The sequence below is a fragment of the Ochotona princeps genome, chromosome 19 (assembly GCF_030435755.1).
Source record: "Ochotona princeps isolate mOchPri1 chromosome 19, mOchPri1.hap1, whole genome shotgun sequence".
NCBI classification, from domain to species: Eukaryota; Metazoa; Chordata; class Mammalia; order Lagomorpha; family Ochotonidae; genus Ochotona; species Ochotona princeps.
The window spans coordinates 21,607,231-21,679,319 of record NC_080850.1 but is presented as its reverse complement, the minus strand read 5'-3'; the positions used below and the strand labels follow the sequence as shown (position 1 = coordinate 21,679,319).

At 39.2% G+C, this 72,089-nt stretch overlaps 1 protein-coding gene across 1 annotated transcript; it reads right to left on the bottom strand.

Annotated features, from left to right (window-relative positions):
* Window positions 1-31,989: 31,989 nt before the first annotated feature.
* On the bottom strand, window positions 31,990-45,063 carry NMUR2 (neuromedin U receptor 2). The gene is made up of 4 exons (XM_004587603.3): window positions 44,238-45,063; window positions 37,156-37,240; window positions 34,981-35,106; window positions 31,990-32,252 (listed from the first exon to the last, which is right to left on the bottom strand). The coding sequence occupies exons 1-4, from the start codon at window positions 44,952-44,954 to the stop codon at window positions 31,990-31,992; spliced, it is 1,191 nt and encodes a 396-aa protein (XP_004587660.3). The 5' UTR covers window positions 44,955-45,063.
* Window positions 45,064-72,089: the final 27,026 nt, after the last annotated feature.

Sequence of the window (72,089 nt, the reverse complement as noted above, 5' to 3'; positions counted from 1 at the left end):
AGTTTGTGGACCCCTGCTTGAATCAGTTTCAAGAATTTGCTGGGGAAAAAAAATGAGTGAGTTTAGAATCAATAGTTCTCCAAGGTAAAAGAATTTTTCTGGTTGGAAAAGTGGAAGGATCTAACTCATCAGTCCTCCCCTCACCTCTGTCCCTCACGGAGGGCCTACTACCCACTCAGCCTAGGCATGAGAGAACCTTCATTTGGATTCTTGAGAACAAACATAGAGGCACTGGGCCAACTGGCAAAGAATTTGATTCTGAAATTGGATGGTTTTCTATTTGGCTGAGAGTGTGATTTGATTTGAATACACATAGTTAGTGATTGTTTCACTGAATTGAATCATCTCCTCTTTTCCAACTGGGTTTAGAATATGGAAAACATCCCTGAATAACAGATTAATGTCTGAAATTAATCTGTGACAGGTCAACAATTAGCAGAGGAAGGCCAGCTCATACTGAAATTAACTATTCCATTTCCCCAGAAATTAGATTTTGGAGCCAAATATTTTGAAAGGAATAATACTAGTTTTGAGATGGTCTTTCCTAAAAGACAAAAATCACCTCCCTGGCGAAAATTGCTGAAGTGATAGAATTTTCTGGACCACTGTACAGTCTTTGTTTGTTTCTTGGGGATGGAACTCATAGTCTAAAAGGAAACACATGAAAATAAGTGTGTGGGGCCCTGTGTGGTAGCCTAACGGCTAAAGTCCTTGCCTTGAATGTACTGGGATCCCATGGGTCCTGATTCTAATTCTGGCAGCTCCGCTTCCCATCCAGCTCTCTGCTTGTGGCTGGGGAAGGCAGTTGAAGATGGCCCAGGGCCTTGGTACCCTGCACCCGCATGGGAGATCCGCAGGAAGCTTCTGGCTCCTGGCTTTGGATTGGCTCAGCTCCAGCCATTGCAGCTGCTTGGAGAGTGAATCATCAGATGGAAAATCTTCCTCTCTGTCTTTCCTCCTGCCATTTCAATAGAAATAAATATTTTTAAAAAGATAAGAAGTGTATGGAATATGCATATAGTTTCTGTAGTTGTAGGTGTGTTAAAAGTTCTGTTAAATATATAGGACTCTAGTTCTCTTTTTTGGTTGTAGTGTTTTGGATTAAGATAATGCTGGCATCATCAGAGGAGTCTGTGTGAATGTCTCCTCCCTAATTTTTTTGACTCATTGAAGAATAATTCAGATTAATTCTCATTTTTGACTAGCTGAATAGATATTTTTAATAATATAAGGAGAATGTATTTTTTGTGTTCTGTAGGTGCAATTTCCAGACAACAGCAGTATTCTTCTTGCTCCACTGGCACTGCTTGTCAAAATCCCACCCTTCTGCCCCTCTCTTCAGCAGTATTTGCACAGACATGATGTATAAAATTTTTTATTTTACTTTTTATGATGATTACCTGATTAATCATGGTGAGAAGGCTCGAGGTTTAGGGAAACTGGGTAAACTCATTGTTTCCAGTTTTGCTGCTGCTTTTTGTTGTTTCTGGGGGAAGGGAAGAGATAAAGGGGAAGGCCACACATGATTTTCCAAAAGTCCCTGTACCCAGGGATGAGGAACCGCCACCTCATATCAGCCCGGAGTCTCTGTGTGTACATATTCCAAGGTTTCTGCCCAACTGGTTTGGATAGTTCTGGATTGCCGTCAGTTTCACCCGAAAAGTTTAGTGTTGTGCATTTCTTCTCCAGGTTTATTTTTTTCACTTCAGGCTAATTTTCAGTTTGGTTTGTTCTTGTTTTTCTAGGTCCTTGAGATGCATTGTTAAACCATTTACGTGATACTTTTCTGATTTCTTGATATAGATAATAAGTTGATTTACTCTGTGAGCCACTGTTCATCCAAGAGCATGTTAATCTCCTTGTGTTTGCATCTTTTCTAGAGTAATTACTTTTCTCTGTTTTTAATAATGTTCTAATCATGCTTTTGAATTTCCTGTGTTCACATTTCAGCATTGATATATTGTTGTGTTCCTTCTGGGAGTAATATTACCTTCCTTATTCATGTTTCTCATATTTCTATCTTGGTTTTCGTACATGTGGGAAATCTTAGGTTACGGTTACTCTCAGAAGGGTTTGTTCTTGGAAATACCCGTCTGTGCCATAGGGAAATGCCTGTGGCTTGATCCAGAGGTGTATGCTGGGTAGGGTCAGGGGGTTCTGGCCACTGGGTGTAGTGATTCTCTTCTGATGATAGTCAGTAGAGGGTAGCATGTCCACAGCTTCAGTCCTCTGTGTGAATCTGATTCACTGTCTAGAGTGAGCTCAAGTGCTTGTACACCCCACACAATTCTCTTAGGTGCATGACCTCCAGAGAATTACAGTGTTCTTCATACTGTGACCGCTGAGCTCCCTGTGAGGTCAGACCAGGTGAGTGTCCAGGAATCTCATCACACTTCATATAATCTTACATTCCATGACCTATGCAGAACTCTCACAGTTCCAGGGTGCAGGAATGCCAGGGTGCAGGATGTGGGGTGTCTGCCCTTCACCCTGCCTCATCCCTGGAGTTTGCTGCCTGCCATTTTCTGAGTCAGGACAGAGTTGGTTGTACTTCTGCCTTAGCAAACAAGTCTGGAGCTTTACTGAGGTTAGGGGAGGGCAGCAATGTTGCTCCCCTTTGTGGAATTTAATGGATGCTGTGTTCCACACCAGCTCCCAGACTCAAAGAGCGAACCGTGGAGTTCTTCTTTAGTCAAAACCGACTGTGGCATGGGCCACAGCATCCTCCTCTTACTCGATCTGGGAAGATGGCACCCTGCCACCCACCAGCTAAAAGAGTTGCTGGTGGTGGGCTGACACGTGCTGCATGTCTGTCCACTCACTGCTCTACAGATTATCCCTTCTGTTTTGCCTGCTTCCCTCTGAAATTTTCTCTCAAAATGTACCGTTAGTTTTCTCGTTTCTTCCCCATGGCTAACATCAGTGTGTCAACTCAACATGCAGCCTTCTTGGAGGTCACAGTTCAATTGTTAATTTACAGGAAGTTCAATTAACCAACTTTTTTTCCTTTCATAGATTGTGCTCAAGTTATTGTATGGAACAGCTCTTGAGCAAAGTCAATTTTATTTTTCTGGAAAGATAACCATTTTTGGTTTTACATGTATATGATATATTTTGGTTTAATTCTTACACAGACGTAAGGTCTTTATGTGTTATTTTTTTTCATTGTCTAATTGTTCCAACATCATTTGTTCAAGAAATTGTCTTTTCTCTATTGAATTGAGTGTGTGCTTTATCAAAACAAGTTGATAATATTTGTATGAGTTCTCATAGATTGCTATTATATTTCATTGGTCTTTGTTTCTTTTCAAAATTTGTTTGAAAGACAGAGAGATAGAAATAGAGATGAGATGGGCCCGGCGGCGTGGCCTAGTGGCTAAAGTCCTCTCCTTGAAAGCCCCGGGATCCCATATGGGTGCCGGTTCTAATCCCGGCAGCTCCACTTCCCATCCAGCTCCCTGCTTGTGGCCTGGGAAAGCAGTTGAGGACGGCTCAATGCATTGGGACACTGCACCCGCGTGGGAGACCCGGAAGAGGTTCCAGGTTCCCGGCATCGGATCGGCGCGCATCGGCCGTTGCGGCTCACTTGGGGAGTGAATCTTCGGACGGAAGATCTTCCTCTCTGTCTCTCCTCCTCTGTGTATATCTGGCTGTAATAAAATGAATAAATCTTTAAAAAAAAAAAAGAAATAGAGATGAGAGTGTCCATGTGCTTGTCGTTTGTAGAGATTCTCAACAGCAGAAATGAAGCTCCAAGCTGAGCCAGGAACCCACAGCTTACGCTGGATTTCCTGAATGGGTAGCAGGAACCCAAATACTTGAGCTGTCACTTTCTTCCTCCCTTACTGCATATTAGCCGGAGGTTAGAATTAGAGCTGGAGCCAGAACCCAAACCCAGGCAGTGCCATACGAAATGCGGGCATTCCAAATGTTCCCTTAACAACTGCACCAAGTGCTTGACCTTACACTTCTAAGCGTTCACCAATAACACACTTGTCTTGATGCTTGCAGCTTTGTAGTCGGTCTTGAAATCTGATAGTGTGAATCTTCAAGCTTGGTGGTTCTTCAGTGTTATAGCAATCTTCAGGATCTGTTGCTTCTCCATGTACACTTTAGTTTGCTTATATTTACAAAAGTAGCTTAATTGAATGTAATTTTATATTGCAGGATTTCAGAACCACTAGTATACTAATGTAGCTTATAATGGAGAGGGTTTTTCAGGGGTCTCCAAAAAGTCCATTGAAAATGCACATTAACTTTGAATTCAATTTCTGGAAACTTTTGGAGTGCCTTCTATACTTTCCAGTGTTTTCCAAACTTCTTTTACTCTAATGCTCTTCTTTTTCCTGAGCCTCTGTTGTGTGACCCCAGATGTTGTCCTTCAGTTAATAAAATGAAGCTCACTGACAAAAAGCTTGCTAGCTCCAGAATTGGAATAGGTTCAAAGCCTAAACTAAAAAAAAAAAAAAATGCTATTTTTTTCTGTGACTCTGATTATGCTTTGGTCTCATTTGCATATGGCATGTATCTATGTATATGGCAGTTAATCTTACAGTTCATCTAGAAGCATGGAGGAGTATTATAAAGATATTAACTAGCTTGAAACATTTCAGTGATTCGTGGTAGGTGAAGACTTTTCCCTCAACTTATTCTCTCAGTGATTACATGATATATATTATATGAACATGTTATTTAAAAATTATTAGAAAAAAGAAATTAAAAGATACACTTATTTTGATGCAAAAACTTTTTGAAATCCATATTTTTTTCTATCCTATGGCTCTACAAGAACCTTTGGAAGACCTGTTACATATAATTTTCTGTATATTCTAGTGACGTAATCTTGTGCATTTTTGCATTAAGAATAGTGGTGACATAATTGATGTCGTATCATAATATTATATACATTGGCACTCATTCATTAAAGGGGTTGGGAGTGACCTCACATACTATAAATGAGTGTGAATTGAAAATACCAACATGGATATAAATTCCATGTACCTCACCGTGATTTTGTTGCCTTTAAATTTGTCCCCATGACTCTTTCCACTCTCCTGCTGGTGATTTGACTGTTTTGTTCCCCTGTTCATTGAAATAGAACTGTACTGACAAATGATTCTGAAAGGCTGTCTTGAAGAGAGTGGATATAATTGGCTCCTCAGTTATGCACTACTTTTCTCCTGAAGCTCCATCAGCTTTTTCAGGCACTGCTGTAAAGTATCAGTGAAGTTATTCTTGAGAGCTCCAGGCTAAGTGGTTACAGAAACAATGAGCTATGAGGCTTTTTTACTACCTTTACTTTTGTCTTGGTTTTTGTCTTTTTAGTCAAGTCGGAGCAACATGGGCACATCACTGATGGTTAGTTCTATTGTTGAACTTATGACTTGATGTATCTGGATAAAAAATACCCAATTATTTTCTGTCCCTTTTATCTGTATCAGGCTGAATAGTGAATTAAAAAATCATGTACCCAAGTTTCAACACTTGGTAACTTTGAATGTGTCTTTGGGATAAAGTTCTTTGAAGGTGCAAGTAAGATAAGGGTCTCAAGATGAGGTCGGTCATCTTGAAAGTTTGTCTGGTTTATCCAGGAAAGTCATGAAATTCAATGACAAGTGACAAAGAAAGAGAATAAAAGGAGAAGATACAGGGACAAGACAGAAAGTGGAATCTGAAGATGGAAACCGAGTAGAGTTCTATTTCACAAGCCAGAGATCCACAGAGCCTACGGGAGGATGGCCCTAACAGTGCCTGATTTTGGGTTTCTCGAATTTAGACCTGCAAAAGCATATATTTATGTTATTTCAAGCCACAAAAATTGTGGTAATTTGTTAGCAGTAGTCACAAGCAAGCCAACATACTTTCTCTTCTTTGTTTCTCAACATCTTTAGGGCAACTTTAGGTTTGTTTAGCTAGAAGAATTGTGAAGATGATTCTCAGAGTTCTGTGAGGGAGCAACCACGTTTGCTTGAAGTTGCCATCATATCCACAGGACTGGATAGACCTGGTATGATCACAAGCGCTCAGGACAAGTCTGCGGAATACGTAATATCACTGGGTAAGTGACTGATCTGACCCTCTCCATTGGCAGATGAGCAGTCTCAATTGGGCGAAGTGTCTTTATTTTTTAGTTTATTAGTCTAGCCCACTTTCTAGTCTTTTTTACGAATGTGACCATTTTGGCAGTAGATGGCAATGATGTATGACAAACTACTCATGTCAGTAAGTGGCTGATGACAAGTTTTGACTGTTCATGTAAATTGTATACTCTTTAGTTTATATATTACCGTAATTTAGATTTTATTCTTAGTACTTTGGAAAGAAATTGAAGAGTTTTTTTGCAAGTAATTCTTTTTTATTATTTTATGATACAGTTTAATAGGCACTGGGATCTCCCTTCCCCTTTCCCAAGTTCGTTCTCCCTTTTTGTTCTCCCCTCCAGTCTTACAGTGGGTGTCTTTCATGAATTTTCGCAAGTCCATCATGCTGCCTCTGAGATGTCTCCCCAAAATATAGCAGATTATCAACCATTTCGTTATGAGTCCATCGTTGTAGTACATGCGTGATGACTTACTTCCGTTTCCACCTATGAACGTATTAATTTACACAACATTTCTGTAATGCATTCCCTTCAGTACAGTCCACCACAGGGAGAAAAAAGAATAGTGAACCTTCATCCACATAAAGTTAACGAATTTAAAACAAAGATATCAGTGTGATGCTAGGTTGGTGAAAAAGTGTGTCCAGCAAGCATCTTCATGTAGGAATAAATGCCAGCGTGTGTCGCAAGGCACTAATGAAGGTACGATGAGGACTAGATCCTCATTACTTACCGGCCTTGCTCTTTGTTTCTGTACCAGTACCAGGCTGCTTTGATAATTACCACCATATGATATGTCTGAAAGGTTGGGATTGTGATCCCTTATGCTGAGCTTTTATTCTTCAGGATGGTTCTGGCTATTTGTGTTTTTGTGTGTGTGTGTGTGTTTCCAGATGAACCTTTGTATCTTTTTTTCAGCTCTGTGAAGAATGTTCTTGGTATTTTGATTGGAATCATGTTGAATGTATATATTGCTTTTGGTAATATGGACATTTTGATGATATTGACTCTGCCCATCGAGGAACATGGTGTGTTTCTCCACTTTTTGAAGTCATCTTCCTCCTCAGGCTGTTTTTCTTTCATCAGTGTCCTGCTCTAAGAGTCCTAATGCCTCCCTCTGTCGAAGTCTCCTCCCGGGTTTCTCCCTGCATTGATTTGTGACTCACCGGTTTTTCACCATGTCCCTGTTTGGCCTGGATGGCGTGGGCTTTCACCTACTCTGAAAGGTTTTTTTGTTTTTTTTGTTTTTTGTTTTTTTTTTTTTGTTTGCTTGTTTGATTGTTTTTAATTAAGTATCTCAGAGGCTGAAAACCAGATTCTAAAGCATAAGAAAATTATGTAATTTTTATAAGCATGCTTCACTGCTATAATAGTGGAGTAACTCTCTGGTTTTGTTTTTTTTTGTAAAATATCTCTGCACAGAAACAATATTGTGAAATTGTAGCTTTTTTGTGTGTAGTTACCCTACTTTGATGCTTTAAGGTCTTTTCAAGCACCTGCAAATGGAAACCCAAACCATTGACCTGATTGTAGACAATGTTTCTGGAGGTTTCTAAACCGTTCACCTGCTTATTCAAAAAGAATGGAAACCATCCTGACTCCTGGATGTTCAGCTTTCTGAACATTAAGGCTCATACAAGACAAACAGGGGATCTTATAGATTGCATTTCAGTAGGCTAATTTCAGAATCCAGGAAGTTGCCTTTGTAGGAAATTCCCATGTGCTGCTCATAAGGTTGGCCCATGAACCACACTTTCAGTATCAAGACCCTGTTGGCATTATGCCCTTATTTAAGTACTTGTCACGTTTCATTGTTAAATGTCATTTTCTCTGTGGAGTGGAAGTCTAAGGGAATTGTGTGATATCTGTTTCAGTATTGAATACAGTAGTACCTACCCACATGTGACTCAGGTGCTTAATCCTCTGCCTATGGACGTAGCCTAAGTACCCCTTCCCCCTTGTGCTGTGACAGTTAATAGAATTCAGAAAATATATAATACGATGGTATTATATTTTTTACCAATATAAATACTAAATGCATTGCTAGGACTGCAACTAGAAACAGGATTTTTTTTTTTCAAATAAATAGCCACTGTAGCACAAAACATCAGGATAAGGTCTTAGGACAAGGGACCCATTACTTAGAACCAGCTTCCCCAGGTATTAGTTCCTTAACTTGGAACTCCCAGTGTAAACTCTTTGGCAAACTGCAAAGTCAAGCTGTAAAGAAGAAACACCTTGGAGGCATTTCTTAGTTCCTGAGGAGATTCCAGTTAGACTAATAGTTTACAGAATAACTAGAGTGTAGCAAATTGAGAAGGATTGACCTAATTCTTCCTTTTTAATTACCTTAATTTTAGACATCAAGTAATTAATTTAATGACTTAGTGATTGCAAATGTTTCCTACATGTCTAGCTAGCAATGAAAACAAGTTTCAGCAAAAAAGTAAGTGGGTGGTGCGAGGGGAGAGGTTAGCGAGTGCTTGACTGACAAGAACATAAAGCATGCTGTGATGCAAAAATCATTGTGGGACTTGTGTTTGGCATTGTGGGCTAAACTGCTGCCAGCAATGCTGCCATCCTGCATGAGCACCAATTCAGATAAGATTGGACGCGTTCAGAGTGGCTGTAGACATGAGCACCAATTCAAGTCCCAAGTGCTCCACTTAGGATCCAGCTCTCTGCTGATGCACCTGGGAAAGGCAAGATGGCCCAATACGTTGGACCTCTATACCCATGTGGAAGATCTAGAGAGAAATCAGGGTTCCTGGCTCTAGCTTGGCTCAGCCCCAAGTGTTGCAGATTATTTGGAGAGTGAACCAATGAATGAGAGCACATTTTCTGTCATCTTTCTCTGTAAGTCTATCTTATCAATAAATAAATGATACTTAAAAATAATTGTGACCTGCTGTTTCTAAGGAATATGTCCCTCTGCATGGTAGATGAAAAGTCAAAAAATATCCCAAACAGCTTCTGGGACTAGACCAGAGTTTCTTCACTTTGGCATTGTTGACATTTTAAGCCAAATAGTTGTTTATTGTGGGGAGGTGTCATGTAGCTTGCAGGATCTGGAGTAGTATCCTTGTTTTTGTGCATTAAATAATAGCAGCATGGTTTTCCCTAAGATGTGACAATAAAAAATGATCTGGCCATTAGCAAATGTGTCCCAAGGGAAAAAAGTATTCAGTTGAGAACTGATGCAGCTCATAGGTCAGTTAAGTATGTCTGTAGTGCTACTGTGTATGGCTGTACGCGATGTGCAGGGAGTTTCAGAGAGCACCACGTTCACAGACCTCAGCAAGGTTTATGAGAATTCTGACTCTGAAACTCAAGGCTTGGAGCTGTGATGAAGAGCATGTTTGTGTGGGCAGAAGTACCTGGTGTCCCATCTCCCTTTAAACACGAACTTGAATAACTTGCAAAAGTTTTGAGTCCATATATCTGATAACTTCAGGTTCCAAGAAGATAATTGGCAGAGTTTTCTAGATCTCCATCAACATTTTTGTCCTTCACTCCACTTCCTACCTGTAGCCCTACCAGCAGTAGCTGCATCACGTTTAAAAGCTTCATTTTCAGTGTCTTACTGTCTTGTTATCACACCAACTGGATCTCCAAAGCATTTGCCTCCTCATTTTGTCTTACTGACTTCTTTGTTCTGTATTTTCCTCTTTTTTTTCCAGTTCTTTTAACACATGTTGATCATGACCTTGAAAACTTCCTCATAGCCTTGCCATTATACTTGCCTGATATGCTCTTCTGGCTGGATTAGGTGGTTAATGAATCTAATTATGTAACTTGTCTGTATCTTAACCTGAACAGGTGCACATTTACAGCTAAACAAGAACATACGCAGCGTGGTGACTGATACATTGTAAGGGCAGTGTCACTGCCTAGAATTACCATCTTGTTTTCTTTTCCCTGAGATAGTTTCACTACTTTGGATATCATATTACCCTTCCGCCCTCACTCTTATCTCATGCCTTTTCCCAAAAATAAATAGAAGCAGAAGGACTCTGTCAGATACACATGATTCAATCCAGAACTCGTCTTCATTTGGCTTTTTGCCATGGTTTACATCCTCTCACTGCTCAAATCAAAGTCTCCTTCTATGCTGTTTATGTCAGAGCCTGCAACACCTTGATGGGTTTCATGTCTGTACATTCCTGCCTACTTCCTGAATCAGTTGTTTTTTTCCTTTAGCCAATTCATTCTGTTGCTCAATACACTCTAGTTTCTACTTTTTATATTACTCTCCATTAATTCAAATTCTACTTTATCATACATCATCTCTTTCCTATCAGCACTTCATGTAAGAGTAGAATTTTTTGTACTCTCTCTGTCTCTCTGCCCCACAGTTTTCTTGTCCCTCCCCATTCACAGTTACTCCAGTCTTTCTTTTACCATCATTACTTTGTGAAAGAATTTCTGTGCAGGACCAACATTTTGCTTAAACTACTGTATACTTCTTTGAAGTCTCACCATTTACTTTTGACCTGCCTCTCCAAGAAACCTTTCTCATGTTCTAGGTCACTACTTTCTCCTAACATTCTTTTTACATCTTTACTTATTGTTTTTTGTCTTTTGCTTGCTGATTTTTCTTCTTTTGAGTCCTGCCTCAAATTATTAAACTTGTCTGCCTTTTGCTTCTAGACCATCTTCCTTAGCGACACAAATAAGGATCTCATCAGCACATGGCTTTAAGCACCAAGTGATGTAGGTGACTTCCAAGTTTCTAACTACCCGTTTTGGCCTTTTCTGTGTTTGAAATTCACATATTCAACTGAGGGTTTGTAATTTCTACTTGGATGTATTACAACCTTGGGTATATTACAGTTAATATCTAATTTGCATTCCCAATGCACAGTTTTATCATTGGTCCTTTTTGTCATGTTCGTCACTCAAGACATTCTCATGTTACCAAGTGACACACAGTCACCCCGTCAGCTGAAGCCAGGCGTATGGGCATCAGCATTGATTTCTTTTCTCCTTACTTTGGTTCCTTACATAGAATCTTTGAGCAGATCTTTTTTTTTAATTTGTGAAATATATCTCCTTTCAATAAAAAAAAAATAATACCTGTCAAAAAAAATTACAAGATACATTTTATTCAAACTTCTCTGAGAGGGGAGAGAATCCAGTTTATAATGAGCTCAACTGTAGGGAAAAATGAAAACAATTTTAAAGAGAAAATAGAGAGGAAACAAATAGGAACTATAAGGAATTAAAGCAAGGGAAACAGCAAAGGGATTAGAGGGGATATTGGGAAGCGGACAATTACAGAAGGCAGCACATGGACAATTACACTGATTTGGCATTGTAGGTCAGTGTACCTTGTACCCTGTTCACTCGTATGGTCTTGGCCATCATTTGTCTATTTTTTCATTTTCTTTTAAAAATTAGGTTTTTTTTGACAGACTCCATGTGGTTTATAGATAAAATTCTAAGGAAATAATGATGCCTCCTTCCCTCCTTTTCATCCTCTCACTCCCGCTGTCCCTCTGCTCCTTTTCTGTTAGTTCTCAAGACAACACATTTCAGCTTACATTATCAAAAGGCTTGCTATTGCACTGAATAAGAAGCTTAACAAGTGAAAAAGCAGAAATACACTGGACAATAGCTATATATCCATACAGACAAGAGCTATAAACAAACAATGATTAAATGGGAAAAATCACCATGTTATCCATAGACAGTAAATTTGAAAACTATAGTAGTGTAACATTTGAAAGTATTTGACTCAAGTATAAAATGCAGTTTTACAAAACTGTATTTGCAGCAGCAATACTGATACACACAAACTTTTAAAAATTATTAATTTAAGCTCCCACACATAAGGGAGAACATGCAATATTTGTCTTTCTGGGTCCCATTTAATTCACTCAACATAATACCCTTTACTTGCATCCATTTCATTGCTAATGATAGAACTTCATTCTGCTTTATGACTGCATAATATCCAATTATGTGTATGTGTGTGTGTATACACACTACACTTTGTTTATTCATCTGGTGACAGACATTTTGTTCATTCCTATTCTTGCTGCTATGAACAGTGTTGCTGTCAATATGATAGTGCAGGTATCTCCTTGACAAATGGTGTTCAAGTCTTTGGGGTATATACCCCGTAGTTGCATTGCTGGATCATATGGCAAGTCTGTTTGTACTTCTTAGAGAAATCACACTGCTTACCACAGCCCCTGAACTGGTATACATTCCCACCAGTAGTGGAGAAGCGTTTCCCCTTATCCTTGCCAGCACTTGTGACTCTCCGTGTTTCGGGTTTTAAGCATTCTAACAGGGATTAGATGATATGGTGATTTTTGCATTTCTCTCATAGCTGGAGATGTTGAACTTTTTGTTGTTAATATTTGTTGGGTGCTTGTATTTTTTTTTTTTGAGGACTATCTCTTGAAGTCTGCACATTTCATAACTGAAGTAGTTGTTTCTTGTTTCTTGTTGAGTTATTTTTTAAATAGCTGATATACTCAGAATATTAATCCACTTTAGATAGCTGGCTTGAAAATCTTTTTTCCCATTCTGTTACACGTCTCTTCACTCTGTTGATCATTTTCTTTACAGCAAAAGCTTCTGAGTTTGATGTAGTCCCATTTGTTAAGTTCTGCTTTTGGGGTCGTGTCCAAGAATGTGTTACCTATGCCAGTGTCCTGGAGTGTCTTCCTTATATTTTCTTCTAACTTTATAGTCTCAGTTTTTAAATTAGGTCTTTGGTCCATCTTGAGTTGACATTTTGTATGTGATGAGCAGTTTCTGGTTTCATTCTTCAACCTATATACATTTCTACTTGTATGCAATTTTGCCAGCACCATTTGTTGTAGAGGCTATCCTTACTCTGCTCTATGTTCTGAACACTTTTGTCAAAAACCGCTTGGCTGATTGTATATATATTAATTTCTGGGCTCTATCGTCTGTTGTATTGATCTGTGTGTCAGTTTTTATGCCAGTACTATGCTTTGTATATCTATGTAATATGCCTTGAAGCCATGTATTGTAATGCCTCTAGTTTTTTTTTTAATTATTTATTTTACTTGAACATCAGAGTTACAGAGAAAGAGGGAGAGACAGAGAGATCTTCCATCCACTGATCCACTGCCCAAATGGTTGCAGTGGCCAGGCCTGGATTGATATGAAGCCAGGAGCCAGGAGCTACCTCCAGGTCTCCCACAGTGATACAGAGCCCCAAGGACTTGGGTCATGCTCTGTTTTTCCATCATCAAGGAGCTGGATTGGAAGTGCAACAGCCAGGTGGAGAATTAATGCCCCAGCTTGATTTTTCTTGTTCAGGATTGCTTTGACTTTCCTGGGTCTTTTACAATTTTATGTGACTTTTAGGATTGCTTTCCTAGTTCTGTGAAGAATGTCAGTGGTATTTTGATAGGAACTACACTAGATCTGTAGATTGCATTAGATAGCATAGACATTTCAATAATAATTCTTATCCAGGAGCAAGGAATTTCTTTTCTTTTGTTTTTCTTGTGATTTTCTGTGACTATTGTGAATGTGATTTCTTTCTTGATTTCTCTTTCATTGGCATACACAAAAGCTACTTTTTGTGTATGTTTACTATGCAATCTATAGCTTTACCGAATTAATTTATCAATTCTGAAAGTTTTTTGGTAGAGTCTAGATTTTTCCATGTATATCATCGTGTCATTTGCAAACACAGTTTGACTTCCTCTTTTCCATCTTTGATGCCTATTACTTTTTTTTCCTCTCTAATTGTTCTTGCTAAATCTGCCAGTACCGTATTGAATAAGAGTGGTGAAGGTGGACAGCCTTGTCTTGTTTCAGACCTCAGGGAGATGTTTTTAGTTCCCCCCAACCACTGTTCAATACAGTACTGGCTGATGGTTTTATGATAAAGGCTGACTGCCTTTACGATTTTGGGGGACATTCTTTCTATATCCAGTTTGTGGAGAGTTTTTATTGGAAAGGGGTTATTGAGGTATCCATATGGCTCATGTTCTTCATTGTGTTGATGTAACTTATGACATTTATGCATTTGCAAGTGGTGAACCAGCCTTGCTTTTCTGCAATCCTAGTTTGTCATAATTTATGATCTTTTCAATGTGGTTCTGGACTTTGTTTTGCTAGTATTTTCTTAGAAACTGCAGATGTTCATAAAGGTTATAGATTTGTAGTTTTCTTTTTTTCTGTTATGCCTTTGTTAGCAATATCAAAATAATGTTGGTCTCACATAGAGTTTGGCAGAGTGTCATCTTGTTCAATATTTTGGAGAGGTTTAATAGTATTGGAGTTACTTCCTCTGTGAAAACTTTGTATAATTCAGTAATAAAGCCATCAGATTCCTGCTTTTCTCTGGATGGGAGACTTGATTACTGTTCCAATCTCATTTTTTGTTAGTGGTCATGTTTAACTTCTCCATATATTCTTGTTTTAATCTTAATTGGTTAGATCAATCCAGGAATTTTATCCATTTGGAAAATCCTCCTCAAGGATTACTCATCATTTCCAAGTGTACATAAAGTTCTGTGTGTGTTACTCATTAGGAAAATGCAAGCCAAAATCATAATGACAAACTACTTCAGCCTTGCTGAAATGGCTTTAGTTAAGAAAAAAAAAAAGCAAAATGCAGTAACAAATGCTGGTGAGGATGTGGAGAAATATCAAAATGCTGTTGAGGGTTTAGAATGGTACAGCCACTTTAGAAAACAGGTTGGTAGTTTATTATAATGTCACATATAGAGATACTATAAAGTTTAGTCATTCAGTTTCTGATATCTCTTCAAGAAAATGATGAGCAAGTGTTCATGCACAATATAAGAGAAATGCCCAAATGTTGCTGTTTGTATATCGTGGATTGAAGACAGACCCTGCTTACTGTGGTCACTGAAGATCAAGGGTGAGGAAGCATCCATTATTCTTACTAATGATGGACTAGTTATTATTCAGAAGAAAAACACATAGCTGTGTTATAAGTTGTATTATCAATTAGGAGACACACACTACTTCTGCTCACAGTTGGGAGACTAGAATTAATTGCAAGACCCTGTCTATTTCAAGAGCAAGGAAGTTGAATTCTGCACGAACCTTGGAAGTGGAGAGCCAGAAGTCATCTGAGACATGGCTCACTGTGCCTTCCCTACAGCAGGGCTCATGCCCTTGCTGTTCCTGCAGCTTGGTGTGGTTTCCCCTTCCCTCTGCACAGAGCTGGCTCCTTTTCATTTTGTTCTGAAGAGAGAACAAGGACTGTATCAAATCTGTTCCAAGCAGTGGCTATATCCCTTCCCTAGCATTTCTGAGCTGTTTATTCATCCTATGATGTACTTTGCTCATTTCATGATTGGAAGTTGGTATGTTTCTTTGCTTGTTGTATGATTTGACCAACCCCATTAGAAGTATTCTTTTTGAAATTGTTATTTGTACCCTTCTTTCTCAGTCATTTCTGAATTATGAACAGATAGAACAGTGCCTAGCAAGCTCATGGTAAACCATAAATAAATATTAATTTTGTAAGTTAATGAGTTTCTTACCTCCCTGGCATCTTTCATGCAGATCCTTCTTCTTCATCTTTCACACAACATATTCTTAATTCTCTTCATGTTAAAAGTTCGCCTTCCATTTCACTGCAAATGATCTGCCTTATATCTTTGTAATCACAGACATGACTTTTCTTCATTTCTTATGTAATAGATTTAGAGCCTTATGGTAAGCTTCATGTCTTCTCTCATGGAATCAACTCCCATGGGATTTATGTTCCATTGGTGCAAACAAAATAAACAAGTGAATACAGAATACTATGTGTAAACACTTGAAAGAAAATTGTAATATGATAAAAGGAGGACACAGTGAAGGGGAGCAGTAAATTTAAGAATGTTCATTAGAAGAAGTTTTTCTGAGTTGTGACATTGCAGTAGCAATCTACATAAACTGAAAATGAAGCCATCCAAACTCCTGGGATAAGTCTGTTAGGCCAACTGGGCAGAAAGCTGCAAGACTATGAGATGGAATTGAACCAGAAACCTAGCTCCTGGACTACATTTCTGTACATGTCTCTGTAGGTCATGTTGTGGGTTTGCTTATTTTTGGTTTACATAGGAGTTAAGGAAACTATACCTCATAGGCCAAATTTGGTTGATCTTCTGTTGTTTATGAAGAATTATTAGACCACAGCTGTGCTCATTTATTTACTTGCTGTTCATGCTTACTTTTCTGATGCAGTAAGTGAGGAGTAGGTGTGACAGATCGCATATGGCCAGATTGCTACTATCTGACCTTTTATCGGAAAGACCTCCAAGTCTAATATTAACTTTTCCCCAAATGTGCCTTCTGCGACATTACCTCAGTGGGGTGCTGTGAACATGTAGGAATGGAAAACCTCAAATTAAGTGAGGTTAAGCAAATTTCTTCACAGTAAGACTTCAGAGTCTTTAAAAAATGATAAAATATGCTTTGTCGGTTAAGACATGTGTTCTTAAGGGAATTAGGATGGGAGTTATGGTTCTGAATGCTAAAAAATGTCCAAATCCTCATCTCAAAGTTAGCTTTTTCATATGGTCCCTATAGAGGAATATCTCTAGGAAAAATGGGCAACAGAGATTGCATTTTTGCATAGCTCCCAAATTTCAATTCACTAGTGTATGCTCTCCTGTGAATGGACAGATTCAAATGCAGTGTATGATTTAAAGCATAGAGAGACTTTTTATCTCCCCAGCTGATTTTCCTTTTGGGGTTAGCATTTCATACCTGGCTCATGCATGAAGGAATTTGAAGAGAAAGGACAGAGTGTACTCTGACAGGTCTTCAGAGCAGGTTGTAGTCTAACTCAGATGACTAGTATTGGTGAAGAGAAAGGACCACCTCCACCATTCCTACAAAGCAGAAATAGTCACTAGATTGAATTGTGGGAGGATACTGGAGCTTTGCTTATGCTTTTCAAGACAGAGAAATTGGAAAGAGTTGCAATGATCGTCCAGGCACCATTGCAAAACTCTGAACAATCAAATTTGCAACCACTCCCAACCATTCCTTCTTGGCTGGTGATGGGAACAATTAAAACAGGTGAGTGAAAGTGTCCTGGCACTAGTGTGTAACTGGAAGTCGTAACAGTTACTTTCTGTATTATTTTCTGATGTTCCCTAACTTACTCAACTTTAATGTCATTTGTTCTTCTAAAGAGAAATTCTTTTGAAATCAGTCTTCAGGGAAAAAACACTCTTGGAGTATATTGATCTAAACAGTGGTCCTTGATGTTGAGTGGGTTAAAGAGTTATCTGAAGATTTTTAATCAGCAATAACTCGTATTCCTGTACTTTATCTGAGAGATTCCATTTGTGTAGATTGAGGAGCCCTCAGTGTATTAGCAAACTCCCAATTGTTTTAAAGCAGGTAGTTCACTAATCATATTGTGAGAAACAGTGGTCTTGGCATTTCCCAGAGAAGTTTCCGAAAGGAATTTTAAGTTGATGAGTAGTCCTGGTCCAATCACCGGAAAGGGTTGTGGTCAAACAGAAGAAGCCTTGTCACTGAGCTTGCTTATTCTATGTGTCTGTTCTTGAAAATCTATGAATTTGGGGCCCGGCGGTGTGGCCTAGGGGCTAAAGTCCTTGCCTTGAATGCCCCGGGATCCCATATGGGCACCGGTTCTAATCCTGGCAGCTCCACTTCCCATCCAGCTCCCTGCTTGTGGCCTGGGAAAGCAGTTGAGGACGGCCCAATGCATTGGGACCCTGCACCCGCGTGGGAGACCCGGAAGAGGTTCCTGGTTCCCAGCATTGGATCGGCTCGCACCGGCCCGTTGCGGCTCACTTGGGGAGTGAAACATCGGATGGAAGATCTTCCTCTCTGTCTCTCCTTCTCTCTGTATATCCGGCTTTCCAATAATAATAAATTAAAAAAAAAAAAAAGAAAATCTATGAATTTTAGTTTGCAATTTTGGTAAACTGAACTTTCAGAGACATGGCTAATAACATGAATCTAGAAAACTTTGTAAGTCTTAAGGACTGTTAGGATCCTATTGTGTGACAGAACCCTAAGACATTTATAGAAAAGTAGATTTAAAATGTTATTTTGGCCAACAAAATTTTGAATTCATGTATAGTTTTGATAATATACATTTTCCTATAAACTTTTTGAATATGCACAGATTTCAAAATTTTGTAAGCCTAAATAAGCTTATTCATTAACTATGTTTTACACAAGCTGTATATATCTGCGCAAATACATATATGTATATATGTGTGCATATATACATCAGTGTATATATGTGTATGCATATATAGGTGTGTATGTATATACTCAGAGCTTGTGTATGTAAATATACCAGAGTTAGACCTGGGATGGTAGAGAACAAACACTCCCTCCCATTTATTAACCCCCCAGATACCTGCAAAAGCCAGGATCCAAGTCCAAAAGCCTGGTGCTGAGAACACAGTCCACATCCCCCCACGTGGATAGATACAGCCTGATCACATGAGCCATCACCCACTAACTGGAGCCTGGCCTCCAAACCAGGTACTCCAGCACAAGACACTGTTAGGCTAGAGGTCTGCTCTCTCCCAGGATTGATTGAATCTTTTCTGTAGGGAAAACAATTGGAGGAACTTGTAGAATACAACTCCAGAAAGGTTAAAGTGTAGTTCTTTAGATTATTTGATTTTGCTGTCTGGAAAGTTGCAACATCTGGTTTTAGAAATCCATAGCAATAAGAATGGAACAGATGGCATAAGAGTTTGAGTGGTTGGCAGACAGTTTCATGACAAATGAATACTTACAGAACACCTTAGATGGAGCTGCAAAAGAAGAGAATGAACTACTTTGGTAAGCAATAAGCTTACATAACTAAAAAAGTACAAGGCAAAGACAAATTATTGAGGGAATTAAAATATCTCAATGCTTCTGGGGTTCTGAATTTTAAAGTTCTAAATTGTAAAGTCCCTGGCAGCTTTGAGATTCTGAGTTTGATGTATAATTATTGCATACCATTTTTGGTAAATGACAATGCCAATTTTAGATTTTGTTTTGGTACAAATAGCATATATGTCCACTTGGGGGTAGTAAAGTATTTTTTTTAGTATTTCTAGGGAGTCATTTGTATTTCCTTTGCAAATACATTGATGTGAGTAAAAACAATACCAATGTGATGTTGAGTTATTTCTTTTACATCATAAATGACAGCTTCTCCTGACACATCAATAAACAAAATGTGAATTACAAAGAACTAGATTTTATTTCATTTTTATTTTTCCCTGTAATGCCCAGAGAAGTGAAAACAAATGACAAAAATCAGCAGCAAATATGCCCAGAGAGGATTCATGCTGAATGACATTTGAGTTAATTATGTAATGGTCATTCTATTAAATTCAATCGATTCGGTTCAATAAGATCGTCCCAAGACAGTTAGAAAGTTGTTGGGTTCCAAAGCTATATTGATACTTGAATTATTCCTTTATTAATACTATAACAATAACAGAAATTCATATGAACATCAGTGGCTTAAAACAACACAGTTTTATAATTTCTGTGAGTCAGAAATTTCTGGGTGGCTTAGCTGCACCTAGTTCTCGCATGAGACTGAAGTCAAATGTAAACAGGTGTGTAGTCACTTGCAACCTTGACTAAGGGAAAATCTATCAAGGACACTGGCAACTGAATTCTCCAGGGAAAGTTAGAGAATGTGGCCAGGAGAGAGAATAGTCTTTTGGTTACTTAATAGTGGGAGTGACTCACCACCATTTTTGCTATATTGCATTCATTAGAATTGGTCACTCAGTGTAAACAATTCTTGGTTTAGTGAAGAGTGAGTCTGATCCCAAACACTGTGAAATGCTGAACACCCATCCCTTACCTCAGCGCATTGGAAGCTAAAAGGCAATGAGATCTCCATAAACTGAGGACCACGTAAGCACTCTCACACTTAACATGCAAAGAACGTTTAATAAGAAACATCTTAATTTGTTCATCAAGAAAGAAACTCAATACATACACAAGTGTTAATACCTTACAGGTGCTTGTAGTCCCTAATGTAGAATTTTTCTACTTGTTTGAATTGCTGTATTATCACATAAAAGTAATGCACATTGAGTGTGGTTCCCACGTTCACTGGTAGCAAACAGTGAGTCGAGTCAGGAGACACAGGTGTCCTAACTATTTGGCTAAAGCCTGCGGCTATATTTAAAGGGTTGTTTGGTTTTTTGTCTTAGATGTGATCATTAAAAAAAAAGATTTGTTTGTTTTATTAGAAAGTCAGAGTCACAGAGAAATGGGAGAGAGAGAGTGATATTAATCCTGTGTTGCTTCACTCCCCACATTGCTGCAACAGCAGGAGAGGGCCAATTCAGAGCAGGAGCCAGATCCAAGCCTGGAGCTCCCTTTAGATCTCCCACGGGGGTGCAGGGACCAAGCACCTGGGCCATTGTGATAAGTGACTCACATTCCTGAAGACCCCTACCATTTTGGACTTGGTACTGTTGTAAATATCTGCTTCTCCTAGGTCTAGCCTTAAGGTTCATGTGCCCTTTAGGTTCAAATTTTGTTGTCTGCCGATCTGCTCTACATTTGTAACCCTGTTCCTACCAATCCGCTGTAACCTCTCAGCACCATAGCTGATGGTCCTATCAACCAATCCCCCATAGTCCTCACCCACCACTACACCTACCAATACCCCGTGGCCGACGGTTCTATCTACCAATTTCACCAGTCCCTCACGGCCTCTACTCCTGTCTCCATAGCCTTCATTCCTGCTGGAATAAAACCTCCTGCTTGGCTTGCAGTGTCTGTTGTTTGGGCTTGTGGCAGCAGACTGAAAAGAGCTTATCATGGAAAGAGATAAAGGCAAAAAGAGCTAAGAGTCATGATTGGCTGATTTCCCAGGCACACTAACATGGAGCTGGATGGGAAATGGAGCAACAGAGACATGAACCAGTGGCCATATTGGACAGTGGCACCATGAGCAGGCACATAGCCTATCCAGCGTGCTATGCCACAGCACCAAATCCAGTATTTTAAAGTTGAAGCCAGAAATGGTATTTTGAGACCAAAATCAGAAGCATGGAGTTGAGGGAGAGAGAGTTTCTTCTGGCAGTGTAAGGGTGGGGAAAGGAGACTGTTTATGCTAAGCATAATTCCTAATACCACAGGAAAAGTGGAACTTACAGAGACAAATTTGGTGAGTCACAGAAATGATGACATGGAAGTAGACCATTTGGTGCAATTAATTTTTTGTGGTCACTTGACTGAACCACCAGGGTACCCAGACATTTGGTCAAACATTCTGGGTGTGTGTGTGAGGGTGGTTTTGAATAAGATTAACATTTGAATCGATGTGCTTAGGTAGACTGAGTAAAACAGCTTGCCCTTGCAGATGGTAGGGGACACATTCAGTCAGGTGAAGAAATGAATAGAACACAAAAGTCCAGTAAGAAAAGCGAACTTCTGCTTCCTGCCCAGTTGACCTGAAACACTGGCCTTCTGCCCTTGGCCGAGAATGTGTAGTACACGTAGACTGAAATAGTGCCGGGAGTTCTCTTGGGTCTTCGACTTTGCTGACTGTAGATCTCAGCAGTTGGGAGCTTTCCCAGTGTGCTGAGCCATTTGTTAGTATCTGTCCGATTTAATCTTTATCTCTTTCCGTCTCTCCACTTTACTAGCTGTGGTCAATAGTTCTGTTTCTGTGGAAAGCCCTGGCTAATACAAGTCTTGAGATTTATAAGAGAAAAGATCATCATGGAAAATTCTGGGGGAAAAGAGTTCAGAAGAGACTGAAGGGGAAAATTTCAACTAAAACTCATTTCTAATCATCTTTCCTTAGGACCTGATCATTTGTTACACTTGGGGCTTTTGGGGGAATTTTTAAAAATTTTTTTGAAGATGTACTTATTTATTTTATTTGAAAGGCAGATTTATAGGAGGAGAAGAGAGGGAGAGAGAGATGTCCCACCTGCAGGTTCACTCCCCCAGTGGCTGCAATAGCTTGAGCTTGGCTAATTTGAAGCCAGCAGCCTGGAGCTTTTTTCTGGCTCTCCCACCTGGATGCAGGGGTCCAAGGATTTGGGCCATCATCTACTGCTTTACTAAGCATATCATCAGGGAGTTGGATCAGAAGCAGAGCAGCTGGCAATCTAACTGGCAACCATGTTGGATGCTGGCACTGTGGGCAGAGGCTTAATATACTATACCACAGTGCTGGTCCCATCTGTAAATTTTTCAGATGTGTTTATTTTCAAAGCAGAGCAACAGAGAAGCGCACGTGCGCGTGCGCACGCACACACACACACACACACACACACACACGGCAATATCCAGTGTTCGCTGGTTCACTCCCTAAATGGCTGCAACAATATCTAGCTAGGAACTCCAACTTAGTCTTCCACTGGGTGGCAGGGCCTACGTAGTTGGGCTGCCATCTGCTGCCTTCCCAAGTGTATTAGCAGGAAGCTGGATCAGAACCTGAGCAGCTGGGACTTGTGCTAGCACCCTGAGGTGCTGAACTAGCAAGTGACATGATGTTGGCCCCTGGGATGTTTTTTCTGTTGGTGGGACATTTCTCTGGTTGCCATCCTCAATGTCTAGGTTTGTCATTCACAAGATGCTCCATGAGCAAACTTTGGTTGCACCTTTTTGAGTGTTCTTTGTGGCAAGGTGTCCTTTTTGTCCCCATCTTTTACCTCCTGAGTACAGGTTTAGAAAAATTGCTGCAGCTGGCACAATGGGTCATCTGGCCAATCCTCCCCCAGCAAGTGCTAGTATCCCTTATGGGCATTAGTTCGTGTCCCAGCTGCACCTCTTCTGATCCAGCTCCCTGCTTGTGCCCTGGGAAAGAAGTGGAAGATGGCCCAGGGCCTTGGAGCCCTGTACCCATGGGGGATACCTGGAAGAAGTTCCTGGATCCTGACTTTGGATTTGCCAACCTCTGGGCACTGCAGCCATTTGGAGAGTGAACCATTGGGTGGAAGATCTTTCTCTGTCTTTTCTCTATAAATCTGCCTTTTCAATAAGAATAAATAAATCTTTAAAAAAATCTCTTCTCATCCTTCATCCTGCTATACAATCTAGTTCCTTTTCAATTCATCTTTCCTTTAATCTCTTTTTTTTTCCTCCCCACCAGTATCTAAGTGTCTTTCTCTTAGTGATTTTTCTGTTTTCTCCTCCACCATAGCCCTTGGCTATAAATTTTTCCTGGTTATATTTGAGTTCATTCTCTTTAAGTCACACATTTTCAATAAGCATTTGCTTGCAATTGTTAACAAATTCCAGTGCAGTTTTAATAATTGGCATCATTAATGAAATGAGGGCTTTAGTGAGTAAAAATTATAGGAGATGGATAAATACTATGGGTTCTTAGACCTTTTAAGTAAAAACATGATTTTAGAGTTTATTCTTTTAAAGACTTATTTTATTATTATTATTATTTGTTGGAAAGTCAGATGTACAGAGAGGAGGAGAGACGGAGAGGAAGATCTTGCTTCTGTTAAATCACTTCCCAAGTGACTGCAATGGCTGGAGAGGAACCGACTGAATGGCTGAAGCCAGGAACCAGGAGACCCTTCTGGGTCTCTCACATGGGTACAGGGTTCCAAGGCTTTGGGTCATCCTCAGTTGCCTTCCCAAGCCACAAGCAGGGAGCTGGATGGGAAGCAGGGCTGTTGGGATTAGAACCGGCACCCATATGGGATCATGACGCATGCAAGGTGAAGACTTTAGCCTCTAGGCCACCGTGCCAGGCCCTAGAGTTTATTTTTTTCAAGTTCACATGTAAACTGTTACAGTTACCTAGGCATATTGTAAAACTGTATCATTTTTTTCTGCCCATCAGTAGGGCTATAGGGAATGCAAGCTAAGTTGAAAGTTAATCAGATTGCTGCTGTTGATAGTGGAAGGGCTTGATTAACAGCCAGTGTGCCGAGATGTTACAGCTGGTGTGAGTCCCAGGAACTTGCTCTGAAACAAAGGCTGAGAAAAATGAACAGACAGGGAATGCAGTTTTTAGCAAAACGTTTAAAAAAACAAAAAAAAGAGCAAAGGGATTGAAAGAGCAGAGAGAAAGCAGCTGGGAGGTAGTTCTTCAGCAGGAAAAAGCCATTGCAAAGAAATGACCTGGGGTTTGATGCTCCTTGGACAATTGGTATGAGGTGCTTTATCAAAGGTGTTTGTTGTATGGTGAGCTCATGCTGCCTTCCTACCTTGCATTCCTCCTGTGTGGCTGGGAACTTTGAAAGCAGAGAAGTTCTCTCTGGGGACAGGCAGAGGGTAGGTAGCTTTGCCATACTGACAAGACTGGTCACATGCAATTCCAGCCTTCTGGCCTTCTGCCGGGCCTTGGTGCCAGAAGGTGCTCTCCTCCCTACTATTCAGTGAGATTTGTTATGTCTCTTTTATTAACACACTTGCTTTCTACTTCAGGATGGTTTCCTAGCTAGATTAAGATAAGGTTCTCGTGACTGGAGGAGTCCCTTTGCTTTCTCGTTACCCTTTTCTCATTACATCCCCACTCTTAACTCCTTTCAAAAATTCAGAAATGTAAGCCTATGGATAAAATTCTCTCTGGTGGAGCATAGAGATCAAAACAACACATTCAAGAATATGATGCTCTTAGATTGCGCTTTATTTCTGAATGATATAGGTGGTAAGTATCCTAATTCACTCAAAAGAGGTGAAGTAAGGGTGGCACCATGGATTGAAGTCAGGAGAAAGAGGTGCTGAAACCAGCGCTGTCACTCAGTCTTCACTCCCAGGCCAGTCGCCTTTGCTTTTTGGTGCTTCAGGGAGATGATATGGATTTGTGTTTGAGATCTGGAGATCTAGACTTAGGTCTGTATTCAGCACTTACTATGTGAACTTGGACAACTAGTTAGCTTGTCTGTTTTATTTGCGCTTTTCTTCTTTTGTATAGATATTACGACGATCTTAGGGTTCTTCTTAGGGTTGCTGGATAAGTTAAACTTTATTGTAAACTTAAGGCTTTTATTGTAGTACTTGGAAAAGTATCACTAAGTATTATTTGTAAAAGGACATGCTAGATGTTTCTGTACATTTTTTGAATGAACTAGGAATTCAAAATAAAAATGTGTCTCCATTCAATCATGGCCAGAGATAACATGGCTCATGAATAAATGCATAAAATTTCTTTTCATCAGTGAACTGGAATATCCAGGCAATTCGGCAGATTGAGGATAATGTCTTGTTTCTTTTCAGTGTTTTTAGATCCAGTGCGGTGTCTACTACTGGTTTATATTTAGTGTTTTTCCAGGGTCATTGATTCCCTGGTTCAACTCCCCCAATGGCTGTGAGAACCTGCAGCTTCATCCGGACTTCCCTCAGGGATGACTGTGACACAGATGCTTGGGCCGTGTTCTGCTGCTTGCTCAGGCACTTGAGCAGGGAGCTGGATCAGAAGCAGAGCATCCAGGGCTTGAACTGCGCTCTAATACAGGATGCAGATACTGCAGGTGTCACCTTGACTTGCTGTGCCACAATGGTGGTTCCACATATTTACTATTTATTAGGAGTGCGGGAGGAATCACTGAGGTACAGCATACACAATACATAAAGGCTGGATTTCCTCCTTTGAAATCCTGATGTTCTCGCTGGTCTGTGTGAATGCAGCTCAGTCTCCTCAAGACTGCGATTGTGAATGTAGCTTAGGGTTTATTGCAAAGGTCACAAGATCAAGATGCAAATGCAAGGCTCAGTGTCTGCCTCTTAATGAGTACTCGTAGAAAGCCATATACAATGTAAATATAATCTTGACATTCAGAGATGTGATGAAACTAGAAACCCCTTCGTGCACGTAGTAGAAACAGTGTATGTCACAGTTGACACCATGGATCCTTGTCTCCATGTCACTCCATGCGTTTGGTGTTTCACAAGATGGACTGGAGTCCTTGTATCCTCGGCCTTATGCTTTCTGAGAGCCAAATCTCAGGCATTTAATTCTGCAGATGAAAACAGGCCAGTGGCTTCAAAAACAATTAATATGTTTAACTTGCTTAGCAGCTCAGGCACTTTGTTGTTTTGCTGACTGCCATATCATGATACTGATTAATCTTTTATGTAACAGAGAAACAATCCTTAATACATATTTGTGCCTTCATTATTAATGAAATGCTAGTAATTGGTTATGGAAACTTGGACAGCTCATTGATCTGGTGGAAATAACTACCAAAAAAGTGCCTGATAAATTTCCTACTGTGGAGAAGGCTGTCAAAAAGAGTAATATTCTCTAAAAACTGTAAACAAAGTGAAATGCAATTAAAAGAAAAAATGTGCTTTTTTTTTTAAAAAAAGCTAGAATAGAGGATTTTGAATGTTTTAACTGTAAAGAGCTGATAAATATTTGAGGATAGTTGTTTACCCAAATTTGAATATTATGCAAAGTGTACGTGTGTTGAAACATCACACGGCACTGCATAAATATCTACAATTTTCATATATCTGTTAAAAATTAAAAGATTCACACAAGGTAAATATCCCTTATTTTTGTAATATTTGTTTGAAAGAGTTTCAGAGAGGAAGGGAGAGGCCTTCCATCTACTGGTTCACTCCCCAGATGGCTGCAACTACTAGTGCTGCATCCGGTGGAAGCTGGGAGCCAAGAGCTCCAGCCACTCTTCCAGAGAGAGAGAGAATAGAGAAGAGAGAAGAGAGAAGAGAGAAGAGAAGAGAGAGAGAGAGATCTTCCATTCTGTGGTTCACTGCACACATAATCGCAACAACTGGTGCTGATCCAGGCTGAAGCCAAGAGGCCGGAATTCTGTGTCAGTCTGCCAAGTATCTGGGCCATCTCCTTTCCAGTCACATTAACAGGGAGCTGGATCAAAAGTAGAAAAGCCAGCAAGCAAACTGGTACTCCCACCTGGGATCCCAGCATCACTGTGACACAGTGCCAGCTATAGTAAATGCCCTTTAGTTTACTATTTTTTTCAGAAAAATAGAACATTTTATAGCACTGCTTATGTCCTAGGTACTGTCCTAAGAACATTATAAATGGTATGTTAACCTATTTAAAGTGCATATTAAGACTATGCTAAAGGTATCGGCATTTTTTTCCATGTTGTAGACATGGAAATTGACCACAGAGAAACTAGGTCATCTGGCTGAAGTCATACAGCTAATTACTGTCATCAGTTAGGATTTGAATCCAGCAATCTGGTTCTGATATCCATGCTTTGACTATTCTGTTTGTTCTCTGATCCCTGTCAATGATGGAGTAGGGAGTAAGTAAAGTGGTATGTTTAAGGATCAAACTGATTTGATAGGCTATGTGAGCAGAGTCAACAAGCTCAAGAGTTCCACATGGAATCACTGTAGTGTCTTGGAAGTTCTGACCCTGGACTCAGAGAATTCTGACCAAAACTGCCTCTGTGCCACTTAGTAGATGATTGTCTGTAGTCCTCTTGTCCGACTAATGATATTATCTTAGTCTCAGTAAGGTCATGGCCTTCAAGTGGGTTCAGTCCACTCTTCTAGACTCTGTGGTTGGAAATGACCAAATGAGTCGCTTACCAGGAGATACACATGTTTTAGGGATCCAATGAGTCTCATATCCGTGACCCAGCCCGGGAACTCACCCAGGTCAGCTGCAGAAATATGGGTGAGATGAAAATACTGATTGCCATATATTTCAGTAGTGTATTGGAACACTGTAGAACCAAATTATCTGCTTCTACTAAGACGTGGTAATAAAATCAGAGTCTCCTAGGGTTTTCCACATATGCCAAAGGAAGTATGAATGATAGAAATATGATATTCCCTTTGTTGAGATAATATTCAAAGAAGCATGCTTTATCGAAACTTCATAAAGATCCATTTTCAGAATGCATTTTCTTACAAATCCTTTTTATCTACTCATTAGCATGAAGTTTCTTAGTATAAAAATATTTTACATTTTTGAGAAGAGTGTATTGGTTTTCTTCAATTGTCTTTTTTGCTTAACTAGCTTGGCCTACTATTATAGCTCTAGACTATATTTTTCACTCTACATATATATTTTTTTCACATATGTATATGAGCATGTATATGTCAATTTCTAGGTTATGTTTTGATTAGTTAAAACTTCCAAATGGTAGTATTACTTGGAAAATATTCCCCAAGTTCAACATTGTATCTGTTTTAATCTGCAGTTCATGTATCATTCTTTTAAAAGGTATGGGACTGGGGCATAAAAAGATGAAATAGACTGAATAAAACAATCTTTGTGGTTTGCCTGACTTGATTTGCATAAGCTGATAGAACTTCAAGCTTCCTTCTAATGTTTTATGGTGCATTTCCACACATAAAAAAAAGATGTGCCGATGAGATGAGGATATGGAAAAATTTGCATATTTTACAATGAATCCTATGGGAAATCTAAAAGCAGATGTATAGGGAAGATAACAAGTAAATGTGTTGCTATTTTATGCACTATTATTAATGGTTGGCATCTAAGAATAATACTTCCACACTAGATTAATTATAAAATGCTGATGAGGCTTTCATGCCATGGTTAGCATTCTTTAGCTTATTTTATCAAGTACCTCTGGGTTAAAAATCTGGTCAGTGAACTGTTTGTTGCAAGGAGTTATCCACCACTCAAAATGGTCTTTACTTGTAACAGTGTTATTTGGCATTCATTTTAAAACAAGTCACGTTACTTTACAGAAATATGGCAGAATGCCAATATATTAACAGCCAGCAGTATGCTGATAAGCTAGCTCTCTTGGGGAGAAAATAACTGATTTTCAGTGTTGGCAGTTCCAGTGGTATAAATATTTCTGCTGTGACTGATTTCAAGCTATCAGTCATTTGGCCACAAACTTGCAAAATTTCTAAATACTTAGCATAATCTTTTGCAAGGAAGTCAAGGTGAGTACCAGCATCCCCCTAAACAAGTAATAAAAAAAAAAACCCCTTTTCTGTTGGCATAATAATTTTAATTATCCTGTAATACCTGCATTCAATTGAAAGTTACCCATTGAGAGAATATCTTCATGTGATACTTAAGGGCGCTTTACAATAATGGTTATAGTAATATGAGCCCCAGACTATTTTGAAGAGCTAATAAAAAAAACAAGTCTAGCCAAGACAGGGAGAAAAGTACACCCTAAGAATGCTGAAGACAACTTCAGGGAATTCTTGGCCCTCCTGATTTGTTTAAAAGTCAGAGAGTAAGAATCTCTGTTTTTTTGGTTGGTTTGTTTGTTTGTTTGTTTTTGTGACAGAGAAACTAATTTGACAGGCAGCATCATGGAGTGTCTCTGCTTGGGAGCTCACTAAGAATGTAGATTACTGGAGAGCCCAAAAGTCATTTTGTGACCTCAAAGCAGTTACATTATCCATGTTTCATTAGCAGATTTTATATTTTATCATGTTCTATTTTATACAACACTGACCTCTTCCATTTTGAGTCCAAAATTCAGAGAGCACAAGGAATTGATGTACATGCTCTGACAGCAACTATAAATAACATTGACCAATCTGGTTTAATTCATCTCTTTGTTCTACTTATTTTGTATGAACTCTTATGTAAACTGACTTTAGAGCTTGTGTCATTTCATCTTTTTTTTTTTCAAAATACATGCTTCCTGTTTACGTATGTGTATGCTTGTATAAATGTATGTAAACAAAATTCACTCAAAACTTTTATTGCTCTTTTTAAAACTCTCGTTTTTACTAAGCCAGGCTAAGTCTGTGCATGAATTAATTAAATCTTCCTGACTTCTGACTAGGTAGAACTTCCTTTTACGCCATGGTGAGATACTTGCATTGTGGTTTATAGCACATATTGCAATTATATTTAAATCATTTATTTTGTGGGAGTGTTTCAAAAATAGTCATGTTTTATTTGAGAGGTAGACTTTCCAGAATAAGAAATTCATAACTTGGCCTAATGCATATTATTTATCAGTAAGTGAAGATTTAGTGAATGCAATAATGAATGAGTAAATGATAATTTTCTGATATAATTTTTAAAAGAAAGTTAAATGAGAAAATAAATAAGAGACTAAAATTTGAATCAAGCAGCCAAATTATCCTCAGTTTCAGTATGATTTCTTTGTGTACCCATCTACCACGTCCAGTGGCACTTTCAGTTCTGATCTGAAGTTGTATACAATGACTCAACTAGAATCTTATTTAAGATTGTCTACTTTTAAATGCAGAAAGGAAATTCTTTTGTCTTTTATTTCTGCGTTAATATTTTTCAGTCTTTTCAGCTCAGTGCCCACATGAAGGGAATTCTGCTTTACCAGCAGAAACTATCACAGGAAAGTCCTTGAAGGCAGATTGTAATTTACAAGGAATTCTGTCTTTATTTATTTTAACATAAATTCCCTTTGTGACTGTTAAGTTGGTAAATGATGATGTCAGACTGACACCCTCATTGAACAACAGTGCCATTCATTCAATTCAGAGTAAATTGTGACCATATGCTCACACTTGCCTGTTTCAGCAGCAGTTGTGCCTGAGCCCAAGAGGGGACTTAGGGTAGCACAGCCACAGCAGGTGTGCCTTTATTAAGACAACTGGCTAGTTGGTCAGTTGAAGGTGCGATGTCCCTATTAGAAACATTCTCTTTTGGCTCTGAAGATGATTCCATTTAGAACCGTTTGCCTTTATACACTGGAATGTGAAACCAACTTAATCCATGATGTGTTTATTGAACATCTGCCATGGTGATGGATATATTGCCAGAGTTTCAGCAATAACGAGTAAAACAAACCCAAGATATTTTGTCTTTTGCAAATATATACGTCGGCAAACCAAGAATATAAATCAGTGTAATACAAAGACATAAACTGACAGAGGAATCAGGTACTGCGTCTACTTGAATAGGTCGAGCAGGGCTTCACAGAAGAGGAACCAGGTTGAGAGGAGCATTAAAGGGTGGATAGGATAGAAATAGCTGGAAATTAGTGACAAAAAGAAATTCTATGTGCACAGTTCCTATAACTGAGGAATTCTGTGGGATATATTTTCCTAAGAAGAATATGTAATCCAGTTTTTTGTTTTTTGTTTTTTTTTTAAGAACATAGGTTACCTGTGATGGTACGGCAGGAAATGAATCTGGGAAATAGATTTTGTTAATGTCACATATGTGAAAGCATTTTACGCAATGGCTGAATAATTAAGCAAGAGTCCTGGCTTTACAATAAGTCAGTGCAATTTGACTTGTCTTTGTTTCAAGATAGTGGGCTACCAGTAGATGAAATGATGATTAATTAGTTTTTGTTTGGTTTAATTTATGTCTCTCTGACCTGCCACCACATCCTGCTCTCTCTTTCTCTCTGTTCTCTTCTAAATTGAACTTATATCTGACACTATTCCTGATGATGAATAACATAATGACTTAGGGACTAGGGTGAGTGGGCTGTGAATGGTGGGAGTAAGCATTCCAAGGAGCATTCCCGTATTATCAGGTGAGTTAAAGACTTCTGGCCTCCTTAGAATCACATTATAATGGTAGTAGATGAGACAGCAGGATAAGTAGACTGCTGTGGACCATCACTGGTGGGGGCTTGTCAGATGATGTAGAGTTGAACAGTACAGTACCATATGCCCTTCTTACAGAGGCTGAGCGGCGTTTGGTTGTAGGAGGACCGTATAACTCAGAGTGTAGAAGATTCGCGAAAACCATTCCTGGCAGCTGAAATTACTCCAAACAGCGTTCCATGCTTGGCTAGTCCTATCCTCTTCATGAACTAATGAGGAAGCATGCAAAAGTTCAGAGAGTAGAAAAATAGTTTAAAAATAAGGAGAGTCTGGATTTTGGATACAGTTCTACGTCTGACCTCTTGGGTGTGTTTAAAAATAAAGAGTAAAAATGGGTACATGAGTTCTAAGATGTATCAAGTTTTGGGGCATAGAGGAATGTAAACCCTGAAAAAAAAAAACTTTCTAAAGGTGGTGCCTTTAACAGCTCCTTTCACGGTACCCGTTTAGTGCAAAGAGCTGTGGAGAGGTGAGAGTTGAGAGATGGATGGCTGGCAAGGGAACTGGAGACCTGCATCTTCTGTCAGCTCCACAAGGTGGCATTCTGTCGAGAAAATGTTGTGCTGAGCAGGTGGTTCCTGCGAGGGATGCTGTGCCTGCAACCGTTTGCAGGAAGGAGAGATGACATTCCTGAACGCTGCCCGGAAGCGGCGAGATAGCACGTTGTAGATAACAGGGTTGACAGCTGAGCTCAGGTAGAAGAAGACACCTGCGGTGCAGAAATGACAGGCTCAGGAGAAGCTGAGTGAGGGCCCTGATGGAGAAAGTCGTAAATAATTAACAAAGGACTGAAATCCCTCCAATCGTCCCTTCTGGAAGGGATCGTATATACAAGACTCTGATCATTGAGATTACAAAATACTCTGAACACCTGTGTGCTCAGCAATCAGAAAGATTAAAGATTCTTGGAAAAATTTAGGCTGGCAAGGGATCTCTCCGAGATGTTTTGCAACTTCCTTTGATCTCTACTTGTTTAATGAAAGAACATGTTCCCATCGCATTAATGAGAGGCGCTTAAGTACAAGAGGAGAAAGAGATGTTTTCATGTCACTGGGAGTTTTACTTAAACCCAGAATTTGAAAATACCAAGAATAGAAGAGCGGTGATTCAGTGAAGGTTTAGACCCTGCTGAGATTTCTTACAGTGCTAAATGTGTCATCCAAGAAAGATTCCCCAGTAACCTCTTCCTGTCAGCCTTTTCCCCTTGCTGGATTTTCTTGCTGAGTAATTGTAATTTAGCATTTATCTTTTCTGCCAAGTGGATTGCATATTGCCATGCTCCTCTTTGGAATACCCTATTGCCTTATTATCATGCATTATTTTATTTCTCCAAGGCCTCAGATAAGCCGGAGTTTGGAAATCAAAGGACCTGGTTTTAACCTTTGTCCTAGCTTGTTCTGTGACCTCAGATGAACAGACATTTTAATTTCCCCATCTGTGAAATGGGAATGAAAATATCAGCTGATCCCACTTCCCTGTGTTTTTGTGAGGATAAAGTTGAAATGCCATCCACAGAGAGGCTAGGAATATAAAGCAGGTGATGGACATCATTTTCAACATGCTTCTGCTTTTTCCTTTTTTACATAGTTCAGGATATACAGAGTCAGTCTATGTGCAGAACAGGCCAGGGAGGAGTATACTAGGAGAGTCTGTCTTATTGAAGAAATAAATACTGATTGAATGCTGAGTATGTGCCGGGAACTTCAAGACACACTGAAAGCAAATGTAGATTTTCCCCCTAATGATTTGAAATAGTATTGCAGAGGCAAGATGTGTGGCTAAATTCAAAAATTAATGACAGAACAATATGAAGCTATATCTGTTAAGTGCAAAATATGATATACCAACCGCCATGCTATGTCAATACATATAATGCCATAAGCACAAGGGCTGTTACGGCCATGAAAGATTTAGTAGGGTTATTGATCTGTTGCCAGAGCTTGAAATAGATCAGAAACAGTTAGAAAGCAAAAGAGTATGTTGCAGGGAGAAGGCATAGCAAGTTCGAATGGATGGATAGAGATAGAATGGTTTATGTTATACACAAATAAATGTGCAGAATTCTCCAGCCAGGTTAATCTGCCGTATGTGTGAATGGTACTACTACAAGCTGGAAGATGAACAGGCAAGTTGAGGGCATTTTCTTTAAGGTTTAGGAGATTGAAGCTTAATCTAGTTTTTTAATGTAGGGGGAAGACAGATGGCATCTTAATAGCATAACACCATTATTGACCCCATAGTTTGTTCATGTTGTTGCATCCGCAACTAGTCAATTCCACGTGAAGTTGTAAATTATTCCAATTTCTTTTGAACTGTCTCATTTTCCTTTGATCACAGAGATAAGTAAGAGTTACAAATATATTTTGAAGCTTGGCCTTGCCATGATGTCCGGGTTTGCAGCATAAAGAGGTCTGCTGAATTCCAAAGAAAGATTTGGGGAAAAATGATAGAGCAGTATAGGATTAAATAACAAACTGATCTTTCTAACTCTGGTTACATCTTTAATAATAGAGCGCAGAGAATCACAAGTGATGAGCAAAGTTAGGAAAACGGCATTGGGCCTGAACTAAGATCAACAGATCCATGACCTGGAAAGAAGGACCAGGTGGCCAGTCTTTGCTCTGTTTTAATGTATGGAATGCAGTGCTCAAAGTCAGATGACTTGGGCTTGAACCCTGCTTTTACTCTCTTCCAGCTGTATGCCATTGGGATGGTCACTTCACTTGTGGATTTTTTTGAAAGCATGACATGTAAATGATAATATTCACTAAACAACTTCTGATAATTATAGACAAATGTATAATATTTTACAACTTAAAAATTCTTTAATGTCCATCATTTCATTTGCTTCCTTACTGTCTAACACAGTGTGTCTAGAGCAAGCATTCTTGCCGTTTTGTAGTTGAAGACATTTTAGTATGAAGGAAGCCATGGACTCTAGATTACCCCAAATAATAATGGTATAACTGGGCTGCAAACCCAGGTACTCTGACATAGTGACTTTTCCAACACTGTTTCTACCATGATGTAGAGTATCTTCAACAAGCTGAGTTAAAATAGTATAAATGCAAACTTTGATGTATCATGAATATCCTTTGCTTGGCTCCCATGAGGATTTAACTCCTGCCAAAGACAGCAGGAGATTTCTGGGGTTCAGTTGTTTTGCCATTAAAAAGGAAATGAAAGGAATTACTCTTTGAGCATTGCTATTATAGCCATTATACTTACAGTTAGGCTTTCAGCAAAGTAGATTCTCCATAGTGATATGCTTTATTTCTTTTATAAAGAGTAACATACATAACCAGTTTTTAAAAATTAAAAGCAAATGTCTTCATTACTGTATGGCAGATCCCCATGGTAACCTGCTTTACTCAGACATGTAAACAAGATAAAGAAGTTGCATTTAGTTGCATGCAATTGAAGAAACTGAGTTTTACCTGATACCACGTGAATGAGATTGAACACAGTGGCTAGGGATTCATTCCATTCGTCCACAAAGCTGAAGAAGAGTCGGTCAATATGGAACGGGGTCCAACAGATAGCAAAAACCAAGACTAAGACAACTGGGAGACAATGATATATGGGAGGAAAGAAAAAGACAATCTCAGCAGAGAAAGGTATCCAATACTCACTTGGAGCCATCGATCCCATGTAACAGTTCAACTGTGACTGTTATGGGCAAACTGTGTCCTGAAGACCTTCAACAGTCAATATTTAAACATAAGAATGAATTGAACAAGGCCCGATACATTTGTTTTTTCAAGTGATTGAACATTTTTTTATATAATGCATGTTTCCTTTAGATTATTTCAATAATGTTGAATATGTCTCAGTTCTGGACCTGTTTTATTTTGGAAAACAAAGGATGCTTCAGGTAGCATATTGGAGCCATATAAACTGGTTAAGTAAGTAAAAGAGTTGTATTCAAGAAGGTAGTGTTTCCTATTTTCATGGACTAGTAACAAATTGTTGTTTCTATGAAATCATTTGTTACTCTAGAAATCCAAGTTCTTCTGCATTCAGTCTCTTAAAATTCTATGAAGGGTGGAAGAGGACAAAGGAAGATTGAACAACTGGCATAAGTTGGCTTTACAAATATTTCTTGATTGAAAAGGCTTATAGTTGGAAAAAAACTGGTACAGCACAAAATTCCTTCCAGGTATTTTCAGTTCTTAAGGCAAAGAGTGATTGGTGCTACCATACTTTCTTCAGAACAGTTAAGCTCCACAACTGCACATATATATTTTATATATTTTATATTTTGAAATGATAAAATCTTTTGCTTTTCTGTGATAAGGATCTTGGGATTTACCTCAAAATAAACTTGTAAGGATTAGGGAAAAATATAGTGGTATAGATGAAACAGGATTAACCATGAGTTGATACTTTTTTAATCTATTGATAAGTACATTCACATTGTACTGTTCTCTTGTTTGCACTTTTGAAATTTCCATAGTGAACAGCAATATATTTCCTGTTGACATTAAACACATTCAGAGTACAAGTTTGCTCATGTGGTGTGGTATCAGAAAGTTTCTTCTGTGTTCACCTTCTTCCCATCTGCCCCTTTTTTCTCCTGCTACGCCCTCATTTGCTTACTACTGCCTACAGTTATCTTCAGGTAAAAATTTAATTCCTGATAATATAGGACTGCTTCCAAAGACAAATACTTTATGGTACACTTTGTTATTACAGCTTTTTATGTGAGTAAGGTTTTCAAGTCTTCTTTTGAGTAGTTTATGAGCAAAGTAAAGAGGAAATGCAGATATTACATTCCTCTATATGAAAGTTAGGTGCCAACAGCAGCAGAAATATCTGAGAAAATGGCTCTTGGAGGCCAGAAGACTGCATTGACTTCAGTGCTGTTTTCCTCACAAAGTTTCAGCAAGTGTTGTATGTGTGCATTAGCCTTAAAGATTCATTTCTTCTAAATCCTATATTTTCATTTGGAAAGCATGTTGTAATCTCCTTTCCCTCATCAGTAAATCTCATAGACTAGTGCTAGATCCTATATTTTCATAACATTCTTTTGGGAGAATGTAAAGCAATACCTTGATAGGTTTTTTTTTAATATACTGCAGTATACTTTCTAATACAAAAATATGGAAGTTAGTAGGCAGAATGACTACTTAGAGATACTCTTAGACAACTGCTCTTAAATGGGATCACGATTCCAGGGACTCCCCTAAGTGGGAACCAGGGGGTACAAGACTCTCTGAAGTGGATTACAAAGTGTTCTATGTGTGTGCAATTATGCACTTTCAATATATTAGAATGAAATCCATAACACAAGGAAAAGCAAAATAACCTGCTCATTTTATAGAGTGAAAAAATGATGCTCAAAGGCTCATGGAGTGGGCGTAATTTACCAAACACTACACTGAGTGTTGCCATGCATGCAGTTCAACATGTTGTTTGAGGGCTCAGGACTAAAAATGAAGCAAAACTTGAAGCTTGAGGAAGCCAGGGAAGACAGACAATTATATAGTCTCAAAATTATTTTGAACCTGATCCAAGCAGTACATTGTTAGCACCAGTAGAAATGCCTCAGCTTTTGTAAAAAAAAATATTAAAAGTCAGCACACACACAAAAACCAAAATATTGCACTTACACAACATCTTGGTGACTGATTTTCTGGATGGTCTTTGAATATTTGTGGTCACTTCATTTGCCTGGAGGGACTCATCTTTCTTCAGCTGAAAACAAAATAGAAAAAAATGGTAAGAATTGGAAGCACTCTGCTCCCCACCTGGCAACTGAGAAGTGAACCATTCCCAAGTTTTTTGGTTGTCTTTTTTTTTTTTTAAGGTTAACACAGGGACAGGGCTGGTGTTGTGATGCAGTATAATAAGCTGCTACTTGCAATACTGACATACCATGTAAGAGTATTGTTTTAAGTCCAGACTACTCCAATTCTGATCTACCTTCCTGCTGATGTCCCTTGGGTATCAGTGAAAGATGGCCCAAATGGCTTGGGCTCTTTGCTGCACATTTGGTAGATTAAGATGGAGTTCCAGGCTATTTGCTTTGGTTTACCTTAAATCTGCTGTTGTGGTCATTTGGGGAGTGAAACAGTCAAGGACACACACTCTCTCTCTTTCTCTCTCTCTACCTCCTTCCTCTCTTTCAAGCCCCATTTTTCTTTCCCACTTCTTTCTCACTCTCAACCTGTCTCTGTCACTCTGCTTTTCAGACCTACATGTAAATAAATATTCAAAACAAAGGCAGGCACCCATATGCTTACACAGATGGATTCCCACATTTTCTGTGGGTTTACTCCCACAAGTGCCTGCAATAGCCAGCACCTGGACTGGTTGAAGCCAGGAGCCAAGTAACAAGTCTGGGACTTCTTTGTGTGTTGCAATCACTCAACTCTTTGAGTTATTACTGTTTTTGCTGGAGTGTACATTAGCCAGAACTTGGAATAAGGAGCAAAGACATAGTCAAATCCAGGTATGCCCATGTGGATGTGGGTGTTCCAAACAGGGTCTTCACTGTTGCTGGGAAATGTAATTTTAGCACTTACTTTGAAGAAAGAAACTGTTACTCAACAGAAATATTAACACTATGTTAAATGTTTAACAGTAAGTTGGAATTAGAATTAGATCCAGTGGCCTGACTTAAGTGGGTAGAAGGCTGTGATCAAATGAAAATGGACGCATTTTTATATGCAGTTTTGCAGAGCACTAATTACGTATCAGGTAGAATTCTGAAATAAGATTCCACGTACTAATTTGTTACCAATCCTGAGTTTCGGTGAGGTTGAAAGCACTGTGCTGTGTGCAGGGTAGCAGGAGGTACAGTCTGGTGTGGTTTTTGTGAGTCTTTAGCAGATTCGTGGCCGTCATGATTCTTGCAGGTAAATGGAGTGTCACCCCCTTGTTCCTCTTCACGTCCTCTCACCCATCTAGCTAAAAGGGGAACGGTGATTATTTACCGTCTCTCTCCAGACCATTTTCAGTGGATTACCTTGTGTTGTACCATTTTGAGAAGAAGAATTTGAGTTCCAGTTTACTAATATAACTGTGAGAGCACATGTGTTTAAGGTAAATGTTAAAACATACTCATTTTCCAGCTTGAGTTTGGTGCAATGGTGAAGACTCCCACTTGGGGAGGTACATCCCCTATCCCAGGGCCTGGCTTGAGTCCTGGATGCACTCTCCTTTCTAACTTTTGGTTGATATGTACCCTGGAAAGCACAAAATTGTGGCTTAATTATTTGGGTTCCTGTCATCCATGTGAGAAATCCACACTGAGTATTTTGTTCCTGGAATTGCCCTGGTTGAACTGGGGAGTTAAACCAGTGGTTATCTGATCTCTATCTCTTTCTGTTTTCTCTCTTTTATCTTGCCTCATCTCTCTCCCTCTTTCCCACCTCCTTTTCTGTCTCCTCTCTCCTCCTCCCTCCTCTTACCTCTTGCTCCCGTTCTCCACCCTCACCCTTCCCTCTCTCTGTGTCTCTATCTCCATCCTACCCCCATCTCTCTCTTTGTTTCTCTGTGTGTGTGTCTCCCCCATCTCCTTCTTTTGACCCTCTGCTCTGCCTCTCTCTTTCTCCTTCCTGCTCTTTCACCCTTTCCTTCTCAGATAAAAGTAAAAATAAAATGTCTGTAAATTAACCTAAATGAGAAGATAAAGTGATACTTAATGTAACATCTGAAAATTCCAAATATCAACATCTGCGTTCTTCTTGGCTCAGTCCAAGCCCCAGCTACTCCCAGAGGATTCTGGTAGCTGCTCTATCCCTGTCCTCTCCTTCCCCTGAAATTCCATAGTATTGAAGACTTGTGTCATTCACTTAGGTGGCAGTTTTTTCTCTTTTAGTTTGCAGAGATATTCAGTCAGATAAAGGAAGCTTTGATGATTCATTTTAAACCACCATAAAATATCTTAAACTTAGGCTGTACCTAGTAGTTAAGATGCCCACGTGCCATATTGGAGTACCTGCGTTTGGTTGCCAGCTTCAGCTTCCTACCAATGCCTATCTGGGAGGCAATGGTGGTGGCCCAAGTTGTTGAATTCCTGCCATCACATGGAACCCTGAGTAGAATTCTCAGTTGCTAATTATTGTTCCAGCCTAAGTCATTGATGGTATTTGAGGGGAAAGGGCTTCCAGCAGATGGGAGCTTTTATGCTTGTCTTTCTCTTTTTCTGACTACCAAATAATAAAAATATCTAGAAGTTACAAAGCATGTATTCCCCCCTTTCCTTCTCTAGAATTTATTCTCGTCTTATCTTACTGATGGTACACTAAATTTCTCTTATGGAATGTATTTCTTCCCTATAATTATTTATTTGGGTGGAAATGATCCTAACTCCAGCTCCAAATACATTCCAGGTATTCTTGCTGATCAATTTTCCTATCCTTTCATCACAGATAAGTGGGATCAGGGAAAATTCAGGTATGTGCTTATAATTCTAGGAATGGAAGCTTTATTTCTTTTTATTGAGACTTACAGAGGAAGTTCTATTTATTTTGCACACATGAAACCTAGAATTACAACAGCTGTTTTGTTTTCCTACTATGAAATGGAAATATTTCAAACCCCCAGTGGTAGCAGTGTTGGGTGGTGTGTCTGGGGGTTGTGTATAGGAGGAATGTAGTAAAGTTGAACCAAATCCAAGGAAAGAACTACAAAGAAGCAGAAATAAAGCTAAATCTTTAATGATATTGGATTAATTTTTATCAAGAGTCAACTCTACTTTTGGAATTTCCGGGTCTACCCTCCCTTCCGTATTTTGTCAGTTGAGATGTGTTTCACTCATTGGTAATACTACAGTCCCAGAGACTTATTGAGGCCATCAGGTGAAAGAAAAATGTAATTTGCTTATTTTAATCCTGTACAGATTATGAGCAACCTAGTAAGTAATAAGGCAGTTGATTCCCATACATAATAAAAAAAAGACTTGGTGTAAATGTAGCTAACCGCTTTAGGAAACCGTGAACTTTCTGGGCTGGATGGAGTTTTGAGGGATGTTTTAGAGAAGGTATTTAAAAATAAATATAACTTGAAACAGTAGGTTGCTTCTAAAGTTCAGCATTTCATGCCCTGTCTTGCTAACAAACCTACAAGGGATCTTCAAAAAGTTTGAGACTGCATATTATGAAAAAATCATGCATGAATTTAAAATTTCTACATCAAGTTATCCTGTAAGTCAGTTTCACTATGAACCTTTCAAAGTCCCTTCATGTGAGTTCCATGACATCAAGTGTCTTCTAGTGCTCCATGGGCTTGAAGCAGCTGCAGGTATGATAGAAGAACCTGGGCCATCTGATTCCTGATTTTGGTACTCTTAGCATCTCTCTGTGCCTTCTGACAGATGCAGGATCAAAAGTTTGCTAATGTTTGACCCACTGAAGCTAGAATACTTTTGAAAACTTGGAATCAACTGTGTAATTGTTTAGGGATAGATGGCAGAAAATTGAAGGTAGTAATATTGTTACACTAAAACTGTGTAGGCAGGGTACTTCACTCAGCATATGCTGCAGGATACTCAGTGTCTATACTTCATTATTGCAATTCTGATTACTGCTCGAGGTCTACTCACAGGACATCATAAAAATGCAAGGTCTGAATGTAACTATTAGTTTATATATGTTGACCCACTTCTATGGATTACAGAGTTCATGCTGGATAGTCTCTTTCATGGCACTATTCACTCATAGCACAAAGAAATAGACAGGTGCACTGAGAAAAAAACCAAAAACATTCATTGTATCACACTACCAACTTGACTGATTTTCTCCTAAATCTACTAACGAATCTATTTATTTCATACTAGTTTTAATATTTATAGTTATTATAAGACACATTCCATTACTTGATTGCATTTCATACTTAACAATAAAAGAATATTGAGATCTTTGAATCAGTTCATTGGTTGAGTTTAGCAGTTCTCAGTGGCAATTTCTCTAGGAATAATTCCCTCAAATCGAACATCAAATGCAATTCCTTTACGAACAGGCTTCCTGTACAAGTATTGTTTGCACTAAAAAAAAATCAGGTCTGCTTTGCATCTTCCTTAGGGTAGAGCGGCATAACTAGGAAAAAGTCAATCTTAGGCATATGTGCATCGTTCCAGAGAACTCAGAGGCACTGACACAGAAGAATAGAATGTATGCAGTCGGCTTAGTTAATCACAGTTTGTTCGTTCATCTGGTTAACTACTTCCAAACTTCTATCTTAGAATGATTAAAAGAGGAGTGAAAGATTGTGGCCACTATGTAGTGGTTCCAAAGTCTTCATCTCCCTACATCTTTACCTATATAAGCTTAAACCGATTTTTGTTTTTCAATTTCTCTAATGTTTGAGCCCTAAAAAAGTAGCTCAGGGGACACTTGCCTCCTGGAATAATGAAACAGTACTGCATGTTTCGCTTGAACTCTCATGTGGTCTTCCTCCTCCTCCTCTCATGCTTTTATTTGATCAGTCTTGGGTTTGCTGCCTTCTGAAGGCAGTGAGTCCATAATCACACCCTCACACTTGACAGAAGACTCGGTAACTTGTAGGAATGCTTGTGCTTCCTTGAATCTCTTAAAGACTAAAGGGCATTTGAGACAAGTTTCCACGTATCCCGAGGGTAGAGAAGCTGAATGCTAGAAAGGAGGGAGGTGTTTTTACCTTATTCACTTACTTATAATTGGCAAGAAATAAATTAACTAAGAAACTCACCACGATAGATGGTAAGTTTTCTAAGTGAAGGAAAATCACTGGGAGCCATGAGCAGCTATAAGGGCAGGTGTGTTGAAGGTACCTGGGAGAGCTTTCTTGATGAACTGCAATTGAAGTACAGCATTAGAAGGCAAGTCAGGGGTTCGGGAGGAAAGAAGGGGTTGCAGTGGTGAAGAGCAGGGATATTTCAGGCAGAAAACGAAGGCTCTGAAGCCAAGCCTAGGAAATGCAAGCTATTTCTCCATAACTTCCACTCTCTAGGTCTTTAAATCATTTAAATCACGACTTTCTCAGCTCCTTTGCTTGTGTCTAATACCTTGGCTAATACCACATGCTACCTGAGAGCAGAATGTTCAAAGTATATTATACACAAAGCACATTTGAGTGGTTTCTAGGTTGTTGTCCTAGCTGTCAGTTAGCTCCTGATACAAGTTAGTTGTGATTCATGTCAACAAAACACAGTGACAGGGTCTGGGGGAGAATGTGTGTTTTCTACTCAGCATCAAATATTTCTTCCAAGGTAACCAAAGAGGAGTGACTCTTAGGGTAGTAGTGACAAACTCTGGGCAGGAACATCTCCAAAGACTTAGGATATTTGGAATTGTGTAACAGTCCCTCTCAGTGAGAGGCATGGGGCTTTCTGAAGACATGGCTGTGGCCTACTCTGGGATCACGTATGTCTGAGAATACAGGGACCACACCCTTCAGAAGACTGGCATGACTCTGCCTGATTTGATTGCCTTTTGTGCCAAGATGTCTATGAAACTTAGACTTTGTTCTTAGTGCTTGCTATTCCCCTCAGGGAAACAGCTATTCAAAAGATCTACTTACAGGGCATGTGTTTTTGCCAGTTAACTTTTTCAGAGATGAACTGAAATGGGAGTGTATTACTGTCATGTAATGTATGGTGGCAGAGCCACCTTGAAGTACATGATATGTCTGTGCTTTTCTCCTTCCATTTGTAATTCGTGCAGCTCCTGCTTTCAGTATTTTTCCTTTTTTGAGAAATCACAGATTGTCTGACACAGAAGGAGACTTAGATATGATCTACTGTGACCTTTTCATTTTATAAATGGTAAAACTAATTCTAAGAGAATTATGTGGCTTGCCTTAAGGTGTATTATGTAACAGCCGAGGACTTGGGAGCCAAAATGACTTTGTAGCCATTTACTGCACAAACTGCCTTCTTAAATTAATTGTCAACATTCAAAACTTTCATTCTATGAATCTGGGTATAGAATATTCTAGAAGAGTTAGAAATCTACTCTTATCAAACATTTCTCAGCTCAGAAAAAAATTAATTTATCATGATGAGCACAGGCAAGGAACCTGTAATTTGTTTTTTACAAAAGTTGGAAACTAAGGTTTCTTTTAATACTTGATGTCTCTTACTCAAATTTTCTTTTCTTTCATGTGCTCTGTTTGCCTTCACACCCCTTAAATTTCTAACTGCTTGATAAGGGAACAATACACACAGTCTTCTGATTTTATTTTTGTCATATTTCAACCAAAAGGTCAAAGCTAACATAGGAATAATGTGACTTGAACAGTGTATAGGCGGGGATAGGTAATGCTGCCCTCAGGCAAACTGGTAAAGAGATAAATTCCAGTGCAGGTAGTAGGTGATGATGGGTGGAGAGTAGGGTTTATAAAGAAGTTTGCCAAGATGTGGCCACCTAACGCCAGTTTCCCTGATAAGCTTGTTTAAAAGGGGGCTACCTCTTAAGCCAAGTGATTCAGATTTTTTTCCAAGGGGTCGGAGCATGCATATTCATATCCATAGCAGGTTTTCCAGATGATTCTCAGAAACATATAGATGTGGGAGCCACAAGCAGAGAAAACAGAGTAACAGGAGATGAACTGAGGAAAGTGAATCTCACTTGTCTAATTAGAGCATAATCTTTTCCTTTCCTGCTGTCCCATCTAAGTTTCTGTTCTAACTTTATGCAGTTGTAAATGCTTCCCTTTGGAACGTGGAACAGGATGAATGCTGACTCAAGTCAGCAGCTAGAATACTCACTCTGAGTCCCATGAGATAGTATAGAATGCTGATGACCGTCATGGGGAGGATGTAGAAGAGGAAGGAAGTGACCTGGATGATGAAATTGTAGATCCACATGGGCTTGATGATCTCGCAGGTGGCAGAGCCTGGGACCAAGGACCCATTGGGGAAGTAGTGGAGCTTGATGCCGTGGATGCTGGTATTGGGTAGAGAGAAGAGGACGGAGAAGCCCCACACCACAGCCAGGATCCTGAGAGCCCGGCGCCTGGTGCTCTCCAGCTTGGCACGGAAGGGGTGGAGGATGGCCACGTAGCGCTCCACGCTGACAGTGGTGACGCTCAGGATGGAGGCGAAACACACAGTCTCGAAAAGCGCTGTCTTGAAGTAGCAACCGACGGGCCCCAGCAGGAAAGGGTAGTGGCACCACATCTCATAGACTTCCAGGGGCATGCCAAGGAGCAGGACCAGGAGGTCAGAGACAGCCAGGCTGAAGAGGTAGTAGTTGGTGGGTGTTTTCATGTTCTGGTGCCTCAAAATCACCAGGCACACCAGGAGGTTTCCCACCACTCCCACCACAAAAATCAGTGCATACACCACAGACATGGGGAGGAAGAGGTGGCTGCGCCGAGGTCCGCACAGGTAGGCCAGGTAATCCTCTGTGCTGTTCAGATAGTTCTTGAGTAAATCTTCCAGTTCCCGCTGGTGAATCCAGGTAGCATTCTCAAGTCTTTCCATCACAGACAGTAAAATTCAAGCCCCAAGTCTCCTCCTGCTAGGAAGCTCTGTCTCAAGCTTAGCAAAGAGAGAGAGCAATCAGAGAGGCAGATGCTCAGCCAGGAAGGCTGAGTGACAGTGACTGTTGCAGCCTCCAGGTTGGGCTGCTGAGGCTGCTGATCCCTTTCGGAAGAGCCCCTGAGACAGAAGCCCCTCCTCTCGGCAGACTGTAGGCCAATGAGTGTGTAGCAGGCTGCACTGAGACAGCCCCTGGCCGGGAGCGCTGGCTCTGCGTGCAGGGAGCACAGACCCTGCCTCTGGATTGTAAAAAGCTGGGCAAAGTGCTGACTCCCCAGGCCGTGAGGCTGCCCAAGCAAGGGCACTCCTACACTTGCAGAAATATGGGAACATGTGTGACATGACAAAACGAATGATCAAAAAATTTCTCAAATGACTTTCTTCCACTGTAAATTCTAGGTAATAAAAGCTTGACCAATTAGACCTTCAGATTTTGATTGCATCAACAATGAATTCCAAATCTAGAAGAACACTTACATGCCATTTAGCCCTGTTTGTACTCTGTCAGTTCAACCTGTTTTGGCAACACCACAAGTGTGTTTCAGAACAAAGCAAATCCAAAAAGTTTGTGAAAGTGACTAAAGTTTTCAGTGTCTCATTCCCTCCCCTGCATCATTCATTCTGTTGTGTTGAAGACATTCTTTTGGAGGATTTATTTTGTAATATTCTTGATTTGTGGATACATCCGTAAACAGGCAAAACAAGTTCTCTGTCCTTGTGAGTTTTATTTACGGTGGAAAATTCTTAAAATGTACCAACAAACCGATGAATTGATATGATTCCAGATATTTGATAAATATTTATTAAATCTAATCAAAGGTGTACTTTGATTACGAGCCCTTTGGGCTGAGGTCTGGATGCTGGAAAGTCAGGTGTAAAAGTAGACAGTATATTCCCAGCCAAAGGAACAACAAGGCGAATGTCCTATGGGAGGAACAGTCTTGCTGTGTTTCAGAACTGTGGCGCATAGTGAAAACTTAATGACAATGAGGAGAATTGAATGAATGCATGTGAATGGAAGACAGGGACAGGCTCATGTAAACTCTCACTGGCTGTGATGAGAGTTTAAATATTATTCAAACTTCAAGGACTTTGCGTCTGACTCAAACTGAAGGAACATGATTTTTTTTGTGGTGGTTTTGCAAGGTTTTGAGCAACAGATTTAAACAGAGGCAACTGTAGAAAGAGGTAATAACAGGCTAGCAAAAGAAAGAGGAGTGGCTTAGATTGCTATAATAGTGGAGTTGATAGGAATACTTTCAAATTTAGGAATATTGCAAGGGATAGTATCTTATGTGGTTGGTTGTTGGGAAGACAATATTAGACTGCACATATTTAAAAACTTAATCCTTAAGAGATGTTCACTGACTATTCCATTCTAAGAATGATCCATAGGTCCAGGTAACATAGTAAATGTTGGTATAACAAACAATTGACATATCTCAGCGAAAAAATAGTATTTATTTTTAATTTGCTATTAATTTTAATTTTACCATTTTCTACACATTAGCTGCAGTGTCTGTTCTAGACCATACTCACTGTCATGATCAGTGCAGTAGGGAGAAAGAGAGCTGTGAAAGTTGTAAGTCAGCAGTTACAGGCTGTGGCCCGAAAGTTAGTAACAGACACCATATCTGCTCAGAACTCAATGGCCAGGCTTGGACAGGAGTATCCACTCAGCTGCAGTCAGGGCAGGAAGTGCAGTTCTGCCAAGTGCACAGAAGGAGGACTGGGACATCAGGTGGTCATGGTAATTACAGACATGGGTGTCATCCTAGAGCCAGAATCGGAGCCCTCACATGATGAGTTTTGCTGTTGAAGCTACGCTGAGCAAAGTTTACCATATATATTTCTAGTGAAATAGAAAAGTTTAAATATTGGAATGAAATGTCTCGATGACATGTATTATCTTTAAAATTATAAAGCTGGATCATAGAAACTGATAACTTGCGTTCGGAGAGGACCCTAACAGAAAGACAACATACTGAAGATTCCAAAGCATTTCTACATTGTGACGGGGTAGATTTAATTAAGTAGACTGTTATCTAATGAGGGATGCAATAAAAGCTCAATGCGAGGAGATGGTGTAGGAGAGATAAAGATATGGAATTTAACAAAGGTTTTGGTTAAAGTTCTGGTTGTGTGTCATGGTAGCTGTGTGTAAGTAATGTATGAACTTTTCATTTCTATGACTCTGAGCTCCTCCACTGGAAAGATGACAAGAGTGGTAGCATTACTTTACAAGATTCCTAGGAGGCTTAAGGGGTTCCTGGTAAAAAAAATCACTATAAATGATTTTAAGTAATACAGTATTTTAAATATTTAATAATAAGTATAATAATGATAATTATGAAAATGTCTCCTTATTGGGGTCAAAACAACTATTACAAGATTCATAAGCAAGAAGAAGTGCTTGAAACTGTTAATGAGAAAAGCACTTCTAGATTTTAATTAACTTTCCATGCATAAACAAGCGATTCAGAGAGGGTGCTAGGAGAGAAAATGGTTCTCTCTCCAGAGGCTCATGAAGGTTGGGACCTGCATTTTTCAGTTGTGAGAATGATGCAAGGCTCAGTATCCTGTGGAGAAAATGTGTGATGCAAATAAAAATATTTTTCTGAAAGGATATTTGGAAGAGATGGTAAATGAGAGGTGTAAGCACCATCTTCCAATACACTAACATATCTGGACAGTTCCCAAGGACAGAGGGGAAATGCATAGAAAATGTCTGGGAGCAACAATAAGCATTCAGTTTCACTGATATTTCTTGATGACCAAATTTAGAATCTGCTAGAACTGTTCATCTGAAAGACAAGTACCTAGGGGTATTTACCCAACAGTTTCTTTACCCAACAGTTTCTGCCCCCCCTATTTTGGAGAGATGTTCCTGAAGGCAACAAATCCCATGTTTCGATACCCTGTTCTTACTCATGGTAAAATAGGTTACCATACTATGCATGGAGGGTCTGGGGTAGACAAGTAGAAGTGCAGCATGAACTTACAATGCAATCATATCAACAAAGCTAACGCCGAACTTGCACTGAACTAAACTTCATGGTTATGGTTAAAACTGGGCCGGCAGAAGCTTGTAACCCAGGAAAACCAGGAATATTCTTTAAGATTTATCAAATGCCGTAACACTGTCAGTATTTGTTGAGCACCTCTTCTCAGGTAATACTGAGAGCCTTTTACATGTGGAAGTTTCAGCATATGAAATGTTTACAGTAACACTTCTGAGTCTGGCTCTGATGTTCTTTGGCTCTACAAGTCAGGGAATGACACCAAAAGCATAGGACTTGTTAAAGCTCACAGAGAATGTCAGGGGTTTGAGATAGACTTTGTATCATTTGTAGTAAATTTGAGATAGACTTTGTATCATTTGTAGTAAATTTGAGATAGACTTTGTATCATTTGTAGTAATCCATAAGTAGGTTTGAATAGAATTGGATCTTTGCTTCCTGCTAATTCTACAAGTTTATCAAGAGTTGCCTAGCAGTTTGTCTTCTATACGTTTTGTATATTGGAATGCAGGCTAAAGCTAGTATTTCCACAATTCCTAAAGGGATATTTCCAAAGGAGGCTCTGACTGAAAATTTCTGCCTGAAAATTGCTCTCGTCAATTCTGTTCACTTTTCATAGGCTGAATCAAAGTATGTGGGCATTCCTAACACCAAGCAGAATAAGTAGAACTATTTCATGTGCTTAGGTAAATTACTGGTAAAGAAAATCAGCGAGTATATATTTCATCCCCCAGGACATTTAGCTCTCTTGCAGGTAAAATACCCTTCCTTGGTGATGCCTCAACATACCTATGCCATCATAGCTGAAAGTGAGAAATTCAGGAGTCTTAGGTAGCAGGTAGTATTCTTTAAAAAATTAGGTAGCAGAGACCTATAATCTTGAAGTGTAAATTACCAGTTCCCCACAAATCACTCCTAGGCTTTAGTAACAGACTTTCTCATTGCTTACTCTCTGGTCTCTGGACTAATGCTATTTTTGAGAATTTGAGTTATAGCAATGTTCTGCTTTCATATCAATTTTAAATTAGAAGATTGAACCAGATGATGCTGAGGTTACAGGTAACCCTAACAACAGAGTCTTGTTTCTTAATTTGTAGTGTATCTGTTTTGGCTAGGAAGGGAGAGCTTTGTTCAACATTGTCTTCATCTTGGGTATAGAAATCCATCACCTGAAGTAATCAAATTGCTGTGAAGACATAGCGCTGGGGTTCTGGCTTCTCAAGCCTACATTTATGAGAGCCCTTCCTCTGAACTGTAGCATCCAATGCTGTTCGGAGCAGTAAGAGTTGGCTCAATAGTTGAATTGTGTATTATTGTAAGTACAGGTATTGCAGCAACTTAATAGATATCAGTCAACCCTACTTGCTGCAGGAATAATTATGAAAATCATCAATGTCTTATTAAATGGTTTTGAAAATATTTTCAAGTTCACTTTCATTTTATTTGGTGAAGAGAGAGAGAAAGAGAGAGAGAGAGAGAGAAAGAAAAAGAGAGAGAGAGAGAATTGTTCCCCTGATTCATTTCCTTAATGTCTGCAGCATCCAGGTCTAGGACAGGCTAAAGCCAGGGATTTGGGGCTCCACCTCAGCCTCACACATGGGTGGTAGGGACACTGGTGCTTGAACCATCATTTGTTGCCATACGCCTGCCCCTAGAAACTGCTTATGATCTAGATACTAACAATTTGAGCACACTTGCCAGAGAACTCTGTTAGTGGGAACAGAGCCTTCGTCCAGAGGCATCATGTTCCCATGCTGAGGAACAAGCTGAGGAATTTGAGACTGAATTTGGATAACCATCATGAAAGTTGAGTCTGTGTAGACTAGAGCCAGGAAAGACTGTTTAGTCCAGTCTCAAAGCCTGCAGTTAGAAAGGGATTTGAGGAAGCTCACATAGCCCATAATGGCAATGGGAATGTTGGAAGGAGTTGGTGTTGTCTGGCTTAGTAAATACAAAAATTAATGTTACACATGTTTTCAGCCATTAGCCTTCACCGTCTGGGCTGCGTCTGTGTGACAGTGGCAAAGCAGAGTAGTTCTGAGAGACTACATGACCCTAAAGGTGCAAGATGTTCACAGTTAGTGTTCTGTATTAGTTTTCCAGGAGTGCTGTATCAAATAATTACAATGTAAAAGCAGACCACAGAAACCTGTCATCTTACAGTTGTGTTCTCAAGCTCAGCAGTCCACCATCAGGGTGCTGCCAGCATAGCTTCCTTTGGAAAGAGGTGACAAATAGTTGTCCCGTGTCTCCCCGTTCTTGTGGTGGCTGCTGACAATCTCTGACATTTCTTGTTTTATAGATTCATCACTCAGTGTCTGTGTTCTCATGACACTATCCATGCATGTGTGTGTATGTAACATGTATGCACATTTTCCCTTTTTAAAGGCTCTGAGTCATATTTAATGGGAGTTCATGCCTGTCCTCATTTTAACTTGATGCATAAGGACCCTATTTCCTAAGAACATCATCTGGGATTGTTAGAGCTAGAAATTAAGCATGCCAATTTTGAGCGAATACAATTCAACCTAGAATAGGTTCTTACAGAAGAAAATAATTCCTTGGTTTACAGTATTGTAGTTGCTCATGTGCCCCAGAGGGTATGACTCAGTTCCTTTTCATGATAGCACCTCTGTTGTTTAGCGTGATGCTTCAGACATACTAGTCATTCAATAAATAATTGTTTAATTAACAAAGGGCATTGAGCCATCAATGGGCATGCTGGCATTTCATCCCTTTGCCATGCCTATCCTTCCTTATATAATTATAAAATTGCTTTATGATCTTTTCTAGATGTCTAAACATTTTTACCTGTGGTCTGGATTCTGTCTTGGAGTCCATAAAACCTAGGAAAATTGTTATTACTGTTGTTGTCATCATTGTTACAGCAGGACCACAACGTAGGATCTGCCCTCTTGAGAATATTTAAGTAAATAATATGCTGTCATTAACTACAGGCATGATGCTGTACAATCAATCTCTAAAACTTACTCATTTTGTGTAGACAACTTGATGCCAGATGAACAACTTCCCATTTCCTGCGTCTCAAAAGGCTACGCTCTGCTCTCCTATTTATATAAACTAAATCATGTAATACATGCCTGTTTTGTGACTGGCTTATTTCATTCAGCATAATGTCATACAGGTTTTATCACGTTTTTACATACAGCAGAGATTTCCAGGCCTGTCTGGATATACTACATTTTCTCTATCCATTGTCCATTTGTTTATGTATCTTTGAGATGTTTCCATGAATTGGCTATGATGAATGAAACCCAGATATCTTTCAATTGATGACTGGGTAAGCATGAGGTATGTGTATATACACTATGGAATACTACTCAACCCTAAAAAAGAAAGAATAGAATCTTGTCTTTTGAAACAAAATGAGTGCCACTGGCAGCCATGATGCTTAGTGAAATAAGCCAGTTTCAAAAAGAAAAGTGTGTTTTCTCTGTTATGTCTTAGTCAATAGAGAATGCAAAAAAAGTATAGAAATGAAATGGTCACTTTGTGTTAAGTTTGTCATTTTTAGCTCATGCTTATATGCTGGCTGAACTGTGATATTCCTACTTGTTGAATATTATTAGCGGAGCATGATACTTGTGAATATAGAGTGGATTAAAAATTATGGCTTTGCCAAAACTGATAGGGGAGCAAGGGAGGAAAAAATGTGGAGTAGGAGCAGTGGAGTGAGGGAAATGTGGTTTTCTTCTTGGAATTGCCCCTATGGAATGCACAAAAATCTGTTCTCTTTATATTAAAAAGTTTAAAAAAATCATATAATTAAAGCTATAACTCTATTTGTCACTAGCCCATGAAGACATGTGTTACAGATACAAGAACAAATTCATCTTTTGTTCTCCAGGGCTTCTGAAAGAATCCTTTAATTATATGGTTCCACTAGGGAAGCTGAAAGAGAAATCATCCCCAAAACCTTGTCAACACTGGACATCACTGTTTCATTCTTGGACACAATATTGCCATTTTTTAAAGTTTTATTTTTATTGGAAAGGCAGATATACAGAGAGGAGGAGAGACAGAGAAAGATCTTCCATCTGTTGGTTCACTCCCCAAATGGCTGCAACAGTCAAAGCTGAGCTGAGTCTAACTTGGTTATTTTAATGGTTAATGAAAAATATTTAATTTTTCCTTGAAATGCCTTTTCATACAATTTGTGCTGAGTAAGTAACAAAAAGCCAACTCATTGGAAAATATATAGAAACAGAAATTAAGAGAAAACACATAAACAATGACTAAATGGTTAGAAGGTTTTTAAGAAGAATTACAGGTGCCGACTCAAGATGTTAGAGAGATAATAAAGCCCGGAGGGGGCGGGTAGCCAAAGTCCACAAGGAGGACTCAGCCTGGAAGAAAGAGCACTAGTGGTCAAACTGATCTTGGAGTGATGTTCTGTGTTTTCTCTTTGATCGAAATAAAGATAAGACAGAAAGGAGGATGGAAAGTATAGTCACCTCACTTGATTGGCTTATAGTATGAATATATATTCACATATTTCACTGTCCTCATCAAAAGATACAAGAATTATCTGTTAACTTTTTAAGAATAATTTTTAAATAGTGAATGCCTTTTAAACTCAAAGAGGAAAGAGAGATTGCCAAAATGAATCTTAATTTCTTGAATACAGGAAGTTCTGGGAATGGCAGAGACAATGGGACAGGGATATTTGGAGACCTGAGAGCCAACATAGGCTGCTGGAGAGGATTGTAATTCAGGACCAATGCTTGTCCCAGCACTCAGTGTCCCCTGCAGAGCAGCCGCAGAAGTGATTAGGAGCCTGCTAAGAAATGCAGACTTCTGAGCTCAGTGTAACCTCTTGAGTGTGCTTTGCATGTTGTCCTATGAGGAGCACTGGGGTAGCTGATGTCTGACTCGGCTTGAGCTGTTATGCTCATCTAAGTCTCGACATAATCTCCAGTGGATGGATATATAGAGGAGGTGTTGCAGATGGGCAAGGAGACTCTGGTAATGCTTTTAGTGTTTTTCACATCACTCCCATCATCCCTGCAAGTTCTCAGTAGAACCTGGGGTGGTTATGAAAGAAGAAAGTGTTTTATACAGAGTTAAGTTAGAGCTTTGGTTTCCAAGTGCTCTAAGGTACTCAGGGATTGAGGCCAATGCAGTGATGCAGCAGCCATCCTGTATGGTCACTGGCTTGTGTCCCGGCTGCTCCGCTTATGATCCGGCTCCCTGCTTATGGCCTGCGCAAGCAGCAGAGGATGGCCCAAGTTTTCGGGACCCTGCACCCACGTGAGAGACCAGAAAGCTCCTGGCTTAGGATCAGCTCGGCCCTGACCATTGCTGCCATTTGGGGAATGAACAAGTGGATGGAAAATCTCTCTCTCTTTCTCTCTCCCTCTCCCTGCCTCTCCCTCCCTCCCTCCTTCCCTCGCCCCCCTGCTTTTCAAATAAAAAGAAATTAACCTTTTAAAAAAGACTCAGGGATCATCTGATTTACAGCTTTGCTTTACATTAAAGGAACTAAAGGTCAGAGACTTGTCCTATTTTAAAGTGTAAGTAAATATAAGTAAAGTATAAAGTATAAAATAAAGTAGAAATGGACTTTCTTCTTACTCAGTTTCTACCTGCTTGCTCCATAGCTTACCTCTCTCTCTCTCTCTCTCTCTCTCTCTCTCTCTCTCTCTCTCTCTCTCTCACTCACTCTCACACACACACACACACACACACACACACCCATACATCCATGCATTCTGTTAAGCAACTTGCTTTTGATATTTCAGTCCTCAGGGCCAACCAAAGAGCAAAATCCAGGAGAAGGGGAGCTATGTAATATTGCAGAAGTTGTTGTTTGAGGTGAAGCCAAGCAGGCTGTGAGGAGCAACCTGAGCTGAGGTTGGTTGAAGTCCCAAGAAATGTAAAGAAAGAATGCAGCAGCTTCAAAGTGCAACCTGCTCCTGATTGAACCCCCTCGGATTTGTCCTGCCTTGTTTGGCCATTGGTTATTTCAACGAAGGATCTAGGCTCATGATTTAAGAGAAGAAAATGCAAAATAGAAGTGGCAGCCCTAATGTCAACATTATATATAGAAGTCCCAGGGCTACCACCAAAGGGGGCTATGATTTCTGCAAAACTATTTTATGTTTCTGTGCTTTATTGTCCCAGAGGGTGCGAATCACAGATTAGGTCTTATTTCATGCACTTAGGTGCTGTTAGGTGTTCTGGCATTATTTTGGATACACGTTTTCTGGCCTCCAGAGATTGTTCAGTTTCCTAATTAAATCGTCAGTCTTCTGGTAGCAGGGTGCGGTTATGTAAACAGTGAAAAGAATATATTCTCTCATTGTCTCTGTCTCTCTCGCATTATTAAGCTTTACTTTTTGGTTTACCATCTATCTGAAAATATAAAATGTTAATTATATATTGTTTTCATTTTAAAGCTTAGAGATTTTCCTTGTGCCAATGTTAATAAATGACTCTGAGAAAGATAGTTTGCTGTGAGATAAAATTTGATCTCCCCTGCTAATTCTATTTTATTAGCTATACTAGTTCATTTTCTTTGATCAACCACTAATACTGCTGCAAAAACAAACAGACAGATCCAATTTGTTTGGACTGTGATGGATGATTCACAGAATTAAACGAGGCCCAAGGTGAACATCCAGGTAGCTCTGAGAGCCAAGCAGCCTACACTGTGAACAGCATCTTTGGGATGTTCTTCTTGCAGGCTTGATCCCATTATACCTTTCCCTTTTGAATTGCTTCGAATTTAAATTCCACCAAATAAAGCTTAGTCTTTTCCATCTGATTGTGTGATTGACAGAGGAAGTCAATTCCCTGGTGTTGGAATCGGGGAGGAAACCAGGCCAGAAGTCACCACAGAGTTGTAGCATACAACTGTGAAATGCACGTGTTTCCCTCTGATCTGCCAGACTAAATCCTGAAGATGTTAAGGGCTCCACTAACTATGTCAGAGATGGGAGCTGGGTTTGAGTTAAAGGTACACTGTCCTTGATTTGCTTCTCTATAGAGAAATCCTGTTATGGCCTACTGTTACAGTTATCATCACCATCATTTATTGAGTACCTTATTAATTTATTAATATTTAAATTATTTTTCTAAACTATATTTAACACAGTGTTGTTTCCAGGGAAGACAGGCTGTAGAAATAGGACCTTTAGTAATCAAACTCTTAAGTTGATGTATGTTATTAATGCAAATAGCTGTGATGAAAGACTAATGCAAAAAGGCTTACAGAACATGCAATATGGAGGCTTGGCTTTGTCTGTCAGGGCATAGAAGAGGTCCTTACTGTGAGTACTGGCATCAGCAGGTATGTAGGAGCTAACCAAGTGAGGGACGCCCAAGGAGAGCTTAGGAAAAGAGATCGTTATAAGAAGGGTGCATGTCTAACAGGAACATGATTCATTCAAGAAATGAAAATGAGGGGTCATGTAGCTGTAGTACAGAGGCCAAATAAATAGAATTTGGGTATAAAAAGGGCCTGAAATGCAGGTTGCAATATAAGATGTCTTGGGAGTTGATGTTTAGTTTAAGAGCAATGTTAAGCTATTGGGCCATGACATTGTGGGGGTTTTCCAGGCAATCTGCATAGCTGTGATATAACATTGGAGGGATTAGAAGTGAATGCAGAGTATCTAGAGATCATCCTGGTATCCATGAGACCAGTGGATGGGGATTACATTACGGCTGTAGAGAGAAGAAAAGTGGATAGATCAGGTAGATATTTAGGTTGTAAAATGGGAAACATTGAGAATTGTTTAGATATGGGTAGTCTATGAGAATACACTGATAATTTTAATTTTTATGTTCAACTGGTGTAGTAGAATAGGGAAGGGTCATTTTACATGGGTAAATACCCAGAAAGCTCTCAACTTCAGAGGAAAGATCACAAGTGTAATTTTGAATTGTAATTACAGGTATAATTGCTGAATATGGGATGTTTTTATGATGTTCAGTGTAGCAATTTAGAGGAAGTTATATATGCAGATTTAGAACTCTTGGGGAGGTCTAGACAAGAGATAAACGTGTGAAGTGTTGCTTGCAGAAGATCATGAACATTGTTGTTATATATGAATTGCCAAAAGAAAGATCACAAGAAGGGGAATTTGGTTGACTTCACCATGAGAAATTTCTGTTCAATAAGAAGAAAGAGGAGGAACCATGCATGTCAAAGAGTGTAGGAGGAGTAATCCAAAGCAGGAGACAGGAGAGTGAAGCTCTCTAAGAAACCTAAACAAAGGAAGTTATGAGTTTGCAAAAAGTATGTAATTGAAATGATTTGAATAATGTGTGCAGATTTTATAGTTCTGGGGAATTAGAAGGAAACAGTGGAATTGTGGTTATTTATAGATGGCAGTTGTAGAAAATTCTTTTGAGATGTTTGGCTAAAGTTATTTTGAGGCAGTGGACATTTAGCTTAGTGGTTAAGACACTCCTATCCTCCATTATAGTGCCTTAATTGACTCTGCTGTCTGAGTCTAGCTACCCATTTCCATGGAACTTGGGTGGCCACAGTGATGGCTCAAGTAACTGGGTTCCTGTCACCTACATGGATGTCTCGGTTTTGCTTCTTCATGGACAAGCTACAGCTGTTGCAAACATTTGCAGAGATGGGGACCAGCAGATGCAAGCCTTGCCTATCTGTGCGTCTGTGTATATTTCTCAAATATATAAAATGATAAACTGTTTTGAAAAGTTTGGTTCCATGAGTGGGAAGAAAGCAAAAGTAAGTTTATATAAAAGGAGCTGAATTTTGAGTTGAGAAAAGAGCTGTGTTATAATGGACACATTTAAAAATATTATTTCTTTGAAAGGGAAAGAGAGAAAGAAGGAAGAAAGGGAAGCATGAACATAAAGGAGGGCATTCATGCAACAGATAGGGAACCGGATATAGAAGGCTGAAGCAAGGAGCCCACCAACCACAGTTGGCCTTGTTTAAGAGGAAAAGAAAATCCCTTAACAGCAACAAAAGGGAAAGTGGAGGCAGAGGAGGTAGGTTCCTAGGTTTTGCAGTAGGAAGCTGAAGGATTTTATTCTTTGCCTTATGACTTCTAGTTTCCTTATGAAGGAATTGCACAATGAGGTGACAGAGACAGCAGTTTATGGTAGAGGAAAGGTCAGGATGTAAGTGGAAATTGAAGAGAAAATGTTGAAGTTGATTAGTCCTATAGTGAGTAGGAACCTAAATTCCAGGGAGAGAAACCTGTGTAAGATGGATAAGAATAACAAAGGCATGCTTCAGAAATGCCCTTAATGCACATTTGTGGGGCTGGACACTATTCTGGCTTCAGGATGTGGTAGTGAATAGCACGGTGCCTATTCTGCTGAGAAGCCTACTTACATGTTATGGGATGATGTGTAACAAATCTTCTTGGTTCTAAGAGATAACTAGTTTTGCTTTTTTCAAATTACATTTTAAAAAATAGATTTATTTATATACTTGAAAGGCAGAAAAGGAAGGATGGAGGGAGGAAGAGAAAGAGCTAGAGGGAGAGAGAACAAGAATGAATGGTATCTTCTCTCTACCGTGTCCTCTCCTGGGTCTCTTCCTGAATGACGACCCCCTAGCTCCAGCCAGGTGACAAAAATTCCATCCAGATCTCCTTCTTAGGTGGTAGGGACCCAAATACTGGGTCATCCTCCCAGCACATTAGCAGGAAACAACAGAAGCAGAGCATCTGGTACTTAAACAAGTATTGTGACATTGGATAATTAACTCGCTGTGTCACCATTGAAGCCCCAAATAAGGCATATAAACAAAAGTAATCTTTGTAAGCAAAATCAACATCTGGAGATGTGATTATTGTTTATGGCCTATGTCTGTACTTTGGTGGAATAGTGGTTTTACTTGCTAAGTGTTGAAATCTTTACCCAGTGAATTGTCAAGCCTGTGATTGTGAGGTGAAAGTTCTAGCAAAAACAAAACAAAATCTATAATATACTGAGAGCTGACATCATTGAAAATTCTTCAAAACTAACAATTCAATATTGATAGAGAAGTCTTTTTAACCTTTGAGTCTCAGCTTTCTCTTGTATGTATCAGGTTCAGAAGTATACATCTAGTTGGAATTGTTGTGGACATTGAAGAGGAGATTGCATAATGCAAAAATAATTGAGCAAGGAGCTGTGTCTGTTTCTAGTCTTAAGTAGGCATCCCATGTGTATTTGGGAAACCCACAGAAAGACATATTGCCTTTTCTTGACCCTTGGGTCCAGTTGCAGCCTGGTTGCTTCTTCAAAAGGAATTTTTAAACTCATCAATTCACTTGGCATTCTCATTCAGTTTGTAAGGTGAACATGAAAGAGGAAGTGACTTATTTAAGATCACCACACACAGAATTGGGATATACAAGTTTTATTTTTAATTGATAGCCATCTGATCCTGAAGAAATAATCTTCATAAAGCAATATTATCATTCTCATACTTAAAATCTTCCATTAGCTTCTGTTTTCTGTTAGAATAAATTTCAGCCTGTTCATCATGTTCTGAAAGACACTGAGTCATTTGGTCCAGCCCATTTCGCCCACTTAATTTCCCCTCATTCTCCTTTTTACGCAGCCCCTTTCAGCAACAGAATACATTTTGTTCCTCTGACCTATCTTCCCTTCCTACCCTAGGGCCTTTGCATATGTAACTCCTTCAGTCTGTAGCATTCTTTGCCCTGGGGTCTTGCAGACTGCCTGATTCATATATAACAGTTCCCAGGTTAAATATCACTTGTTTGGAGATTTTCTCTGAAGAGCATACCTAAAACAGGTGTACTGTACTATTATTGCCACAGCCTTGATTTCTCACTTTCAGAGCAATCTGAATTCATACTTTTGAGGGACATCTGTTTTCCTTTATTATATTTATTGATTTATCTTATACTGTCTACCCTCCCGCCCCCGTGGAAAGTAACCTTCATGAAAAATAAGGACTTTATGTGTTTATTTATGGGAATATTTCTAGCATTGAACACATGGGCTAGCAACTAGGAAGTACTCAATAAAATTTTCTAAATGAACAATGAATGAATCTTTCCACACTCCTCGCTCTGTACCTGTAAGTAATTTTGGTTGAGCAGAGATGAGAACAAATTTCCTGTAATGATTGCAAAAATGTGTTAAGTTATTGGCAGTGTTAAAAGGTAATAATCAAAATATTTAGCTTGCCTCTGGCCCATAGTAATGAGTCCATATGCATTATTTGCCATTTGTATTTCTCTTATGACTAGAGTGAGGACTAAATTTTCAATCTAGATTGAGAAATTCTGTTTTGTTATCTCTGTCCAATATATCCAACTTCCTGCTCTGAAATGTCCAGGTGAACAGATGTATGTGTAGGCAGTATAGAAGGATAAAACAAAGGTTCTGAGTTTATCCAAACTACTTAAAGAACGTATGAGCATTGGTCAATACTTGCAATATAAAAATAGCTTGACTTTCTCAATTAAATCACAGAATCCAGCAGGTGAATACAAACTGAAATCATGAAGTAGGTGATACTTTGAGCAATGCTAACCTTCACTCTTCTTCACTTTTGCCAGTCTTCACTGCTGCACATCCTAGACTTTTTCTTGTGCTTTCCATTTCTTTTCCTGTACTTTTGTGAACCTGTAAGTTATGTACTCTAGTTTTCAACTATGGAATGAAAACTCATTCTTCTGCACTTTATAATCAAATTCTATAATCATGCCCTGCTTTCCAAGGCCCTGATATGGTGCCATTGTAGTTGCTACTATTTCCTCTTTGTGTCGTGGTTCAGAGTAGCACAGTGTGCATCTGATAGCAGTGACATGGCTGCATCTGTAGTCATTGCTTATTTGTGCTTCTGGCTTCAGTCACTGATGAACAATTGATTTCATTGCCAGGGATTCTTGGAGTTTTTCTCTTGGACTTTAGAGTAAACTATCTTAATTTCCTTAATCTATCCTTCTAATTTTACTAATGGAGAAAGAGAGTCCTTGAGAGATGATGTGTTTCATGTTCCCATAGAGAGTATATGATATTTCATTCTGTAATTGCCCCTGAAATATTCAGAATACATTCCCTGGAGTCTTACTGCCTGTTGATTGTTCTTGTTGTTTTTAATAAGAGCCTGCTATTAAGTTTGTGTTTCTGTAGGATAACCAGCATGCTGAATGGCTAGGAATTACTGGTTTACTTACAATCATTGATAAATCAGTTGTTAGGTCAGAACAAAATAATAGTAAAATTCCTAGAGTATAAGTGTGACTATAAAGAAGATAGGGATGGAGAGAATGCAGACTGGAGTGAATAACACAATTCAGAAAGGTGAGATTTATTGGTGAAACAGACACCAGTGACTTCTGTGTAGAAGTGGGGGGAAATCTGCCCAAAGTGGACAACTGATGAGCATATAAAGGACATGAAAAGATACTAACATTGCATGGAGTTTTTCTTTGAAAAGTAAAAAATGAAATCATTAGAGATACATGAAGACAGCGGATACACTTCAAAAATAGATAGGCGAACTTATAGTACAAGTCTTGAATTGGTGAGAAGTAATGGAATAAAACGCACAAATTGAGGGTTTGATTTCATGTGGATAAAATAACAGAGAAGCCTGAGGCTTGAGTGATAGTTCTCATTTAATTACTGTGATTTTATCAATGAATCAAAAAGCCAAAATCAGAGAGGGGAAGTTTAGGAAATTGTGCAGGAAATAAAACAATGTGAACATCCATTCATGTAAGAGAATGGAAAAGTTCATTGACTGGGGGAGTGTGGAACCATTGCTTGATAGTGTAAAGGCTCAGTGGAGTTGGACAACTGTTTAAAGATAAGCATGTTAGACCTACAGTTAATTTTTCTACAGCCTCTTTCAGCAGTGTTAGAATGCTTGAAAAATAGATGGAAGATTTAGATAAACTAGAGTTGGATTTTTCCAAAATGGCTGTAGGAAGAGTGGCGTAATCAATGTGTGGGCATGGGAAATGTAGTTAAGGAGATAGATACTAGAATCTAAGAAGAAAGTAGCTGGAAACACAGAATAAAACGGGTAACACAGACTAAAACGTGGTGGGTCCTGTGGGATTGAGACCCTGATAAATCTGTAGAGCAAAGGAGAGTCTCCTGTTCAGAGTTGGAAAAATAAGGACAGTTGTCGACAAAAGGCTTCGAAAGTCATGTAGTCGTTAGTAGTGACAAGGACTGGTGTATGGCCATGATAGTGAGTGACTAAATTGGGATTTCAAAGAAAACAGGAGATGAGATAATCCAGGCTTGAAAGGCCAAGGAGTGGGTAGAGCTCATAGAATTGAAGTGGAAGAGATCAAGAATGCTGCTATCATGAGGAAGTAGATATTAGCAATAGAGGTGAAATGCACAGTGAAGGAGAAAGGCAAAAAGGAAGACAATGAATTGAGACTTAAATCCCCAGTGATTGAGGAAGCTAATGAGGAAGGCTGGATTCTGCAACAAGTAAGAATAGCAGACAGGGGACTCAGCATGGTAGCCTAGTGGCTGAAATCCTTGCTTGCACATGCTGAGATCCCACATGGGTGCCAGCTATTGTTCCAGCTGCCCCACTTCCCATCCAGCAACCTGCCTGTGGCTTGGGAAAGCAGACAAGGACGGTCCAAAGCCTTGGGAACTTGCATCTGCATGGGAGACCTGGAAGAACCTCCGGGCACCTGACTTCGCATCAGCTCAGCCCCAGCCATTGCGGCCACTTGGGTAGTGAATCAGCAGATAGAAGATCTTCCTCTTTGTCTTCCTCCTCTCTGTATATCTGCCTTTCCAATAAAAATAAATAAACCGTAAAAAGAATAGCAGATAGCACAGTGTGATTATATAAACTTTAAAAAATATTGGGCATTGTAGATGACCCAGGAGGGGATAATTGATAATAATGGTTGTGAGGAATTTGGTGAGCACCAAACTCACCCTCAAACTCAGTGCAACATGGAATATGGCAGGAAAAACAACCCGAATGAGAGAGGCATGAACCGCGGTGGGGAAGTTGGCATTGGAAGTCTTTAATAACAGCTGTGGAGCAGGGGTGGGAACCTTTTTAACTGCCAAGGCCAATTAAATATTTATAACATCATTTTCTGGTCAGACAGAAATTATCAGCTTAACATTAGCCAGCTATCGATTTGCTGAGTCTTGAGGTTCTCCCTAAGGTTGTCTCAGTAGGGTCACACCAAATGATTTCACAGACTTACATGTTCCCCAACCTTTAGAGGACGTACATGTCTGGGTCATGATCAATTATCTAGAATACTGCTTCTCAAACTTTACCGTGCTTATAAATCCCTGTGGAATCTTGAGAACATTCACTTTCAGGAGTTGCTGTGTGAATCTGTGTGCGTGCGCATGTGTCTATGTGTGTGGTAGGGTCTGAAATTGTCCTTGTTGTTCCCAGGTAAGGCTTTCTTTGCCATATCAGGAGGGTACTCTGAGGAGCATGCTATGTCAGCTTGGATTGGTGTGGGCAGTGTCATGTTGGGGACCCCGGCACATGTCAAAGATGCAGTGATCAAAAGCATTTGGATCTCTGGGGACCCCTTTATCCCAGTAGTATTTAATAGTTGCTCACATTTTTGGAAGATAAATTTCATACCTTTATTTCTCACTTCCCTTTCTTTCATCTGAAATATGAGTATTAAAGATATATATATATGTAATTGATCGAGGTGACGCTCTGCTGGCTCTTCCTACAAACCTGAGAGGGCCTCCCTAAGAGGCCATGGAACTTGAACTGGACAAGTGGGATGCTGGACTCTGTATGGTGTAAACTTTTAATTAGGGAATCTCAACGGAACTTGAGCTGTGGTTACGCATCAAGGTGAAGCAATTCATTATGGGGGAAGGGTTTGGGGTGAAGAGGGGGGAATCCCAGTACCTATGAAATTGTGTCATGTAATGCAATGTAATTAATGAATAAATGAATATTAAAAAAAAGATATATTAGAAGTATTTTGTCTTTGAAAACATGAAAAGGAAAATAAACAATCTTCTTGAAGAAAAGCAACACACTGATCATTCAGTAGCGTGTTATTTAACTTCATGTTGTAAATTTTCTATTTTTCTTTGCGTTCCTTTTGTTTTATGGCATTTCATTAAGGGGATATATAGTAACTGTGTAATAGAGACTGTCACATTCAAATGTGAAGACACAATGCAGTATGCATTTCTACTTTCAAATCAAAGATGAACTCCCAATGAAACTGTTATATATATCTTGACAGTAGAATCCTGGACTCTCTGCTGTTGTCAATACCTACAATGTCAGGATACACTAAAATATCAGAATGATGGACTTATGACTGTTTATGAAGGACTATACTATTGTAATAATGTAGAGGGAATCAGGGAAGACGAGTCTAGGGATGGGTGAAAGAAAATCCTGTGGAACTGTATCATAGAATATCAATAAAGAAATTTAAAATAGAAGTACATTGTCTTGTTTTGTAAGAGTACACACATTATTCCAACAGTATCATTTGCTCCTTAAATTCAGAGATGGTGGGAACAGTGGAATAAGTGCGTCAGAAGGCCTACTTTTCATTCCCATTTTTGCCATTAACTATCTATGGAAAAATGTGGACAAAAGTCATTTATCTTTTTCATCAGCTTAATATATGAAGTGGGTATAAGCATGCCTAGCTGCCAATATTATGAGATTGAAATAAAATATGTAGGTAGAAAATTATCTTAACTGAAAAACAGTCTAATAACAAAATAATTATTACAGGACTGATACTTCTCTGGTACAGTCTAGCACAGTGTATTGGCTGGCAACTAATTTAATCGCTCAGTGCCCATGCCATGTTGACAGTTAGGTATTTTTAGTATAACCCCTGAATATTGTGTTTCATAAGTGTTATTTTTATCTGTTCTGTATCTTAGAGTGCTAGTTGAAAAATATGGCATGAAGTAATTGTTTACTTTGTTGAGTCAGTGACCATCTATGTATGCCAAGACACATGGAGTGAGAAGTAAAGATAATTTCAAAAGTCTGTGAAATGATGTTGCTTTTACCAGGAAGCACTGAAGAGTGTGTGCTTTTTCTATCACCACAAATTTAAAGTAATCTCACTACAGTTTCTTGCATTTGCTCTCCTTGAGATTGTACCTTGCAGATTGCTGTTGATTGGTGGCTGATTCATGCAGTGCACTTAGCAAGGCAAGAATGTTAGGCCCAGGCAAGCTGTGATTAACCTTACCCATCTATTTTGTTCTGGAACAGAATTCTATATTCCAACATGTGTTATGGGAGTTTAAGTAAAACCTCCCTCAAAAACTCATCAGATATGTTACTATTTGGAGAAATATATTTATGAATTCAGTTTGTTCTCTGATAATAAAAAGCATTTCTCTGTTTTGGAGCATTTGAGTTATTGAAGATTGACTTCCCAGATCCTTAAAATTGATTGTAAAAGCATAAATTTTATAATTTAAGTTCTCCATTGATATCATATTAGCTGAGACACATTAAGCAAGTTGTTCAATTTCTCTAAGAGTTTTCTCATCCATAGGAGAGGTACTTACAGCCCTTTCTTTGTATCATTGTTTTAAGAGTCGAGAAAATGTACAAAACCTAGGTAGAACAGTATGAGCCCATAGTAAGTGCTAGTTCTGTTTAAGGGCCTTATAGAGGAATGTCTGTTCATAATTTATACTTAAGTCTCTAAACACAACAAGGTTCACAGTGTTGAGGATTAGTGATTTTTCTGCTTACTACTTGTTCAGTTCTTTCATTAAGGAAGGGTTAAACTTGCTTTCATAAAGTTGATCGGAAGTGTGTCATTACAAAACCATAAGTCAAAATAAGAAAAGAAGGGAGACTACAAGTGAGGGAGGAAGACGGGGGTTATGATTATGCTTTTAAAACTCTATATAAATACATGTAATTTGTTTTCTTTATGTAAATAATAAAGTAAAAAAGAATAGAAGAAAGAAACTTAAGTATGAGCAAAAGATTAGCACAGATATATCATGAAACAAAATATACAGGCACAAGAAAAGCATATGGGAAGATGTTCATCATCATTATTCATTAGGGAAATGCAAATAGGAATCACAGTAGGATATCATTTCACACTTGTCAGAATGACTATAAAATGTTAATACTGACACTTACCAGGATTGACTAGGATGTGGAATAACATGATGCAAAACTGCATGACAGGTTTAGAAAAGAGTTTAACAGTTCCTTCTAAAACTACAATTACATGACCTAATCATACCCTTTTCGAATATTTACTCAAGAAAAATTAAGCATTTATTCATATAACACTTTGTATAGAAATAGTTCACATCTTGGTTTTATCATTACTCTAAAGTCAAAACAATCCAAATTTTCATCAGTAGCTGAATGGAGTAAAAAAAATAGTAGCACATCCACACAGTAACTACGACTTAGTATTAAAAAGAAATTAATTATGGCTACATGCACCCCTACGGATACATCTCAAAAGACATATACTAAATGAAAGAAGGCAGATGGAAACAGACTACTGATTGGATGATACCTTGTATATCATCCTATAAAATGCTCATGCTGATAGAAAGCAGGCCAGTGATTGCCTGGGGATAGGAAAGGAAGGGGATTGATGAAAGACAGGAAAACAGGATGAAGAGACATGGAGAAATAGAGAAATGTATGTGTTCATTGTTTTGAGTGTGATGGTTTCACAGTTGCGTACCTGTACCTAAATCTGTATCTTTATCATGTGGAGCTCACTGTATCCGATTACTGTGCCACAGTGAAGCTATTTAAAAAAGAACACATGGTGCCTTTTCATTTGCCATTGCCTCCCTATGCTTTTAGACCTGGAAGGCGCTCCACATTTTGAGCCCATCTTATTACCCTCATTTATTATGGAAACTACTGAAACTGTTTCTTCATTATTTTCCTATAAGGCCAGATGGTATCTGCCTTGCTGCCTGTCTGTGTTCATATTATTTCACATATGTAGGACCATCCTTCTCTTGTCTTGGTAACCAGGACCCTTTCTTGAGGCAATTCCCAGAACAGTTCTTTAACTTGTCCATTGAAAGGCATTTATTGGGTGCCTATTATAAAACAAGTCTTATGCAAGGAGTTGCAAATCCAACAATGATCGAGTCATGCCATATTCCTGCTCCCATGGGATCACAGTCTTCAATCAGAAACTCAAGTCAATTGTTCTAAAATTATGCCTACTCAGCCTTTGACTACCCTTTATGTGATGGGGTAATTTCCCATTGAGGATTGTTGCTATGATCTATTTCCACCCACAGGTATTCAATCAGGGAAGAATTTTTTTCTCCCCTGAGTACAGGCATCTGACCTAAAATTGCTAGTTAAACACTCCTGTCTAGGGCTTGTAAATTTTGAGTAAAGCAGCAATATTGGTACTGTTAGGTTTGACGGATGTGGGTAGTGGCAGTGTCAGAAGTCAGTAGTAGCTGAGAAATTCTCAGGGGTGGCTTTGTCAGTGCCAATGTTCCAAGGAGATCATGCCTTTGGGGGACCTCTGGTTCCTGTCTGTGTCTGTTAGTGTTCTCAATGCTTTGTCTAGGTCGCTACCTAATGGGATTCTTTTGCTTTTCTGTACTGTTTAGGCAGAGTGGATTCCTATTATTTTCACCATTATCCCTATGACATAGAAAATGCTATGAGAGGGAGCATATTAGCCTCTGGAAGATTGGGTCATGCTTCTCTCTGACTTGATTATTTCTCAGCTTACCATTTTTTAAATGTTATTTATTCGAGAGGTAGGAAGACAGAGAACAGCACACAGACAGGCATAGAGAGAGCTACCAAACTCGGGTTCACTTGCCAGTTGCCTTCAGTAGTTGGGATTGGGTGGAGCTGAGGCTGGGAATGGGGAACTCTCTGCAGATTTCCCACGTGAGTGTCAGGAACCCAGCTGAGCCATCACTGCGGCATTCTAGAATCTTCAGGAAGCTCCAGTTAGGAGCCAGAAGAAAGTCTGTAACAGAGAGGTTCCACTGTGGACCATGGGTGTCTTAACCAAGAAGTCAAACGCCTGCCCATGTCCTAACATTTTAACATGGAGAAGAATGTTGCAGCATTTTAAGATTTGGTACCCAGGTTTGCAATATTTTGAAATATTTCTGAATCAAAGTGAGCAAAGGCATACCCTGAGTAGACTCCTCCTTTGGATTACAACCTTGGAATTCTATGGTGCTATGTAGAGGAGCCAGTGGTTGTGAAAGGACAAAAATTACTGAGTCAGAAATGTGGCAAGGTTTTTCACCTACTCTTCCTATGAAGTTGGTTGGTGTGTGATAGCCGTGAGAAAATCCAGGTTGTGTAGGTTGCCCAGGTTACAGTCAGGGCACTAGAAAGCACAGACAGTGGTCACCAGACACCTTGACAAGAAACAACATCTCCCTTTTATGCTTCTCTCTCAGGATGTTTTTTTTTTCTTTTTCCTTGACGTTCGTGCAAAGGTTTCTTTCATTATTCCTTTTTTATTTTAAAGATAGAGTTAGGGAGAGAAAGACATCTTCCATCCACTGGTCCACCTTCCCCAAAGGACAAAATGGCTGGGGCTGGTGCTGGGAAGGCCAGGAGCCTGGGACGCCATCAGGATCTCCCATTTGGGTAGCAAGGCCCTAACTATTTGGGTCATCTTCTACTACTTCCCCATCCACCTTAGCATGGATCTGACATAAAGAAGCTGGGACATAAACTGGTGCCCAGATGGGCTTCTGGCATCTCAGGCAGAAGTTCAGCCTTGTTCACCACAGTGGTAGCCCTGCACATGGCTTATATAACACAGTGATGTTTTGTTTCACGCTCAAGTTTTAATTCATGTGTAATTGACTTTGTGATGTGGATGTCTTTATATTTAGTTTTCTCATGATGTATAACAACCTAAGGCAACTATTTGAGTCTCTCTGAGAATTATCTTTTTCTCTCTGGCACATCCATTTTGGAGATTATTTGCTCTAATTTAACTTTTAACCAGGCTCAGTCATATGCTTAGAGTCTTCTTCAAGTGCTTGATAGACATGCAGATTCCTGGGCCGTGTTCTAAATCGTGATTCTGATATGTATTTAGGCTTAAGAACCAGCATTAATTTGGTAAAATGTTTTGCCCATTGTTAGGCTTTCGCAAATGCAATAACAGGATTATTTTTCCACCTGAAATGTCCTGGACTTTGCCTGTGTTTACACAAAAATCTCTTTTGAGAACCACCTCTGCAGGGATTCTTCATAGCATTGAAATAGTCTAAGGACACATGATGAGAAGCAAGCAGCCACCCTACTGGAGATTCTGTCATGTGCAATGGGCTTGACTCCCCAGCCTTTTAAGACAATTTTATGATGTTGAGTACATATAATAACCAGAAGGAGGTTCTGGCAAGAAGATTGAGACACGTTGCTGAACAAAAGAAAAACAGTGTCTCTAAAGCTGGCAAAAAGGAAGTTGGTGTTGAGAGTGCAGTGTTTCACATTATACTATAGTACTTGAAATACCGAGTTTGCTCGTTACAAGGAGTGGATATTAAATCTGTATTTTTATTATCTCCTGATTATAGCAGGGTGGGGTAAGTCTGATGTGTTGTTTTGTTTTTGCTAAGGGTCATTTGGAAGTTTAGAACATCATTCATAGGCTAAGAAAAATTATCAACTTAAATATTAGTTGGAGATATATTGGGTTTTGAATCTAACCTGGAATTTTCTCGACAAGGGCCATACCAGGTGATTTTGCACACCTTCTATGGCCTGTGGGTCAGCAGTTTTCTCAGCACATACTGGATGACCTGTTATACAATCTGTTGGCACCCATTAGTGGGGGAGAAGCCAAGCCAAGTCATTTCCTAGCCTCTCCCTCTTAAGAAGCTGCTGGTGGCACCATCTGATAACAGTGAGCAGAGTATCTGTGCCAACCAAAGTCATCATGTTTGGTCCAGCACTATTCCCTCAAGGGAAGAACTGCCCCAAGATGCGTCTGAGTTGTGCGCTGCATAAGCATCCAGTGTACTATCAGGCAGACTGTATTAATGCCCAAGAAAAATCTGTGTTGGATTTAGCAGCCCATGGAGCATGTTGTCCTGATAGATGCTTGGCTATTGAGGTCTGCTTTCTCATTCTGTACTTTTTTACATTTCAAATTTTCACTAAAGAAAATTAGATTTTCCTTTGAGTGAGCACAAGAATAGAACAGGGAAAGCTATAAAATAGCTAGAATTTATGATCTATATCAGAGGTGGGTTTTTTTTTTTTTTCATCTCATCTAGTCTGAGATTGCTGCAGTCTTCCCAATAGAGCTCCTTTGGAATTTACTTTCAATTTAGATTATGTATCTGTAAAAATAGGATGCAGGATGACACTGCGATTTTTTGAGAATCGTATGGTAGCCAATATAAACAAGTTCAGGCGTATTTGTCACAAAGACTCACCTGGATTAAGATATCAGTTTTTCAACTACTTTGCTTAAGAGGTGTGTTCCACCTCCAGTGTCTCAACAGACCCTGTGTTGCTCTGAAAGATCTTTTTAGGAGGCTCAAAGATGGAGTGGCTTTGAAGAACAACAATGAGGAGGCCTGAATTTTGGTTCTTAATCTCCTTCTCCATATATTTCAGCATCCATAGATCACCACTCCTTGGGCCTCACCTTTCTCATCAGTAAAGTGGGAGAAAGTTGAACTAGATTGATACATCTGAAGCTGTGTCTTTAAAAACATAAGTGAAATATGTAACGCTGATTATGTGTATACATCAAGAACTCAAATAGATTTCTTGTTCTGGCTATCTCTTGACTCCATATGAAATATTTTTTTAGAAAATTTGCAGTTTCTCAATTCAAGAGTAGCATGTATTTGAAAATCATATTTTGTGATTGTTAAGCAAGGTGCTGGGTATGCATAATGAAACCTGCATTGGCCCAGAATTGCTTTTTCAGCCTTGTGCAAGTCATTTTGATTCATTTTCCCTGAATGTTTTCCTATCTGTCATTTACTTCATCACCATTCTCTCATGAAATTCAAATGAGGTTTGTATGCACGCGAGGTCTCAGTCACATTATTTTGCTAACTATGCGTGAGCGGATTGCCAATAAAGAGAACTCCAAAGTATCTTTAACTTCCACTAAATAGTGTCAGATTTGGCCATTTAAGTTCAAATCAAAACAAGGAAAGAAATGACAGTGACAAGATTTCATTGGTCCTAAGTGCAGCCATGTTTGATTTGGGAGGGCCAATACAGTCAATAGTGGTGGCTTTTGAATGTGGTATTGAAAAGAAGTAAGTCTGAGAATTTGACCAAAGTATAAGAGAAATCTGGTGTTCTCTAGTAGGGCCTGGAATGTGCCTAGGAGTGGGTAAGGGCTGTATTTATCCACCTTCTCCCCATGTAGGTTGAACTTTTCAATACAAGCGTTAAGGGAATGCATGCATGTAGATGAAGTTAGAACCAGAGGTGAAAACAGTAGCTTGTCTCCCAGTAGCTTGTCTCTGTAGCATGTGGATTGTTATCAGGCCTATAACAGTGAAAAGGGTGAGGGCAAAATTTGAACATACAATAAGCAATAGAATAACACGTGTTTGTTGTTGGCTCTTTTTTTGGAAACCCCCTCCCCATTTAGTGTCTCTTCTTATGTTGAAAATCATTGTTGCTTATTTCTCTCTTTCACGGTCTGGCTCATGCCCCGGGCTTTTAATGAAACTCTCCGAGAATGTTTCAGTTTAGCTTTCCTTGTTAGAATAGCATGGTGTCTGGCACAGGGAGGTGATGCTGGAGATCTTAATAGGTAATTAGTGCAGAAAATGATGCTACTGGATGATCTATGAGTCAGTGAAGAATTTAATGAGAAAAAAAAAGTGTTTTGAAGAAATGAAACTAAAAACAAAAACATTAAAATCCATGAAGTGTCGTTTCTGCTGATCTTTGTTGGTGAGATGTATCTCCTGTAGGACACAAATAATTTTTTAAAGCCAGTCTACTAATCTATGATGTTCAGTTTTTTTTTCATTTCTTCAGCAAAACATCATTCAGCAGCATTTTACTTAACTTCATGGCATTGTAAATTTTTTTTTCTTCCTGTTGATTCTGTTTTGTGTTTCCATTTAAGGGGATGTATAGTAATTGTATAATGGAGACTAACACATCTAATGGTATGTTGATTAACTTCATGGCGTTCTAAATTTCTGTTTTTCTTTCTGTTGTTGATTTTGTTTTGTGGCTTTTCAAGTTGGGGGATGTATAGTAACTGTGTAGTAGTGGAGACTGTCATGTCCAGTTGTGAGGATACGGTGCAGAGTGCCTTTCTATTTCTGGATTGAGGATGGGCTCCCAGTGAAACAGTAGAATGTGTCTTGACAATGGGGTGCTGGACTCTGCCATTGTCCATACCCACAATGTTGGACTTAGATGACTGTTTATGAGGAAGTATGCTGTTGTAATGATATAGGGAAACTCAGTGGGAAGGGAATTTGAGGGACGAATAGGGAGATTTCTAGGGCCTATGGAATTATGTCAGAAGGAAATAAATTTTAAAAAGAGGAAAAAATAAGTATGAAAATCAAGAATCTAGACTGTGAAACAATACTACCCAAGGTAGTAGTAGCAAGGAAGGGTTATGGAAGCAAGTACAGGGGTGCAATGTGTTCATTTTTTTTTCAGCCAAACGTTAAATTCTGTTCAAAGTTTAAAAACTTCTTCTGTTCTACTTGTTTATTCCATTTGTTAAATTAAAATAAAGTTAAATATTCCTTTCAAAAATAGGTAATTATTGGATTAAATGGTAATCATTAGCTGTGCTGTAGAAAATAAATAAGGTAGCTTACATAAATATATACAGAATTCATAATTGACTGTTACAAGTAGTCATGACAGTTAAACTGTTTTTACTTGTGTATGTTGCTAAAGAAACTTTAGAGGAAAGTTAGTAAGGAGTGACTGTTGTGGCACTGTATGTTGAGCTGCGCTGCCTGTGGTGCCAGTGTTCCATATGGACAGTTTGTGTCCAGGCTGTCCTAGTTCCAATTTACATCCTGTTGGTGAAGCTGGAAAGCAGTGGAGGATGGCTCAAATACCTGGCTCCTGTGGTCAGCCTTAGAGACCCAGATGGGGTTTCAGGCTCCT

Excerpts from the sequence above, each read along its gene's own strand:
- NMUR2 (XM_004587603.3), bottom strand. The coding sequence starts at position 44,954 with ATGGAAAGACTTGAGAATGCTACCTGGATTCACCAGCGGGAACTGGAA. Across the intron at positions 35,107-37,155 it reads ATCAGTCACCAAGATGTTGT|TTGTCTTAGTCTTGGTTTTT; the intron begins GTAAGTGCAATA and ends ATTGTCTCCCAG. Across the intron at positions 32,253-34,980 it reads TCTCATTCACGTGGTATCAG|GTGTCTTCTTCTACCTGAGC; the intron begins GTAAAACTCAGT and ends TCTGCACCGCAG.